General features: G+C 43.5%; 1 protein-coding gene across 1 annotated transcript; it reads left to right on the forward strand.

The window, feature by feature from the left end:
- Window positions 1–5,442: 5,442 nt before the first annotated feature.
- Window positions 5,443–56,771, forward strand: GOT1L1 (glutamic-oxaloacetic transaminase 1 like 1). The gene is made up of 9 exons (XM_033950036.1): window positions 5,443–5,560; window positions 17,027–17,258; window positions 27,676–27,803; window positions 35,675–35,787; window positions 36,787–36,891; window positions 39,416–39,566; window positions 46,656–46,821; window positions 51,486–51,628; window positions 56,632–56,771. The coding sequence occupies exons 1-9, from the start codon at window positions 5,443–5,445 to the stop codon at window positions 56,769–56,771; spliced, it is 1,296 nt and encodes a 431-aa protein (XP_033805927.1).
- The last annotated feature ends 15,318 nt before the right edge of the window (window positions 56,772–72,089 follow it).

Genomic DNA, 72,089 nt, shown 5'->3' on the forward strand with positions numbered 1-72,089 from the left:
AATACATCACCAAATCTGGGGAGACAGTACCAATGACATAGACCAGGGGTAGGCAATTCCAGTCCTTGAGAGCCAGAGCCAGGTCAGGATATCCACAATAAATATACATGAGATAGATTTGCATCTCAAGGAGGCAGTGCATGCAAATCCATCTCATACATATTCATTGTGGATATCCCGAAAACCTGACCTGGCTCCGGCTCTCGAGGACTGGAATTACCTACTCCTGACATAGACAAATCACAAAACAAAAACAGAACCGAAAGGCAAGTGGGGGAGGAAATACAATATATGATAGTAAATGAGATGAGTATGGATATAACAATAGGGAGGGAAAAAAAAAAATCTAGCTGGAATTAAAGTGTGATCTGACTCTAAAAAAAACAAACTAGCAGTCCAAAGCATCTTTAAAAAGAAAGCATTTTAACTTGCTTTTAAACCTATCAATAAGACGTTCTTCCCTTATGTGTATTGAGAAGGAGTTCCACAGTTGCGGAGCGACGACTGAAATTATATATTGCCTCTGATATTAATGGATTTGAGAGAGGGAACAACCAGCAAATGTTGGTCATTGGATTTAAGTGACCGGGCAGAGGCATAAGGAATTAAGACTGTCAATAAAGCCAGGAGTTTTATTAATCGCACTATACCAAAAAGGTTTAAAGTGATTTACATCCCAAAGAAGCTGTAAAATCTACAGAATTCACAATCAATTAAAATATCGTACAATGGATATTACATGGTCATACAAAGTTTTCACATTTTTATGAAATCTTAGGTAATTGATATCAGTACTAATGTGAACAGTAAATTATTCCTAATTATAATAGCAGCGTAAGATTTGCTAAAATTCTAAATATAATACATCTAACATACTCCCTCAGTTCAATCTCTGGTCACCTGGTCAAAGAAATTACATTTGTCTAACAAGACCTGCCTCTAGTAATTGGAAAAAGTATGATCGCCTCAATTTTCCTTTTTGGTGGGCGAATTTATGCTCCAGTTATAGGTATGAAAAAATGAATGCTGAAATGCTGGGCATAGTCATGTATTTAAACTGGTTTGGGGCCCATTGACATCTTTTACTTCCCTATAGTTGTGTTTAATTTCAGTTTTATTCCCTTACACATCCAGGGGGTGTGTGGGTGGGATTGTGTTACTACTTTAAATAAGGGTAAGATATTGAAGGAATATGTTCATTGATGTTGTTGATTAGTGAATGAGTGGGTGGGTTGGGTAAAATGGTTGCATGTGTATCTGTAGGATGAAGGTACTTTTCTTGAATTGTTGTATGTTCATTACCTGTGTATTGCACTATTAATTTTTGAAAATCAAAGTTGTTGTTTTTTTTTTGTTTGTTTTTTTAAAAAGACCTGCTCTAGTGAATTTATGTTGCCTAGAGTCCTGCAATTCACAAGATTCCAAAAATGTCATTATTTTAGAGAAGCACTAGCTGATGCCCCGGCGTTGCACGGGTATTTAATTATAGCAATAACACTGTAAATGGATTCAAATAAAGATACTTTATAGTGGTGAATGAAATTAATTTTTTACAGCTTAATAAAAAGTACAATATTCAAATTATAATGTGAAATATTTGACAAAATGAATACAATACAACTAACGCAAAACGTGATTATAAACAACAATTTTAGTTTCACCTCCTGGAGCAACAACATATAAATTCTTGGGTGAACCCATCCTTGAGCAAGCAACATAGAGTTGTGGGCCGTGAGACCCCCAGAACATATCACCCCAGGTAGTGAGGGATCTGCATACCAAGTTTCGTTCAAATCGGTCAAGCCGTTTTTGAATTACTGTGAGAATGGCAGGTTTTTACATTTTTTCCATTGACATGAATGGGTGAAATCTGATGTTCTGTTTATAGCTCCGCCCATGTGTGCAGGTGGGCCGCGAGACCCCCAGAACATATCACCCCAGGTAGTGAGGGATCTGCATACCAAGTTTTGTTAAAATCGGTCAAGCCGTTTTTGAATTACAGGGAGAATGGCAGCTTTTTACATTTTTTCCATTGACATGAATGGGTGAAATCTGATTTTCTGTTTGTAGCTCCGCCCATGTGTGCAGGTGGGTCGCGAGACCCCCAGAACATATCACCCCAGGTAGTGAGGGATCCGCATACCAAGTTTCGTTCAAATCGGTCAAGCCGTTTTTGAATTACAGGGAGAAAGGCAGCTTTTTACATTTTTTCCATTGACATGAATGGGTGAAATCTGATTTTCTGTTTGTAGCTCCGCCCACGTGTGCAGGTGGGCCGCGAGACCCCCAGAACATATCACCCCAGGTAGTGAGGGATCTGCATACCAAGTTTCGTTCAAATCGGTCAAGCCGTTTTTGAATTACAGTGAGAATGGCAGCTTTTTACATTTTTTCCATTGACATGAATGGTTGAAATCTGATTTTCTGTTTGTAGCTCCACCCACGTGTGCAGGTGGGCCACGAGACCCCCAGAACATATCACCCCAGGTAGTGAGGGATCTGCATACCAAGTTTCGTTCAAATCGGTCACGCCGTTTTTGAATTACAGTGAGAATGGCAGCTTTTTACATTTTTTCCATTGACATGAATGGGTGAAATCAGATTTTATGTTTGTAGCTCCGCCCACGTGTGCAGGTGGGCCGCGAGACCCCCAGAACATATCATCCCAGGTAGTGAGGGATCTGCATACCAAGTTTCGTTCAAATCGGTCAAGCCGTTTTTGCATGATCGCGGCACATACACACACACATACATACCTCCGATTTTATATATATATATATATAGATTGAAAAGGTCAGTCAGCTGAGCCACCAGACCTTCTCTCAGTACCTTCAGATGTACACCAACCGGCCCCATCGCTTTGTTCACCTTTTAGTTCAGCTAGCTCCTCACAAACACAATCCTCTGCAAATCAATCCAGGGTTTGCCACAGCTTCATCCCTACTTGCATTTTTGTTTTCTGTGGTCCCGCTTCAACTGTGAACACAGGACAGAAAAATTTGTTGAGCAATTCAGCCTTATCTTTCTGATTTTATATATTTTTCCCCTGCACCATTTTTACACTTATCACTAATATGCCTAAAAGAGTCTTGTTCCCCTCCCCCCCCATGTTTTATTGAGTTGGGTTATTCCTTCTTCTATTTACATCTTTGCTTTCCTGACTACTCGACCAGCCTCTTTAACTTTTCCAGATATTTTAGCCTGTCTTCCTCTTTCTGAGGTCTTTTCTGCAAGCTTTTATAGTTCTACTAGCTGATGGCCCGGCGTTGCACGGGTATTTAATTATAGCAATAACACTGTAAATGGATTCAAATAAAGATACTTTATAGTGGTGAATGAAAATATTTTTTTTACTTTATAAAAAGTACAATATTCAAATTATAATGTGAAATATTTGACAAAATGAATACAATACAACTAACACAAAACTTGATTATAAACAACATTTTTAGTTTCACCTCCAGGAGCAAGAACATATACATTATTGGGTGAACCCACCCTTCCCACATGTGCAGGTGGGCCGCGAGACCCCCAGAACATATCACCCCAGGTAGTGAGGGATCTGCATACCAAGTTTCGTTCAAATCGGTCAAGCCGTTTTTGAATTACTGTGAGAATGGCAGCTTTTTACATTTTTTCCATTGACATGAATGGGTGAAATCTGATTTTCTGTTTGTAGCTCCGCCCAGGTGTGCAGGTGGGCCGCGAGACCCCCAGAACATATCATCCCGGGTAGTGAGGGATCTGCATACCAAGTTTCGTTCAAATCGGTCAAGCCGTTTTTTCGTTGGCAGCTCTTTACATTTTTTCCATTGACATGAATGGGTGAAATCCGATTATCTGTTTGTAGCTCCGCCCAGGTGTGCAGGTGGGCCGCGAGACCCCCAGAACATATCATCCCGGGTAGTGAGGGATCTGCATACCAAGTTTCGTTCAAATCGGTCAAGCCGTTTTTGCGTGATCGCGGCTCATACATACATACATCCGATTTTATATATATAGATGAAAGCTAACATCTTTCCTTACCTTTTTCAGCTACTACTTTTGAGAACCAAAATGGCTTCCTTTTTTCCTTTTACTTACTTTCCTTGCAAAATTGTTTGTTTCCCTTACAATAGCTCCTTTCAGTTTTATCCACTTCTTCCAGATGTTCCCATCTAGCCAACAATTACTTGACATACCAGTAATCCACCATCTGAACAAGGATAGTTTTTACAAAAGAACATTTCATCAAAATTTATCAATTAACTTTCCAATTTCTCCATTCTACTACACATACATGTTTAGAACTGTTATTTTTGAATGAGCCCTCTCTATACCTATCTTAATATTAAACCCCACACCATTCAGTTATCACTGGATGACAAGATCACCCACTGTAACATCAAACACTTTTCTCGTTTTATAAGTACTAAGCCAAGTATGGAGCCATCCTGTGGAGTTCCAACAATTTTTTTTTTTTTCCTTGTAGAGAATCCAAGATCTCCGTACTTCTAGAAGACCCTGCACTAGGGATACCCCCAATCAACATTCAGACTCCCCTCCTTCTCTTCTATTCCCTGGGTGATATCCCTCACTTCCTTTAGTCATCTCTCCTACCCCCCCCCCCCCCCCAGTGTAACATTTCTCTTCCTCTTTTCTGGCCCAACATTTCTCCTTCCTTTCCACCAGTCTAGCATTTTTTTCTCTTCTTCCTGCGTGCTTCTCCTCTGGTCCTCCATCCCTCCCCTAACCAATCTCTCTCGCTCTCTCTCTCTCTCTCTCTGCTGATACCGCAATAGAATGTTCATTTGACTGCAGGCATTGTATTCAGTGTCCCAGGAAGGCCCCCTACAAACGCCTTCTGGAATTTTACCAGTATTTCATTTAGTTTTCCATTACCATTTTATTAATATTTTTACAATTCTGGCCTGTATTTTGAATGTGATGAAGAAATTCATCAGTTTTTGTGCTTGAATAGTTGTTTTCTGTTTTGTTTTATTTTTGTTACAGGAATAACAGTACCGGCAGACTCAAGGACGGTGCGAGATGAAGCCAGAAGTTGCACTTTGACACAGCTTCTTTACTACTATCCCCTATGGCCCCAGCTGTGTGAATTTATGCCCTCCAGGAAGTGGCTATTCAGGAGGTCTGTCTTACATATACTTTTGTAAGATTTGTTTTCCCAGATATTGGTTAAAAGCATAATCTTGTTTACTGCTGCCATGACAGCAAATAATTCTTCTCTTCCCCCCCCCCCATTCTGTTGCTAGGGCAACCAGTAAAAGTGCAGATGGAGCAGTGGAAGATATAGGATGCCCAGGACTTAACATGGAGTAGTGGAAGGGGATCCAAACGTTGGGTTTTGGTGTTTTTGTTTTTTTCCAGATTTGTTACCTGTATCCCCTGTGGTGGTTCTAATTTTCTAATATGCTCCTCTTAGAGGGATGAGCATTTTCTGCAATGTCAGCCTTGTCTGCCTTCAGTGAAACACGGAGAGCTTCTTGTATGCCCAGAGACCAGCCCTTGGCAGGTTTTAAGCGGGATAAGGACTATAGAAAAATCTTCCTTGGGCACAGAGGTAGGTTAACATGAGCCTCTATCCAAACTGACTACAAAGGGCATAAGTATGCTTCTTTATTGTACGCTCCTGGTGCACATGACCTAGCCGAGCCCCTTCACTTATTTACTGCATGTCGGGGAAAAGGGTAAACATGTTCCATTTCTTTCCTGCTTTTGCTACTTATGTCTTGTGTATGGCAGTATTTGTATTTAATAAAGTAGTCTTTTGGTTGCAGGGGCCGCTCTCTAGCATTGGTTCTCAACTCTGTCCTTGAGTTATAGCCAGTCAGCTTTTCAGGTTACTCACAATGAATATACATAAGATTTTTATACTACATTGGAGGTAGTATGCCTATTTCTCAACCATACTTGGTCAGGATATCCTGAAAACCTGACTGACTGGGTTGAGTTATTGAGGTGGCTTGGGGAAATCCACTACTTATTCCTAGTATAAGCAGCATAAAATCTGTTTTACTACTTGTGATCTAGCTAGGTACTTAGGACCTGGGTTGGCCACTGTTGGAAACAGGATGCTGGGCTTGATGGACCTTCAGACTGTCCCAGTATGGTAATTTTTATGTTATTCATAGGATCAAGCCACTGTGACATCACTGATGAGTTTGGCTCTTAGGCATTGGTGGAATGAGTCTTTATAACATCACAATCTTAGCTTTGGAATGTTGTTATTTGGGTTTCTGCCAGGTACTTGGGACCTGGGTTGGCCACTGTTGGAAACAGGATACTGGGCTTGATGGACCTTTTGTCTGTTCCAGTATAGTAATTTTGCTATGTAGAAATAGGGGCTCGTCTCTAGCTTACACATTTATTTTCTAGAATGTTGCTATTTGGGTTTCTGCCAGGTACTTGGGACATGGGTTGGCCACTGTTGGAAACAGTATACTGGGCTTCATGGACCTCCAGTCTGTTCCAGTACAATAATTCTTTTGCTGTGTAGGAAAAGGGACTTGTCTCCAGCTTACACATTTATTTATAGAATGCTATCAGTTGTGTGCATAGTATAGTACACTAAAATGCCCCCATTTACACATGTCATTGACAAGGCATAAATGATTACAAATAACTTTACTCTTATTATGGCTAAAGTTAAGCAAATTAGTGAAGCTAATAATATCCAATATCACCAATACTCTTCACTCTTAATCACAAATCTCTTCTCTTCACACAATATTTCCTATGTTAGTGCTCAGGTTCTTCTTTTATATAAATATCTCAAAGACCTCAGTGGCTATATTGAAAACAATATTAACTTAAGATTTGAGGTAAACTTAGCCGGCCTCCTCCTTGGTCTTAATCAGTTATTGCACTTTGGCTTTTTAAAATTTTCTATGGTATCAATTTAATTTATATTTTTAACATTGTGTGCTGTTACCAGCAGATAAAGCCAGCTAATTTGGTACTAGTCTTAAAAACTGTACTCTGGGCTCCGACATGAATCCACGTTTTGCATCTCACTATGTCAAGGGGCTTCCCCTACAAAATCAATAAATCATATTCTTAAATAGATATTCAACAAACTTGGTATTACCACTTAGTTCAACCCAATATCTTACCCACCCAATCTATGAGATCGTCGCCGCCAGAATTCCTCTCCTGTAAAATGGTGGTGGCGTCTCCGGTTTAAATTTTAAATAGACTACTCTCATTGGATTGACTTAACCAATCGGTGAACTACATTGTAAATACCGTATTCTGTTAAATCAGCATTTATCCACAAGGGGCTAACTATTCAGTGTATAAATCCATTTCTGTTCATGATGGTTCAAAAACCTCTCATAATGACCACCCTATCTTGATCTGATTTATTATCCTCCATCTCATATCCCTTAATGTATGTTTCTGTTCTAACCAGTGCTCTACTAATAGAGCTTGTATCATATCGGTAAAAATACACGATTTATGTTCTGTAAGACTGGACTCTTTCCCTGTCTTATCCTTCTAGCCACATTCACGTTGTCACATGGACATGCAATAATAGACACTATTTGGGAATTAGTAATGTCTGTGTTGTATCTGGCTAGTATCTTAAAATCTGAGGATCTATCTACTTTTCACCAATTATACTAAGTTCGCACCACTGACAGCATCTATAACTTCCATGCATCCCATTCACCTCCCTTTCCTCCAATTTTATCTTAAATATTCACCTATATTCTTAGGTCTTTTGATAAGCAAATATCCATAGACCTACCAAACATGGATAAGAACATAAAAATTGCCGCTGCTGGGTCAGACCAGTGGTCCATCGTGCCCAGCAATCCGCACACATGGCAGCCCTCTGTTCAACCTGCTGATGTTTTCTAATCAAAGCAGTGAACAGACTTGACATTATAGAAAATGGAAACAGTGTCCATCTCCTTATTCTGATATCTTGGCAGAAGGTGTCTGTGCGCAAAATGAGCGCACACAAGTAGGCTTTCCTAATCACACTTTTAGGATAACCTCTATCCAATAAAAACAGAATAAAACAAAAACTTACTTTAAATAATATTCCTCCCCATGTGCTATGTTAATAATAATAATAACTTTATTTTTCTATACCGCCACAATCTTGCGACTTCTAGGCAGTTTACATTCAAGAGAGCTGGACATTCAGCGAGTTACAATATGCAGATAGTCAGAGGAAATACAGAGTACATCAACTTTAAGAATGCGAAAATATAAAAATGTTACTGCTGCCAAACCTTAATATTAGGAAAAGAAGGGGATGCGATTTGTTATACTACTTTTTTGCGGTTTAAATATTTTACACAGGAGTTCCTTTGTTTTGGGGTAGAGGGTGGGGATGAGGAAAACCATGGCATATAGCACAAAGTGTTTTGGTTTTAGCCAAAATGTGTCAACATTTTTGGTCAAAACTGAAACCAAGCCAAATGTAGATCTCAAATCCGTTTTGCAGCCCAAAACAAACATGATTTCATGAGACAGCCAGCATGGGTTCAGCTGAGGGAGATTTTGCCTCACCAATTTGCTTGACTTCTTTGCAGGTGTGAATAAACATATGGATAAAGGTGTGCCAGTTTGATGTCGTGTATCTTGATGTTCAGAAAGCTTTTGACAAAGTTCCTCATGAGAGGCTCCTGAGAAAATTAAGGAGTCGTAGGATAGGTGGCAACATTCAGTTGTGGATTAGGAATTGGTTATCGGATAGAAAACAAGAGGGTAGGGAAGCTCTTTGTAACTCTGTATGGTAATATCTCTACAAAAGCTCATGTAAACTGCTCTGAATTGACTCCTCGGTCATTGGTAGTAGTAAAGAAGCTCTCAAGCGTTAAGCTTTCTATTAGCAGTCTCATTGAAAGATGGACTGTACAGTAAACTAGACGACATTTATATAAACTAGCTGTAGAATAATATTTTAGAAATCTCAAGGTGAAAGGATGTGTTCATAAACTGGATTGTCAATTTAGGTAAAACAATAACTTAAATGCCTGGAGCGACTGCGTTATGGATAAATTTGCTGAAGGGACCTTCTACTGAATATTAAATGTATAGCGCTACATATGCCTTTCAGCCTTTACTATTTATCGCTGTAGCTTATCTATATATGGCTAAACTTTAGGATACTGTGGAATACACCTCCCCATAGTTTCAGTCAACTCAAAGGTGGAAAGCTATTTAGATGGTGCACTTAAGGCATACGATTGAGTTTTTGGACTTGAAAATTTTGAAAATGAACTCTGGGTTATGAGCTACATTATTTAGAAAGCCAGCACGTTATTTATAGCACATTATATACATTTTGTATAGCGCAGCACTAAATGCCACTGGATAAGTATTAAAGCGACAAATAGTAGTAGCAAAGAATTTTCTTCTGTTAGCTGGAAAGCTGCATTTCTTTACTATATTGTACAAGTAGTTCAGCTCATAAGGGGCATAAAAACGTCAAGGGCTTGACTGACTAACCTTTTCAAACTCTCATAAATCATCTCTGGGCCCACTGCTTTCACATAAGATAATGTTGCCTTTGTGTATTTTTGTATTTTTATTAGGACATTGTCCCATGTTCGTTCCATTATGTATATCGCGTATGTATTTTACCTTTGTAAACCGCCTTGGTCAGATTAGGCGGTATAAGAAAATTTTAATGAAACTTGAAAAACTTTCCCTCAACATACAGCTAGCAAAAACCTACTGCAGTAAAAAAAAAATTCAAAATGCTAGAATATGCCCTTTAAGGAGACATACAAGCCAGAGCTGGGAAAATGATAAAAAGACCTATCGCCCCAGTTCCTAGAGGATGAGAGATTTTCTGCTCTTATTACTAGCCTTCAAGCCATCACCTAATCTGAAACACAACTTATGTTGTTGTTTAGTCCTGAGGCAGGCCAAGAGCAGAAACACTGCCAGTGTCGGGTCTCATACAGAAGAAAGAATTATTCATCCCAATTCTGTTGGCAGACTATGCTGGCACATATCCCAAGACCCTACAGCCATCGATAAACATCCAACATAAGGGGATTGTACATCTATGCTGCCTCTAATCATTAAATACTGTATATGTGCACTTGTTTATACTGTATCAGTCATTACCCAGTGATGAAATATGTCTGTCTCAGAAGGTGATATGGCTCATATAATATCCTCAGTGGTGTAGAGCAGGTAAAAGCAAATTATTTGTTTACTCTTTCAAAAAGTACAAAGACGGTAACCTGCCAGTTAAGTAAGAATATTGTACTTAAGTGGCTATGCATTAGCTGGCGCTACACAACCAGATATTCAGTGCTGAAGCCTTGACAAGGCATTAAATATCTAGGTTTAACTGAATATTACCTCCAAGGTCTCTCCTCTTCCACTTACACTAAGCTACATATAGTCAACGAGGATTCTGGGTCTTGAAAGCTTATATCTCAATAAGGTCTATAATGTGCCATTAGTTTTAGCATATCATCCTGTCTCCAAAAGCCAGAATATCCATAATGAATATGCATCAGTAAGATCTATACCTCCTCCTCAGCTCCAGTTTGCTACCCACGTAACCAAGTTCTGCATGGAGGAATTCGGTGCTGGATCCAATATAGCGCTTCCATGAGCTTGATGAAAGGACACCAGGAAGTTCGCCGATAAATTACCTTGCTACTTTTTTCATTGAGAACTATTACCTTTTAGCATGCCGAAGCAAAGAGGCAGGAGCGTGGCTGGGCCCTCGCAGCGCTCTGGACCAGTAGTTGACGAATTCCTGTAGTGGATGCAGGACATCACGGCGGCGGCAGATTCCCCACTGGAGGCGTGGCAACGAGGCGAGATGCAGGCGGCCTCTTTGGGGCCTGAAACAACGCTCAGCCCCGACGCCAGAGCACCGCCCCTACAACCCCACATTGCTAGCTCTCCCAGGGATGGAGTGTTGCCAGGAGACGGAGGACATTCTACTCCTGAGGCCAGAGAACTCGATCTGGAGAGCAGAAGTTTAGGCTTTCAGTTTTCTCATGAGAGCCTAAACCTAGAAAGTGAGGATTTAACAACTGGTGAAGCAAGAACAGTCCAGACGGAACAACGACAGGGAGAGACTGCATTTGGTGAGCAATTTGGAATAAATTTGCAAGCTTTCTTACCTCAAAAACCCCAGGAAGTTACATTAGAATCCCTTTGGGATTTGATTTCTAATTTGGGAAAGACCTTTAATGCTCAATTCCAACAATTAGAAGGGAAAATCAAGAATTATGACACTGAAATAGGGAACTTGAAAAAAGATTTAGAAGTTTCTAAATCTTTAATGAATAATCTTCAAGAAGATATAGGATTATCAAAGAAACTTCAAGAGACTTTGATTAAAGATAATATAAATTTAAGAAGGAAAATTGAATCTTTTGGAGAACTTTTCTAGGAATAATAACTTAAGATTGATTAACTTTCCAAAAGTTTCTACGGTAACTCCTAAAGATATGTTGAAACGATATCTTCAAGAAATATTGGAAATACCTGAGTCTGCATTACCACCTATTACGCAAGTGTATTATTTACAGACTAAGATTCGAGATGCCCAACAAGTAATAAATCAAGACCCTATAAACATCTCAGCTGTACTAGATTTATCTGATAGAGAAATCTGTTCCATCTACTTTACTTTTAGCGCTTGCACTTACCCCTGACAAGAGTTGGTTAATGAGAATGTTCTATAAACATAGACAAAAATAATTTCTTGGTTATAAGATACAAATGTTTCCAGATTTAGCAAAGGAGACTCAAAAGCGTAGAAGAGAATTTCTTTTGTTAAAACCTGGCCCTAGGGGCAACTTTTTTCCTTAGACATCCTTGTAAATGCGTAATCCTATCCTATATAATAAAACCGCTAGCCGCGCATGCGCACTCCAACTTTCATGATCTGTAATCCCTGTTCCATGTTCAGTAGGTCCGCGGCCAAGCAGGAGTGCGCATGCGCGAGTCCCCAGCTCCTACCTACACACGCAGCACTGGCCGCCATTGCTGGACTCCTTGCTCTTCGGTAACTCAGCAGTGGATAGAAGACACCGCCGATCTCCGTTCCTCCCGGGGGGGGAGGGGGTCTGGGAGGAGAGGGATCGCGGCCACTCAGCGCCCCCACCGAAGAGCCCAGCAACTTTCGCGCCGCAGCAGTAGGGAACAAGTCGACGACTCCCCCCTCCCGCACCAACCGCTGCCGCTCCTGTTTGAAGCAGCCTGATGAGGTTCGCGGCCTGCTGTAGCGAACCTCGCAGGCCGCTCTCCACATGAAGCACATTCCCTCTGACGCGATCGTGTCGGAAAGAGCATGCTACCATATGGAGAGCGGCCTGCGAGGTTCGCTACAGCCGGCCGCGAACCTCATCAGGCCGCTTGGAACAGGAGCGGCAGCGGCGGCAGGAAACATGGATGCATGGAGGCAGGTAAGAACGGGAGGGGAAGCCAAAAAAGAAGGGCCCTGGAGCAGCCAGAAAAGGGAGCTGTTCTGGTGGGAGGGTTGTGCTGAGTGCACGAAGCAGGCAGGCAGCCATTGCACAACAGAGGGAGAGGCAAAGGGGGCTGCTTTGGGGGGATGGTTGTGCTGGGGGCCGACAGCAATCATGGGGGAAACAGAAGAGGGCCACGGAGCAGGCAGGCATGGCACAACAGGGGACCAGAGGGAGAGGCAAAGGGGGCTGCTTTGGGGGAATGGTTGTTCTGGGGTCAGAAAGCAATCATGGGGGGGGGGGCATAAGGGGGCCACAGAGCAGGTAGGCATGGCACAACTGGGAGCCGGGGGGGGGGGGAGGGAAAGGGGGCTGCTTTGGGGGATGTTCGTTCTGGGGGCAGACAGCAATCATGGGGGGGAACAGAAGGGGGCCAAGAAGCAGGCAGGCATTGCACAACAGGGGGAGAGGGAAAGGAGGCTGCTTTGGCAAGCAGGGGGGGCCAGGGAGACAGACAGAAAGAAAGACGCACAGACAGGGGACCAGGGAGAGACACAGACACAAAGAATGACAGACAGACAGCGTCCAGGGAGAGAGAGAGAGACAAACAAAAAACAGACATACAGACATCTACTCTAGCACCCGTTATTGTAACGGGCTTAAACACTAGTTCATTATAAAACTCAAAAGTACTGTATGTCTTTTTGATCCTCACCAACTGACGACCTTCCTGTCCTTGTCCCGACTGGAGAAGGAGAGTGCTAAATAGATTAGAGGTCCTTTACTCTCTGATAGCTTATGATTCTATAATGATTGTTTCTTTTTGATGTACTCGCATTTGATTTACATCCTGGATCCATTTGAGGACTTGAAGATTTATGTTTAGGTTACTTTAATTGCTTGTTTAATTTTCTTTTCATGAATCATCTTTCTGTACAAGTTTATCTTGATTGTATAAATTGAAAACTTATAAATAAATAAAAAGATCTTTACCTCCTACTTCAATTGCTTATACTTCTCCCTCATGCACATTCATTATGGATATCCTGACATGCTGATGGGTTGGCAGCTACTTCAGGAATGTCTATAGAGAATGACGCGGAACAAAGTTTGTCCCCCAGCCCCGCAAGCTCTGTCCCCATCGCCGAAGGGTCTGTCTCTGAACTGTCCCTGTCTTTGCCCCTTCTCCATGGACTCTGTCCTCATTTACACAAACCTCCAGTATGTGATCTGGTTTTGGTACAACCTTCCCACAGATTCAGTTGCCTATGTTTGTTCATCATCTGGGAAGGTAACTGGATTTCTGTGCAGACATGGGTGTAGAATAGAACAGTGTTCTTCAACCTTTTTACACCTATGGACCGGCAGGGGAAAAAAAAAATTATTTTGTGGACTGGCAAACTACTGACAGTCCACAAAATAATTTTTTTTTTCCCCTGCCGGTCCATAGGTGTAAAAAGGTTGAAGAACACTGTTCTATTCTACACCCATGTCTGCACTAGGACTGAAATTTAAAAACCCTGTTTCCACCCTGTCTCTGCGAGCTCAGTCCTCGCAAACCATCTGATCCCATTCGCACAAGCCTCAGTTATGATTTTATATTAATGTATTTTATTAAAGTATAAAAAGAAACAATATTCTGTACAATTGTCATTTTATAAATACAACTAATACAGAGCAAGGATCAACAACAGCCCTGTCTCCCCTCCCCTTCACATATATCCCCTCTACTATCAAGAAAACTGAATAAGCCAAATTATTACAAAATACTACACAGAAATATCATGCTAACAGAATACCGCAGTCACACATAGCAGGAATAGGGTTAGGGGAGTGCAACTAGGGCAACTGCCCACATGGTCAGAGAGAGAGAGAGCGCCTTAAGCCACAGCCTGGACTTTGCAATCCCCAGTTATGTCTAGCTCTAGCAAGCTATATATTTCAAATCTGATATATTCTAATCACAAAATAGAAATACAATTTTTTTTCTACCTTTTTTCTCTGGTTTCTGCTTTCATCTTCTTTTCACTCTCTTCCTTCCAGCGTTTGCCCTTCCATCCACTGTCACCCTCTCCCCCTTCCACATGGTATTAGTCTTCTTTCTATGCCCCTCTCCCCTTTCAACCAGCCTGTGCCCCCCTCTTTTTACATGATTCATTCCAGCTTCACTGCTCTCTTCATTTTTATCTCTCCTATACCGGAACTAGCATCTTTATCCTTCTCTATTTCTCTGCTGATCCCCCTTCCCATCTCTCTACTTTCTCATTCCTATCTCTCCCCTTCCCCTCTAATCTCCCTGCCAGTTGTTTCCTTCCCTCCACCCACCCCCCGGTCCAGCAGTAACTCTCTTCCCTTCCCTTTCCCTCCTCCTCTCCCAGTAGCATCTCTCCTTCTCCCTCCCTCCAGGTCCAGTAGCAGCTGTCCCTTTTTTTCCCTTGTCCAGCAGCTTTCCAGCCTCCTTTCCCTCCCAGCGGCATCTTTTCTTCTCCCTCCCTCCAGGTCCAGTAGCAGCTGTCCATTTTTTTCACCTTGTCCAGCAGCTTCCCAGACTCCTTTCCCTCCTCCCCTCCCAGCAGCATCTCTCCTTCTCCTTCCCTCCAGGTCCAGTAGCAACTGTCCCTTTCTTTTCTCCCTTGCCCAGCAGCTTCCCAGCCTCCAACAGTGGCTTTCTCCCTTCCCAGCAGCTCTCTGTACTTGCCAGCCCAGCGATTCACTAAGGCAGCCTTGGGTCCTTTGGGTCGCACCGCCTCTGAGGAAAGAGGAAGTTGCATCATCAGAGGCAGCCGTGACTAAGCAAAAGCCCCAAGGCTGCCTTCCTGAATCGCTTCGCTGGTAACTACCGATAGCTGCTGGGGGGGGGAGAAAGCCACAGTTGGAGGCTCCCCATGATCTCGCCGGCCCTGCGTCAACCTGCAGCTCATCAATATTGCCAGCCCTGCGTGGACCGGCAGGAGTTTTCTGCGGCCACAGATCAGCGGTTGAAGAACAGTGGAATAGAACATAAACTATGTAGTGGTTGAACAGGAAAATAAGGCCCTGATTCTACATAGTGCGTCCTGATTTTAGGCAGCTGTAGGTCCTACAGCTGTCTAATCAGCCAATCGGGATGCACGTTTTTAAAAAAAAATGCTCCCCAAGCAGGCTTTCTATATTGAAGGCGAGGCCCGCAAGACACCTAAGGTCCCCTAAGGGCCTTAGGCGAACCTAGGCGGCCCTACGCGTCTCCCTAGTAGAGGAAGAGACGCTTACAATGTAGGCCAACAAAATGCTGGTCTACATTGTAAGTAGATGCGGCCGCTATACTTATTGCGGCAAGGGATCTCTCTGATGCTATAAGTATACCGACCGCCCCCCCCCCGACACTACCGATCGCTGGCAGGAGGGTGCCCAATTCCTCCTGCAAGAAGATGCCCCCCCCCCGACACTACTGATCGCTGGCAGGAGGGTGCCCAATCCCTCCTGCCGGAAGACGCACCCCCCCCACGCTAACAGCCCTCAAACCTCCCCCCAACCAAACTAACCTTTCCTTGTTGACCAGACGGGACTTGCCCGTCCAGCCGGCAGGCCCATCCTGTGGAAATGAGGCGAGCCCGCCCCTTCCCGGCCCATCCTTTTGAAGCGTAAGGCCTGATTGGCCCAGGCTCTAGAAGCTTGGACCAATCAGGCCTTAGGCATAGCGGGTCCGCCCATCCTCACTTAATCTAAAGTCTGATTTGCCCAGGCTCTAAGGCGCCTGGGCCAATCAGGCCTTAGACTTAGAATCAGGCCTTAGACTTTCAATATAGAAAGCCTGCCTGGGGAGCATTTTTTTTTTTTAAAAACGTGCATCCCGATTGGCTGATTAGACAGCTGTAGGACACCTACAGCTGCCTAAAATTGGGACGCACTATGTAGAATCAGGGCCTAAGTGTCTGCTGCCATTGAGGAGCATTTCCAACATTTAACAGTGAAGCAAGAATCTGTTGCAGTAACAGTAAGATGCTGGGCACATGATGGAAGAAAATTGCAGATCGTAGAAGTCTAATCAGTAAACAAACTCTTGTTACCATATCAAAGGCAGCCTAGACACAAATGATATAATTTAACAGTAGTTCATTTAAATCATCTTGCAGGTTTTTTTTTTATTATTGAATTCAGTTGTCAATTGTTTAAGATGGGTTAAGATTTGACATATTGATATTAATCTCAAGCTTAATTTACAGCTCCACGCAGTGCGGCCTAGGCATAACTCAAACGGACTGCATGGTGTTAGTCATATCTTCGTACTTAAGATTGTGAATCTACTTATGTCATTTACACACAAGTGACTAGTTTGTTTGTTTGATTATATTTTTCACTACTATTACTATGTCATTGACCGTATATGTACATTATGTTGTGTAATATCATTGGTAATAGGGCACTGATTGTTATAATTTTAAAATACCAATAAAGATGATTGAACTAAAAAAAAAAAGCTTAATTAGAGAATGACATGGGGACAGGTTCTGTCTCCATCCCCACCCCACAGTTAAGCATGGGTACCTGTTCCTGTGTTATCTATTTGAGAAGCACTATAAATAATTGGTTGCAGTACCCTAGAGAGCTGCAATCACATGACCTCCTCATTTCCTCTCTTCCAGACTGCAGGTCAGAAGATGGACTTCCGTGGATAGCACCAGTTGTCAAGGTGACTCAGCTGAGCATCAGCAACGACCCAACTCTGCATCACGAATACCTGCCAACACTGGGACTGCCAGAGTTCACGCGGGTAGCAACAGAGCTGGCACTTGGCAAAGAGTGTGTTGCTGTTTTGGAGAACAGAGTATGCCTTGACAATCCTTACACTATATCAAAATGGCAATTGTGGGTACAGTGAGGGCTGTGACCACGCCCACTTTTCCAGGGAGGTAGCAAAGTAGAGATGTGCTGTCGTCATTGGCAATATCAGTGACATATTTGTGTCATTGCATGTCATTAACAAATGAAAAGAAGCAGAAAACCAAAAAGTGTTTTGGATCTGACATGCAGCGAACTATAGGTTGAGGCCTTTTTTTTTTTTTTTTTTTTCAAAATTTCATGTTGTAAGTTGGTCAGGATATCTTGAATATGATTAAGATGATTTAATGTAGCATAGTTTGCTAATATATTGCCTCCCCAGTTTCAGAGGGATATTGCTAGTATGTGATTGTGCTGTAACGGAAGATGTGATTTTTATGTATTTTGTCTGGAACTATTGTGAATGTTTTACTGTGACCCGCTAAGGGATAGGTGGTCTATAAATTTTAGAAATAAATAAATTTTAAGGAGTGCCATTAACAAACCCAGAAATTCGATGCTTAGTGGTATACCTGGCCGGGTAGGAGCCCGGGATGCTGCACCCTGTCCTGTGGCTGGAGCATCCCCTGTGCGCAGTTGTTGGCTATGCCAGTCCCCCACCCCGCAACCGGAATTTGAAAGAGGGGACTGTGTTTGGCAGAGCCAATTCTCTACACCTGAGGTGGACCACCTCCCTACGCCATTGTCAATGCTGGGTCCTATCTGGGCACTTGGATTTCTGGGTTTCCAGAAGCAACCAACACAGAGCCAGTTGAGTGCAATATTCACTCATAACTGGCTACGGATTACCTATGCTGATTTTCTGCAGTCCTATATATGCAGTTAACCTGGCTAGTTATGTACTGAATATTGGTACTTAACTAGTCACGGGCTGATTCTGCTCTAGAATGCCCCCAAAATAACTGGTTTTCAGTTTGGCTCTAACCGGTTTAGTGTCACTGAAAATTAGCCATTAGGCCCGAACAGGCAATTTAACCATCCGGAAGCCATTTCTTGCTGGATAAATCACTAGTTCACACTATTTTGAAAAGAGTTCACAGTATTGACAAAGAACGTACACACTTTTCCCAAGAGTGTGGCATAGGTAATGGTTCTTGCATGTGTACTATCGGGACGAGAGTGCACACTCTTTGCTAATAGTGTGCATGCTAGGAACAGTGCACACTCTTGATGACATTCATCCCGCATGGGAAAAAAAACCCCACATACAAAATGAATAAAGCAAAATAAAAAATCTTCATATACCGTGTTTCCCCAAAACTAAGACACTGTCTTATAGTAATTTTGGGCCAAAAAAGGCACTAAGTCATATTTTCTGGATAGGTCTTATTTTTTTTCATCTACAATGATCATCTCTCCCTTCTTCTCCTTCACCCCAATTCTTCCTCTTTCCTTTCCCCCACATGTGCAGCATCTTTCCTCCCCTCTCAACTATCCCTCCCATCCCCCTGTGCAGCAGAACCCTTGCAGCTTCTATCCTCCACTCTCCATGCAGCATCTTTCTATCCCTACCATCTCCCGCCACTGCTGCACCCCCCCCCCCGACCCTTTCATATCTCCCTCCCATCCGAACCCTGACCGCGAGACCGAAATACCTGGTAACAAACAGCAGCGTCGGCAGCACAAGCTTCATCGCAGCCTTCTCATGCCCGGGTGTTCCTCTGCTGCATCACTGATGATATCATCATCAACGTGGCACATGGAACTCCTAGACATGAGAAGGTCGCGATGCAGCCATTTGTTACCAGGTATTTCATTCTCATGGTCGGGGTTCAGATGGGAGAGATGGAAGGGTCAGTGGGGAGGGGCTGGGAAGCGCTGCTGCCGGTGACAAGGGCTTATTTTCAGGGAAACATGATACCACTCCTGAAAGATCCTATTTCTGCCCTTAAGGAGGAGATTGATACTATCCTAGATATTGGGAGGGAAAGTGAATTTTTAAGATAGCCCCTTTGTTCCAATTTTTTATCCTCAAATCTGTCTTACTTTTGACATATTGTATTTGTTTTCCTTTCTTTTTTTCACTTTTTATTGGACTGTACACTGCCTTGCTGACCTTGTTTTAGGCAGTAAATCAAATAAATGCAACCTTGAACTTTCCCATAAATGACACAGACAATGACAACAGAAAAATTTGTCATCTTACTGATAATTATAGTATACTTTGCAGGACTGTCATGTATTTGTGAGAACCAAGAATGTTTGTATGATTATAAAAGTAAAATGTAGCATATTTCAGTAGGCTGAGTGATAAGGAGTCTCTAGACCCATTTTTCTGCCTTCTGTCACAGGTAGTTGCACTTTCCTGCTGAGTTTTATGCATGGAATATTAGTTATTGTCAGAAAGGGATATTGATCTATGCAAAGTCCTGGCCTAGGTAATTTCAGAGTACCTTATAGACTCAAATATAAACCGATCCGATTATAAACTGAGATGACCCCTTTTCCCCTCCATAAAGGAGGAAAAAAGTTGACTGAGATCAGAAATTTGGGTGATCCTGGTGAGCCAGTCTACAAAGACTAGACATCCTTGCCATAAGTTTTTAACACATTTTTAAAACTTTAAATGTTTTCATTAGTGCAAAACCAGAAAATAGAACAAAAAAAATTGCAGTGCACACTCCTCAAACTGTACAAAATGCCGTAGGGAAATAAAACAAGTTTTTAACACTATGCCTAAACTAAAAATAATCCAAGATTATCCTAATATCAGATGGTAATGCATTCCATAAAATGCTAGCTTAAGTGTTGTGTGTCTCATTAGAAGGATGATAACATTACTTTTTGATAGGACTGTAGCTCACATCCTGTGGGGGAAGGGAAATTCTAAATGGAGTGATGACCTAATCAGTGGAGGAAAGGAGTGAGGAATGGATAGTAGTAGATTGGTCATCCACGCCTATAGGGCAGGGGTAGGGAACTCCGGTCCTCGAGAACTGATTTCCCCAATGAATATGCATTGAAAATAGATCTCATCCATATTCATTGGGGAAATCCTGAAAACCCGACTGGAGTACAGCTCTCGAGGACCGAAGTTCCCTACCCCTGCCATAGGGGAATGGGAGTTGGTTTGCCCTTCCTCAACCTTTCCTTCTCTACTGTCTTTCTTTTTTAATCTCCTCCCTCCTTCCACCAGGCATTTTATCTTCTTTCAAGGGCCAATACTATCCCAAACTCCTCCAACTCGATAACATTTATGATACACACACTGTGCCAGTCTAATTTGCAATAGCGTGCAAGGCTGCTTACCTACCTTCCCCTCACCATCCACAAGCAGGGTCTGTGCACAGTCGGTGTCCTTCATCACTGCCCCAGCACTGAAAAAATCTGCTGCTGCTGCGGCTGACTCTGACTTTATATGCTAATCTGGTGTGGGGCCATGAGCATCTGCACATGCTCAAGGTCTGCTGGCTCCTGTTTAAGGCCCTGCACCGGTTCATAGACAAAATCGTGCGAGACAACGGCGCGCCGACAACTGAGTGCAAGGTTGACGGCGCGCCGAAGAAAAGCACTATTTTAAAGGGTTCCGACGGGGGTTGTTGGTGGGGAACCCCCCTATTTTACTTAACAGACATCGCGCTGGCGTTGTGGGGGGTTTGGGGGGTTGTAACCCCCCTCATTATACTTGAAACCAAACTTTTTGCCTGTTTTTTAGGGAAAAAGTTCAGTTTTAAGTATAATGTGGGGGGTTACAACCCCCCAAACCCCCCACAACGCCAGCGCAATGTCTGTTAAGTAAAGTGGGGAGTTCCCCCCCACCCCCCATCGGAGCCCTTTAAAATAGTGCTTTTCTTCGGCGCGCTGTCAACCATGCGCTCAGTTGTCTGCGCGCCATTGTCTCGCGTGATTTAGTCCCGTCACCCCCCGCACCAGACCAAACTAGGAAGAAGGGGAAAGCCAACAATTGACCAAGAGTCGATGGTTCAGGAACCGGTATACCCAGAGGACACTGTGCAGGAAGATAGCGGGGAAGACTCACCGGATCATAGGCAAGACAGAAATCCTGATGGATCGAAAGGGACACAATAGGGAAGGAAATGCAAGAAAGTAACAGGCCGCAAACTCAAGTGTATGTACATGAACGCAAGGAGCCTAAGGAATAAGATGGAGGAATTGGAAGCTATGGCACAAAAAAAATAACCTTGACATCATCGGCAACACAGAAACATGGTGGAACGAGTAAAACATCTGGAACACTGTGTTACCGGGATACAAGCTATACCGCAGAGACAGAGTAGGTCAAAAAGGTGGGGTTATTGCCCTATACATCAAAGAGGGAATTGAGTCTACTGGAGAGAACACACTGGAAATGAAAAATAAGGTAAGAGTCTGTAAGGGTCAAAATTCCGGGAACAAATGAAATGGAAACAAAAGATCAGCATCTACTACTGACCACCAGGGCAGTCCGAAGAAATTGATGGAGAAATGACGGACAAGATTAAACGCAACTGTAAGGGAAGTAACGCAGTTTTCAAGGATGACTTCAATTATCCGGGGATAGACTGGAATCTAGGCACCTCTGGCTGCAGTAGGGAGATTAAGTTCCTGGATGCTTTAGGCGATTGCTTCCTGGAACAACTTGTCAAGGAAAATACAAAGGAAATGCAATTCTGGACTTAATTCTAAATGGACTACGAGGTTCGGCGCAAGGTGTAGAAGTAAAAGGGATGCTGGGAAGCAGTGATCACAATATGATCTGCTTCAATCTGGGCACAGGGGCAAAACGTCGATCTAGAACGATGGCCACGGCACTGAACTTCCGAAAAGGGATTTATGAAGGGATGAGACTCATGGTGGGGGAAGAAGATTAAGAAGAGGATAAGCACTGTAAAAACGCTAGAGCAAGCAAGGTCCCTTTTTAAGGACACAGTCACCGAGGTACAAAATATATGTATACCGCGTATCAACAACGGATCCAAGAGGAAAAAGAACAAGGAACCAATGTGGCTCACTGTAGTGGTGAAGGAAGTGATCAGAGACAAGAAGACTTCGTTTAAGGAATGGAAAAGGTAAAAAACAGATGAAAACTGGAAAAAGCACAAACATCAATGCAGGTGCCATAAGGCGGTAAGAGGGGCCAAAAGAGACTATGAGGAAAAAATAGCCAAGGAGGCAAAAAACTTCAAGCCGTTCTTTCGCTATATTAAGGGGAAACGACCCGCGAAGGAAGCGGTGGGGCCGTTGGATGACCATGGAATATAGGGAGTGCTAAAGGAGGACAAAGCCATCGCCAACAAACTGAACACATTTTTTGCGTCTGTATTTACTGAAGAGGATATACACAACATACTGGAAGCCGAAAGGGAAACTGACAGGATTGACGGTAAGTCTAGAAGAGGTATGCAGGCAGATTGATAGGCTTAAAAACGCTAAATCCCCAGGACCGGATGGCATACATCTGAGGGTAATCAAGGAACTGAAAGGGGCTATAGCTGAACTGCTTCAACTAATAGCCAATATGTCGATCAAATCAGGAAGGATTCCAGAAGAATGGAAAGTGGCAAATGTTACGCTGATCTTCAAGAAAGGTTCGAGGGGAGATCCGGGAAACTACAGACCGGTGAGTCTGACCTCGGTACCAGGAAAGATGGTAGAGGTGCTGATAAAGGACCGCATCATTGATCACCTTGACGGACACAATCTGATGAGGACCAGCCAGCATAGGTTCAGCAAAGGAAGATATTGCTTGACAAACTTGCTGCACTTCTTCAAGGGAGTAAACAGGCAGATAGACAAGGGTGACAAACACCTAAAAACCTGGCTATTCTCAAAACTGTAACACTTCCCCCCTCTTAGGCCTCTCACCTTCCCCTTTTACACCTAACTCTTTAATCTCTCCACTGTAGTTCCTCTCTCATCTTTCTTCCTGTAAACCGTGCCGAGCTCCGCATTCGTGGAGATGGTGCGGTATATAAACCCAAGGTTTAGTTTAGTTTTAGTTTAGTTTAGTGACCTGGTCGACATTGTATATCTGGTTTTTCAGAAGGCATTTGACAAGGTTCAGCATGAATTACTACTTTGAAAAATTGCGAGCCATGGAATCGAGGGTGAAATACTCATGTGGATTAAAAACTGGCTAGTGGATAGGAAACAGAGAGTGGGGGTAAATGGACAATACTCGGACTGGAAAAGCATCACGAGTGGAGTGCAGCAGAGTTCTGTGCTTGGACCTGTGCTCTTCAACATATTTATAAACGACCTGGAAATTGGTAGGATGAGTGAGGTGATTAAATTTACAGATGATACGAAGTTATTCAGAGTAGTGAAGACGCAGGAGGATGGCGAAGACCTGCAACATGACATAAACACGCACAAGAAACGGGCCACGACATGGCAAATGAGTTTAACGTGGATAAGTGTAAGGTGATGCATGTCGGTAACAAAAATCTTATACATGAACACAGGATGTCTGTTGCAATACTTGGAGAGACCCCTCAGGAGAGAGACTTGGGAGTACTAGTCGACAAGTCAATGAAGCCGTCTGCACAATGTGCGGCAGCAGCAAAAAGGGTGAACAGAATGCTAGGAATGATTAAGAATGGGATCACAAACAGATCGGAAAAAGTTATCATGCCGTTGTACTGGGCCATGGTATGCCCCCACCTGGAGTACTGCGTCCAGTACTGATCTCCATACATGAAGGTCCAGAGAATAGCTACTAAAAGGCTACTAAGAGGCTGGAGGAGTTGCCATACAGCAAGAGATTAGAGAAACTGGGCCTCTTCTCCCTTGAAAAGAGGAGACTGAGAGGGGACATGATCGAAACATTCAAGATAATGAAGGGAATAGAATTAGTAGATAAAGACAGGTTGTTCACCCTCTCCAAGGTAGACAGAACAAGAGGGCACTCTCTAAAGTTAAAAGGGGATAGATTCCGTACAGACGTAAGGAAGTTCTTCACCCAGAGAGTGGTGGAAAACTGGAACACTCTTCTGGAGGCTGTTATAGGGGAAAACACTCTCTAGGGATTCAAGACAAAGAGAAGTTCCTGGTGAACTAGAACGTACGCAGGTAAACCTAGTCTCAGGGCACTGGTCTTTGACCTAAGGGCCATTGTGTGAGCGGACTGCTGGGCATGATGGATCACTAGTTTGATTCAGCAGCAGAAATTCTTATGTTCTAACATACAGCAGACCAGTGGCTGTGGCACTAACAGGTAAGCTCAATGCCATGGGGGGAGGGGTGAATGGAGGACAGCGGCTGTGGGAGGGCATGTATTGTGGATAGTGGGTGTGGGGAGGGGGTGTGCCTTGTAAATAACAGCTTAGAGGGTAGGCCTTTATGCAGGTTAGTGACACTGGAGAGCAGTAAGGAACACTAGGAGGAAAGCAATGTTGGAGTTCAGCGGGGTACAGGACAGCTATGCTGGTGGTGAGATAGTGGCTTGAATAGAAACCTCCACTTTTGGGCAATTTTTTGGCCCAAAAATCTGTTTATATTTAAGTATATACAGTAGATCTGATATTCCAAAACCATTTAAAATTAAAATCCAATTTGAAAGAAAAACATAGAATTCAAAGAAGTTGTCATCAAAATAAGAATTCTTTTAGAGGCCCACCTAGTCTCCGCATTGTCTCTTTCTCCATCTTTGGTAGTATTCAAATCCAGGCTCAAATCCCAACTCCAACCCACCTTCTAAGCACCAATGTCTGTCATCATTCTTCCTCAAAGCCTCATCTTCTTTCCCCAACGAGCTCCAGCCATGTCTGGAGGGCCTAGAGCAGCGGTCCCCAACCCTGTCCCGGAGGACTACTAGCCAGTTGGGTTTTTTGGGATAGGCCTAATGCAGATCTGCATTCCCATCATCTTCATTACATGCAAATCTCTTTCATGCATATTCATTAGGGCTATCCTGAAAACCTGACTGGCTGGTGCTCCTCCAGGACAGGGTTGGGAACCACTGGCCTAGAACATACTGCCGGGTTTTGGAAAGTCTGTCCAGGAACCCAGACATTTCTCTAAAAAGATGCCTGGTAACCCTAGGTAGGGGGAGTGGTGTCAAATGACAACCCCTCCTCCCAATCTCCTGGAGGCAAGCTACAAATCACAACAAGAGCGGTGGAAAGGTATGATTTTGGCTGTATATTTGTATTTGTTTAGTATCACTGGTAAGCATTTCTTTTACACCAAGCAGAAAGGATTAGAGAAGCAGTTAACCTGATTCATATTTCTTAATATCTAACTTGTTTTTTATTAAGACTTATAATTTGTCATTCCAATTATTTCATGTCCTAAGGGGATTACACAGTAAAATCAAAAACTATCAAATACATAGGACATTATGGGGCTCGTTTAAATAAAAAAAGGATGTCCAAAAATAGCAGCAGTAAAGGAGCAGATGGATGTTTTTTTCTTGCCAAATCCATCCAATTCACTATTTTCAAAACATTTTTTTCTAGACGGATTTCTATGCTGTTCTTAAGGGGGCGTGTTAGAGGCATAGTATGGGCAGGACTAGGGCGGTCTTATGATTTTAGACATTTTTCTATCATAAACATTTTAGAATATATTCAGGGCACAATTTGGATGCTTGGAGCTAGACCTATTTTAACAGTAAATGCCAAAAAGTGCCCAAACTGACCAGATGAACAAAGGTGGGATGTAGACATGACCCCCCCCACACACTCCCCCAGTGGTCTCTGACACCCCTCCCCCAAAGATGTCTGTATGCCAGTTGCAGATGTTATGCCCAGTTCTAGCAGATTGGGGGGGGAGGCTGTGGGGGTGCGAGCGGTCCTCGGGGTGGGGTGCGTGTGCGAGCGGTCCTTCGGGGTGGGGGTGCGAGCGGTCCTGCGGGGGGGGTGAAATCGGACGTCGGGGGGGCATCATGGCTTTCAGGGTGGGGACAGGACTTCAAGGGGGAGAGGAGAGTCGGGGCGGGCAAAAGTGAGAGTCGGGGCGGCCAGAGAGAGAGTCGGGGCGGGCGAAAGGAGGAGTCGGGGCGGCCAGAGGAGAGTCGGGGCGGGCGAAAGGAGAGTCAGGGTGGCCAGAGGAGAGTCGGGCGGCACGGGAGAGTCGGGGCGGTATGCGTGGTATACGGGTGGTGCGCGGGTATATAAAAATTTATTTACATAAATTACAGTTTCCCGCGCGTTATACCCGTGTGCGCGTTTTACACGGGTGCGCGGTATAGAGTGAAAATACGGTACTAGACTGTGGTGGAAGGTGTGAGCCCACTATAAAAACCCAATATAGGTGAAATCTGTAGTCATAAGGGCTATTGGTGTGCTGTACAGTTGGATCCAGTTTGTTTTCGTTGGGTTTTTGGAGGGCTCACCATACAATAATAAGAGGGTTATGGTGAGGTGTAGTACCTGGGACCTTTTATGTGACATTCACTGCAGTGCCTGCTGCTGTAATGTCTGTGTGGCCAATTTACTAAAAATGCTAGCCCCTTCTATAGTATATCCCAATGGCTATGTTTTGTACTTTTTTTTTGGATATGGGTTTTTTTTTTTTTTTTCATAAAATGGATTGAAAAAATACACACATCTGAAAAAGGCCATTTTCAACAAAAACAGGATAGAAGTTTTGAAATTGAGCATGTTTGGTACTGGATTTCTGTGTATCGTCTGTAAAACATCCAAACTCGAATTCAGACATTGTATCAAAAATGGCCCTCACACGTAATATAACAAAAAGGAAACAAAAAACAAACATGAAAATGCCTTTAAACCTCGAAGTGCTCAGAACCAATATATGGTAAGAAAGTGACCAAACCGGGGCAACAACCCCTGTAAGAGCTTTCAAAGAGTCTATCATTGCACCATCCATCAAACGGTAGAAAGGTATTATTAAATTTTGATGAATTATCTTATTTTTACTTTTTTTTCTTCTGTTTTTCTATTAAATGTCCATTTAAAATGTCCAATACTTAAGTGAAAACTATGATCCTCAAAGTAGGCAAAACTTAACTGTGAGTATTTAGGAAGCCAACTTGCTACAGCAGGTACAGGTGGGTCCTAACGCGTTTCGCCGACAGGCTTCTTCAGAGAACCCCCATGCTAGATGTTCAACAACTTCCTGAATCTTCACTTCTAGACCGATTGCATTTAATAGAAAAAAGAAGAAAAAAAGATATTCATCAAAATTTAAATACCTTTCTACCGTTTGAGGATGGTGCAACGATAGACTCTTTGAAAGCCCTTACAGGGGTTGTTGCCCCGGTTTGGTCACTTTCTTACCATATATTGGTTCTGAGCACCTTCGAGGTTTAAAGGCATTTTCATTTTGTTTTTTGTTTCCTTTTGTTAGTTTAAAGTCCTTTGGGAACTTTCTTTGTTTGAATTTTCACCCCAGTTGTTATATTGGGCCTCCACGCAATATAACATTCCAAAAGGACTTGTCATCTTATTGTGTTTTGCTTTACATACAATTTTGTACTGCAATGCCACAAGAGTGTGTGGGCCTGAATGAACATTGTGTGATTTATTATTTGTCTTCTTATTGCAAGTAAGGCAGGTGGCATTCAGACTCCAGGAGGGACAGGAGCTCTCTGGCTTGGAGCTAAATTCCTTAGGAAGTGGTACAAAACCACCGTCCTCAAACCAACAGCTGTTTATGTATCCTTGCCAGCATGGGGTAAGTATAGGCTGTCGTGGAAGGAAATTTTGTGCAGATAGGATAAGGTATGGAATAGGATTTATCAAATATATGAGGCCTGGTGGCTCTGGTATCTGAAACCCAAAGTTCAAGAGCACAGTAGTCTTATTTACAGGTCATTGGTAGTTTGGAGTTGATTGCTTCAACTTAATTTATGATGAAGTTAAAACGCCTTTATAGATCGACTTTCTCCTCTATACATAAGCATCACCATATTGGGACCAACTGAAGGTCCATTGAGTCCATCTTTCCAGCAGTGGCCAATCCACGTCACAGGTACCTGACAAGATTCCAAAAAATTGAAGCAGATTTTATGATGATTATCCCTAGAATAAGCTATGGATTTTCCCAAGACCAACCTAATGGTCTATGGAATTTTCTTTTATGAACTCTGCCAAACCTTTTTTTTTAATCTCTGCTAAGCTAACTGCTGTTACCACATTCTCTGGCAAATTCATAACATAACATAACATTGTGCATACTGACCGTGTAACCAGAAGTTCACGCGGTTTACAAAAAGTTATAAAAGTAAACCTGTTACATGAAATAAGATGATTCATTAAACAGTCAAATATTTAGAAAAAAGATAGGTCTTCAATTGTTTTCTAAAATGGCCAGAGGTTCACTCCACGTTGAGGGACGAAATATCTCCAATTTACTTTAAATTTACTACTTAAGGCCCCTTTTACAAAGCTGAGATAACAAAGCTGCTGCGGTAAATGTACCAAAGCCCATAGGAATTGAATGGGCTTCGGTGTATTTACCATGGCAACATTGTAAAAAGGGCCTAGTTTCCAAACATTCTATTTGCTTTATTAATGAGTACGGCACACTGAGCAGAGGTTTCAATGTATCATCAAAATGACACCAAAATCCTTTTCCTGAGTGATGACTTCTAATGGAGAACCTTGAATCATCTGGGTTCCTCTTCCCTACATGTATCACTTTCAACTTGCTTATGTTAAATGGCATTTGCCATTTGGATGCCCTGTCTCCCAGTCTTGTAAGGTCCTCTTTTTACAGTTGTCTTTTGATTTAACAACTTTGCATAACTTTGTGTCATCAACTAGTAGAACAGCTTGCTTAGCGCAGATGTTACTCAAGCTGCCATAAACTTTCTTGCTGACTTTACTTTTTGAACACACCAAGGATCTTCAGATTACCACCCGATCAAGTAGATCAATAAGATCAGCGTGGCAGCACTCCTCACCGGTTCCCCTTTTCTTAGGTGTGTAATTTACTGCTCCCTTTTAAACTTATGTTATCTTTATATATCTTTTATACAGTGTTTAACTAAATTTCATGATTTCAAACGTCTGCATTCTCTATAATCATCTAACAAAGACTTAGTTTAGTCAAGATCGTTGCTGCACCAGTTCCCCTCCAACACATTTCATACTTCGTCAGGGTCGGGGTTACTGGAAGTGCAGAATTCATAAGATTGACCCTGAACCTGAAAGAAGAAAGCAAGAAGATGGGACTTTATCTGAACATCAAGAAGACCAAAATCATGAATACAGCCAACAAGAAAGTCAACAAAGATCAACAATGAAGAAATAGAAGTGGTTGATATCTTTGTTTTCCTTGGGTCCCTCATTGATCACAGTGGTGGTTCGACAGCAGAGATCAAGCATCAATTAGCACTGGGGTGTGCAGCCATGGTGAGCATGGGCCAAATATGGAAGTGCAAGGACGTCTCAGTCACCAAACATGCATTTTATACAGACACTGTCTCTGTTTTTAGTACTCTTATCACAAATATTCTCTTCTTTCCCTCCCTTTGGGTTCCTTTTACCAAACTGGGGTAAAAAGTGACCTTAGTATGTCCTTATGTGGGATTATTCCTACACACTAAGGGGCATAATGGCTGATTTGTCAATTTCCATTATTAATGGCCATGTGCTAATTTTTCTATTAGCACATGAGTCTCTACCACGACTTATTATATAGGCAGAAAGGGCTAACGCGCTAATCATGCACTAATAGGTCAACATGCGGCAACGTAGCTACACTAACTGATTACCACAGAACACGCCCATGATCTACTCTCAGACCTGCCCCAGCGCTAAAAAAATAAATTATATTTTTAAGCATGGGGGTAGTGCATACACATGCAAAAAATTACTTGCAAGATGTATGAGCACGCCCTGCAGTAAGCCTTTATTTTTTTCTTTTTCAGTAAACATGCATTAGTGCTGATCCAGCTTAGTAAAAAAGACTGCTTATATTAAAAGAACACATCCCAGTTTTCTTCAGCTATTTTAACCTCTCTCCTCCTTACCCATTTTAGCACTGGTCATGGCGGAATCAGCTTTGACGCACATAGGAATTCTATGTGACGAAATTGTTACCACCACGGTTCGTGCTAAAAATGCTAGCACGGCTTTGTAAAAAGGGGAGGTTAGTTCTGTCTAGTCAGGGGTATGCTTAGATGGGTACAACACCATGGAATGGTGTTTTCTAAGGCAGTGGTTCCCAACCCTGTCCTGGAGGAACACCAGGCCAATTGGGTTTTCAGGCTAGCCCTAATGAATATGCATGAAGCAAATTTGCATGCCTATCACTTCCATCATATGCAAATCTCTCTCATGCATATTCATTAGGGCTAGCCTGAAAACCCGATTGGCCTGGTGTTCCTCCAGGACAGGGTTGGGAATCACTGTTCTAAGGGATAGTCTCTGAACTCTGTATTCTCTCTTTGGAAGGCTGAGGTTGCATCTGGGTTGCCATCTCATATGGGTCATAGTCTCCAACATCCCTCGGGGCAGCTGATGCATAACACACCAACACATTTTTGGCACAGAGGCCATGCTTTCATTCAGACCAGTATCATCTTGCCTGTGTTATATTTGTGGCCTCCTCTGTTTATTATTGTCATCTTGTTCTTAAGATTGTGTTCAAAGACAACACAAAAGCATACTTAAAAATAAACAAAAAAGCTAGTTCTGTCAATTTGTTCCTTTTGGTCAAAATATGCTTTGAGTTTTGGAAAACAGAGTTCAGTCTGACCTACATTAATTTTTAAGAAGTGCATACAACATCTCCAAATGCTTTACATTTGATTTGATGCTAGAGGTTGACATGTCATACAGGCATTATTTAAAGCTGATTATTGTAATGAAGACATGACTTGGAACATGAAAAGCATCTGTACCAGTCCATTAGATTTCTACTTTTGTAACTTTCTACCGGAACTTAAGGACTCCTTTTATCAAGCCGGCGCTAGCGGGGTTAACGCGCACGACTTTTCATCACACCTAACGCCCCGCGGCTGGCCTAAAAACTACCCGCCTGCTCAAGAGGAGGCGGTAGTGGTCAGCGCGGCCGGCAGTTTAGCACGCGCGTTAAAACCACTAGCATGGCTTGATAAAAAGAGCCCTAAGATTGTCTCGGAGAGGTTGCTGAAGGAGTTCCTACAAAGGAAAGCTCAGTGTTTTCATCTAGTTGACAAAACAATAAAGTAAATTTCATGGTATAGCCACAACGTCTTGGCTAACGGAAACAAAATCAAACATTCTGCTACATATCCATGGATTTAAATACAATTATTTAACTAATCCCTCCTCTTTTACTAATGCGTAGTGCAGATTTTAGTGCCGGCAGCGGCGGTAACTGCTCCGACGCTCATAGAATTCCTATGAGCATCGGAGTAGTTACCGCCGCTGCCGGCACTAAAATCTGCACTACGCATTATGAAAATGTTTCCCACCCACTCTTTTACTATTAGTTTGCTCTGAATTTGTGATATTTGCGCTAATGTTTAGGGACCTCTTTAGACATAGGGATAAGGTGTGTTTGGGGGTTTTTTTTGCTAGTTGAAACTATTTATTGGTCCAAACTAAAATAATGTTGTTAGGGTTTGCCCAATAAACTGCAATCTCAGATCCCCTGTTTGTTTTTATTTATATTCTATTCAAATTTATCATACTTCACAAGATAAACTCTTGCTCAAGAAATACAGAAAAAAAAAATCTAAAAAGTGAAAAACCTCCAATTAAACTCAGAATTATGTCTTCCTTGGACCACTATAATAGGAGGAAGGCCCATGGAAAAGGGAAGAGAACCACATTTTACATCGCAATAATAATAAAGGAATAGGCCTAACGGTGGGTCCCCAATTATTCACAACAGCTGTTTCTGGATTTTTAACTAAACAGTTCAAGTCACCAATCTCTTCAACTCCAAGAATGTTTGCAATTGCTCTGGTGAATAAAAAACATGTTTCACTCCTCTAAGTATTTGATCATACACTTTCATGGATAAGCCAAGAGAAATGAGGCACCTAAAGTCAAGGCCTCAGATCTCTTTGCCAAGAATAATTTCCTTCGTTCTTGTGTTTGCCGAGTCACATCGGGAAACATCCAAACTTTTTTTTTAACCATAAAAATAACGCTTGTGAATTACGAAAATACAATCTAAATATGTCATTTAACATCTTGCTCACATACAAATGATACTAATAAAGTGGTTCTTTCAGACGTTTCCGATAAACTTATTTCAAGCAAATCCGTAATGTTAAGGTTTTCCTGTCCATTTGAATTAGTTTGCCTCATCTCTGGATTTACTCGTATCTTTCCTAGATGGCAAATAGTAAATTTTATTTACTGGCGGAATGGCTTCAGAGAAAAATTTCAGGACTTCAATCGGGTATTTTTGAATAAATCCAAGGGAGCCATTACTAGATATTTAGGAAAATTCAACAATTGTATACTCAATCTACGATTGTAATTTCTCTAGTTTGTTCTATCTTCCTAGTAGAGAGAAATCTTATCCTTTATAATCTCAGATGTCAAATCTTGAAAGCTTATTCCACATTATCCTTAACCTTAACCTTGTGACCCTGGGCAAGTCACTGAGTTCTCCATAGCCTCAGTGCGTTAGATAGATTGTGAGCCCACCAGGACAGATAAGGAAAATACTTGAGTACCTGATTGTAAAACACTGCTTAAAATAACCTTGATAGGCAGTATATAAAATCCTAATAAACTTGAAAAAACTTGAACTTCCAGTTTTTTTCATCTAAAACTGCAACAGTACTCGCAAGTAGAGAAGGATGTTGGGAATATTTGGCAACTATAGTGGTTAGGTTCTGGAGAGCTTCCCATTTGCTCTCCAACGTTACCACCGATGGTTTTAATAGTTGGGAGCAAGCTGCAACTCCAGTTCCTGGCTCTCCTTGTTCTAGCCACCGAGGGATCGGTGCAAACACTTCCTGTTCACTTGGATAATCAGGTAAAGTTTACTATCTTCTGCTACGTTAAATTGGAGACCCCCATCACCCATCCGCCGCCATCTTGTACTTCCCTCATCTCCCGGATTCATCTCTCTCAGATCCCGTTAACAGTATTAAAGTTTTAATCCACAGGGATAAGGTTAAATATGCTGGGGCGCAGGACAGAAATTTGGGAAGGGTCCCAAAGCCCCCCCCCCCCCAGTAGGCTGTGTTTCTTTTACATCCATACACTTGGTCCCACTATAGCAGTGGTCTCAAACTCAAACCCTTTGCGGGGCCACATTTTGGATTTGTAGGTACTCGGAGGGCCGCAGAAAAAATAGTTAATGTCTTATTAAAGAAATGACAATTTTGCATGAGGTTAAACTCTTTATAGTTTATAAAACTTTCCTTTAACAGTTAAAAGGAGAGATATATAAACTATAAAGAGTTTTACCTCATGCAAAATTGTCATTTCTTTAATAAGACATTAACTATTTTTTCTGCGGCCCTCACATTTAAAGTTTAATATCTTTTCTTTCTCAAAACTGGCACATTTCAATCACTATATTGAAAATAAAATCATTTTCCCTACCTTTGTTGTCTGGTGACTTTATTTTTCTGTGCTTTCAACTATGTTTCCAGGGCCTTCTTGTCCTTTGACTGTTTTTCTCTCCGTCTTCACTTTCTGCCTTGCATCCATCTTTGGCATTAACTTAATCTTCAATTTTTCTGCTTTCTTTTCAAAATCTATGTTTCCATGTCTTACCTTCCCTTCCTATCTCTCTCTTCTTCCGTCCTATTTCCATGGTCTGGCATCTCTTTCCTTCCTTCCTTTCTCTCCCTCCCTCCCTCCTTCCTTTCCCCTGGTCTGGCATCTGTCTCCTTCCCTCCCCCCATGCCCTGGCATCTCTCCCTCCCCCATGCCCTGGCATCTCTCCCTCCCCCATCTGCTTACCTTCCCTCCCTCCCATGAACTTGGCTTCTTCTCTTGTTCCTCTCCTCTCCCTTCTCCTTCCTTCCCTCACTTTTTCCAATTGGGTGCAGCAGCAACAGAAGCAGCATTTCCCTTCCCCCTTTCCTGTGCAGGAGAGGCATTTCTCTTCCCCTTTCCCTCCCTCTCCCTTTCCCTCCCTCTCCCTTTCCCTGTACAGCAGCAGCAACATTTCCCTAGGGGTTCCCCTTTCCTATGTAGCAGAAGCATTTCTCTTTCCCCTCCCCTTCCATTCTCTTCCTTGTGGAGCAGCAGCGTGTCTGGCTGGCTCGTTCCGTTCAAAGCCGCGGGTGGCGGCTCCTTGCGAGATCCGCGCCTGCGTCTGAAGCCTCTCTGATGTTGTGATGTCAGAGAGGCTTCCGATGCAGGAGTGGATAGCGTGAGGAGCCGCCAACCCGCGGCTTTGAACGGAACGAGCCGGCCACACACGCTGCTGCTCCAAAAGGAAGAGAAAGGGGAAGAGAAATGCTGTTGATCGTGTCCAGACCGCGGGCCGCAAATAAAACCTGGAGAGCCACATGCGGCCCGCGGGCCACGTGTTTGTGACCGCGTGTTTGTGTTTGTGACCACTATAGTATAGTGAGGGCTCAGAACAATTGTCCCGTGTACACCCCATGACACCAGTCCTGATTATCCAGTAGATATATGTACAGTATCTGCCTCTGGCTCCATTGTTTGCCTGCTTAGGGCATATTATGGCACTCCAGTGTCCTTTGCTTAAAGAGAGTGAACCTCTGTAAGCCAAGGCTAATTTGGTCAGGCCTAGTGTTTTGTAAGGATGGGCAATTGCTGATAATGACAGGAAATGTCAATGGCATTTCCTCTGTTATTGCCTGTCTTTGGCAAAAGTAATTTATTCGATATACCTCCTTTCTGTTGTATAGCCAAAGCTGTTAATTAGAGAATGACACAGGGGCAGATTTTTCTCCGTCCCCGCAGGAACTCAATTTCCCAACCCCGTCCCCACAAGTTTTGTCGCTGTCCCTGTCCCATTCCTGTAAGCTCTGGCCTTAACCACACAAGCCTTGAACACTTATGATTTAAAAGTGTTTGAGGCTTGTGCAGATAAGGACAGAGCTTGCAGGAATGGGGCAGGGATAGGAAAAGAACTCGCTGGGACTGGAAAATGAGTTCCCGTGGGGATGGGGAAAATTGTGTCCCCGTGTCATTCTCTACTGTTAATACACTTCTATTCAAGTATTGTCTCTGTCCCTTGTGGTCTCACATCTAAGTTGGGTGAAAGGTCATGGCTGCCATATTAGATGTGGCCAAGGTCATGAACAAGAGCAAATAGGCATTGCTCCTGCCCCAATGGATCCTTCTGGTAGTCCTGAAAGTCCTACAGGGTGAGGGGTTTGTCTCTTTCTGGTGGGAGGGGGCATGGGAAGGATGCTCAGGAGATTTTCATTTTGTGTCATCTCTCATGAGGGAGGGGAACCCCCCCCCAAATGAATATTCACCACTGTGTTTACATATTGGATTCTGAATAAAGAGCATTTAAAAAAAAAAAAAGAACATTCCCTTAAGTGACACAGGAGTGACACAAAATGAAAATTTTCTGGGTTCTCATCCATTGTGTTTTGAATATCTCAGAAAGGCTGGATTGGAGAGTTAGCGACTGCTGTTGCGTCTTCTCTTTGGCAGACACTCACCGGTGCATTTTCCAGGATGCTGGATTCACCACTATCTGCTCCTACAGTTACTGGGACAGCAGGCTGCTGGGCGTAGACATGAAACAGCTACTGTCTGATCTGAAGGTAACTGTTTTTTGTGAACTTTGCTTTGACTTGCAGTGTTTTGAGAATATTTTCAAAATAACAGAGAGAAAGGTTTCAGGGATCAAAGATCATTTGTTTTAGAGACAGTCAGCAAGCATCACGTTCAACTCAACTATGGGTAAAGGAAGCTTACACTGATGCTGTCCATGCATACCTGATAATTAATTTAACTTTTATTTCATTCTGAATTGTGGCAGAGTGGAGTGGTGATGGGAAAGAAATGAGAAGGAGATTGTATTGCTCTGTACCTGCGAAGACTCTGAGGGCTTGATATTCAAAGCAATTTAACCAGCCAGAAATGGGCTCCTGGCTGGTTAAATTGCCTGTTCACGGTTAACCACTAATTTTCGGCAGCACTTATCTTGTTAGTATGGCTGAAAATAACTGGTTAGTTCTGAACTGAAAACTGGCTATTTGGGGGATATTCTGGGGCCTTGGTCAGTTAAGTAACAATATTCAGCACTTAGGGCCTGATTCTGCAAATGGTGCCGTAAGTTAGGGCGTCAACCGTCACCTAATTTAATTGGCTTAAATGGTGTACTAACTCACTGCACTGATTAAAAACCAATTAAAATTTCATTAGAAAAATGTAGGCGCCTGAATCGTGTCTACAGAGGTACCTAAGGTCACAGTAGGCCTGGTTTGGGCTGGAAATGACCTTAGACATCATCAGGCGTGATTTTCCTTCAAAGGTAGGTACTGGTAATGTAGACCTGTAAAACCCTGGCCTACGTTACTGGTGCCTACTTTTTAACGGGAGCCGTGATTCTGTAAATGGCACTGTAGTGTGACTGACACACAATTGACATCATTTTTGTAGGCGGCCACCAATTATGGCGCTGTTTGCAGAATCTGGCCCTGAGTGCTGCCAGCTGAATACCGGGCCCATAAGTTCTAGAGTTGCCAGGTTCTCCCACCAAAGAACCTGACCCTTTTCTCCTTTTCTCCTTTGACCCTTTTCTCCTCATTTGATTTCAGGATGCCCCACAAAGATCCATTGTTGTGTTGCATGCTTCACCCCATAACCCAACAGGAATGGACCTCACTCCTGAGGAGTGGAAACAGCTTGCTGGTGTGATGCAGGTAAGGAGTCTGGTTCTCTAAGGCATTTCTCCCATTCTATACATATGGGAGTGGTCTAAGGACCTGATTAGTCCAGATACCTATGGTGTCTCCCATAGGAAGGGCCTTAGGCACCTAAGCCAATCAGGGCCTTAGCCCTCCTTCTCAGTGCATTCTGGGATGCACCAGGAGTGGCCAGACTCTGATTGACCAGACACCTAAGACCACTCTCAATCATAGTCTTAGACCACTCCCAGCGCATCCCAGGATATACCTGGAAGGAAGCCTAAGAGCCTTGGGTATCTGGACCATTTTGGTCCTTCGGCCCCTCCCTGGAGCATCCAGGAAGGGGAAGGCCTACCATTTTGGAAGAGGCGAGCCTGCCGGCAGGAGGGAGTGAGTATCCCTCTCGCTAGCCATCTTCTAAAGGTACAGGGGAGTTCATGGGGTGGCAAGGTGGAATGTTGGGGTGTGGAGGAGTGTTGGGGGTGTTGGGAGGGTATTGAGGGTATCAGGAAGTATCAGGAGGTTGGGGGATTGACAGGGCCCAGCAACAGTACGGAGTGGGCATCCCAACTGCTGCGCCGATGGGGGAGTGTCAGAGTGGTAAGCAGGAGGGAGTGATCATCACTCCTGCTGCACAGATTTGTGTGTGTGTGTGTGGGGGTTCCTCTGCTGTTGCCGGCTCAGCTGATCATGGCAGAGGTATTTCCCATGGCTTTGGGGAGTCCTGCCATCTCAGTTGATTGTGGAGTCCCTTGTCGCGATCAGCTGAGCCAGCAGCAGTGTCTACTTTTATGATGAAATGTAGGCCAGCATTTTGCAGGCCTACATTTCAGGCATCTGTCGCAGCTCTAGAGAGATGCGTAGGGATGCATAAATTCACCCAAGGCCACTTCCAGGTGAAACAATGTCCACGTCCAGCTTTGGGTGAACTTATGTGTCCCTATGCATCTCCCTAGACCCGTGACATAACTGCCGCCTACAATCAAGATGCCCATTTGCAGAATCAGACCCATGTTTTCCTGTTCATCCACTACACAGTTTAGTTTCTCTTCCACACCCGTGTCTGAAAGACAATCCAATTACCTTCCCAAATAATGTAAAAACATAGGCAACTGAATCTTTGGGAAGTTTGTAAATCCATTTCTATTTGGTTTTGGTACAAACAGTTGTACAGAATATTGTCCATTTTTCTACTTTAATAAAAAGTTTTAAATATAAAATCCTAAGTATTTGAGGCTTATGCAAATGAGGACAGGATCCGCAGAGATGGGGCAAGGACTGAAGCAGAGATTGTAGGGATGGGGCGAAGATAGAGGTGCAGGGATGGAGCAGGGACAGAGCTTGCATGAACAAACTTTGTCATCATGTCATTCTCTTATCCTCCCACTATGCTTAGCATCCCCCAGATGTGCATTCTTGCCCTGTTCAATATCACCCTTTTGTGTCCCCATAACCCTTTCCATATCTTCATCCCTCTGTGTCTCCTCCCCCTCTCCCCAACACAACTGTCTGGTATCATCCTCTGTGTCCCTATCTCTTCCCCCCCCCCCCACACACACACCTAACATCCCCCTTCTGTTTCCCTATTCCTCCCTGTGTCCATCATCTCTCCCTCCTTCTTCCCTTTCCCAGGAATTCAGCAAATGTCCTTCTCTCTCCTGTGCCCCCATCCCTACCTACCTGTGGATCCAATCTCTCTCCCTCCTTCCCCTGTAGATCCTGACATTATTTCCCATCCGTTCCTTCCCTTCTTCCCCCCCCCCCCCCAGTTTCAGTATCTCTCCCTCTTTCCCCATAGATCCCAAACCATTTAGCTCTCTATCTCCCCTCACAGTATGGCATTGCTCCCTCATACTTCCTTTTCCCCTGGTTCTACATCTCTCATCATGTCCCGCTTCTCTCCCCCCCTATTTCGGTGATCTTTCATGTGCTTACCCCCCACCCAGGACATTTAAACTTGCCTTCAAACCTTGCTAGCAGCAGCCTGTGGGTGGTCCTCGTGGCTTTTCCTCCTTCAGTTTCACTCTTCTGGAAACAGAGGTGAAGCGAAGCCAGGAGATACCCAGTTAGTACCATTATTTAATCTAACTAGGTAACTATCTGGATAAAGTTAGGACAGCAGAAATTTTAGTGAAATAGTTATCTAGATGTGAATACAAGTATCACCATTGTCATAAGTGCCAACATCCACTTATACCTGGACAGTCAATGTTAGCATCTGAGTATGACCCAATGCAAAATATCCAGCTATAAAAAGTTCACAGAGGCCAATGTTTCTAAAATTGCTGACCACCCATAGAGTTTTCGAGCCCTTCTTCCTTACTGAGTTTATACCATGTTGAATTAATGGTTCTCAGTGAACTGGTGGTGCCCTCTTTAAGAGCAGAGTCAGAGTAGCAGAAGGGCTCGGTTTTCCTCTAGGCATGCATTTGGGAATATTGCTCTTGCTGAAAGCAGTTGACTGGAAGTCAGTGGCATGTAGCATATGTTTACACATCTCATATCTGATGCTTTTTATGTTCTCTTCTGTGTATTTCAGAAAGGGGAGCTCTTTCCTTTTTTCCACCTTTCTGGCCAGGGATTTGCCTCTGGGGACCTGGACAGAGATGCCCTGCCCCTGCGCCTCTTCATTACCCAGGGCTTTGAACTCTTCTGTGCCCAGTCATTTTCTAAAGTCTTTGGGCTATATGGTACGTTGGCTACACCCCATGTGAACGTTGGCATGCTACAGGGAAAAGAGGGGAGCACAGAGCACCCACAAACACCTTGCACCATCTGCATACTACTTGTAAGTTCTTAGAACTGACAGTCGTCATTCTGGTGAACCTCTGGGAGCAGCCATAGTCACAGGTGTCATACATGACCTGGGATGTAACTGGTCTGAGTTCTGTATGATGTCATTTATGACACTGCAACCAATATAAACCAATCAGTGTCTGAGCCATGTGTCTGGGGGTTGAAAGATGTAACTTAGAACACGGTTTTGAACATGGATTGTCTTGAGGCTGAATGAGGACTGCTTCAAGAACTCAATAACTTATAGTGTTTCACGTATACAAAGAAAATATTAGTCTCTCAGGTGAACTTTGGAATGGATTAAGTCTACTCTTATAGGAGAACTGTTTCTGCTTCAGACTCTAGTCACCTTATGAAATGTTAAAGAAGATCAATAAATCCTGCAGATATACTGTGCTACAAGCTAGCAAGCTAGTGGGGCCAGGCCCCAGTTCACATGAAAGTAGTTGCCGATAACATAAAATGAACATTTAAAAAAAAAAATAATAATAAACATTCAGAATGATATTAAAATCATATGTACCTAAAATAGTGTATAAAGGGTGTGTGGCAGCACAAGTGAGTTGGACTCTGGACCGTACAACACAAACAGACAGACACAAGCACAAAAGGTAAAGGAAAATTATTTATTAAATCAGAAGGAAAATCTTGCACCCTGTTACTTCACAGGGCCAGGCTCAAAAGTCCTGAGAAGGGCCTATGGCTAACAGGACCCAAGAATTGGACTGTAGTTTGTAACAGCCATGCCCCAAATAGAATCTTTGCAACAGTCTTCCTTCAGCCAGGTAACAAGGTCTAGTCCTAGCCAGACCTAAGAGTCGGGTTCCCAAGTACAGTGGTGCCTCACACAACGAACTTAATTGGTTCCAGGAGCAAGTTTGTTATGTGAAACGTTCGTTATGTGAAACGCGTTTTCCCATAGGAATACATGTAAAAAAAAATAATTCGTTCTGCAGCATAAAATATGCTAAGATGACATAAAAAAGATAAATTTTTGTTATTATTTTTATTTAGATACATCTAAAAACATACATCTCCCTGTCCTTTTACTTCCACTATCTTCCTATCCCATCTCTATTCCCTTTTGTCCCTCTCCCCATGATCAATCATCTCACCACCTCTCTCTGCCCTCACCCTCAGGGTTCAAGATTGCTTCCACTCTTTTTCCTGTTGTTCTCTCTGCCTGTCACCCTATGATTTAGCATCCCTTCTGCCCTTGTCCAATATTTCCCCTTCTCTCCCTCCCTCTCATCCCCTGCTCCAACATGTGCTTTCAGCGGCCTTCTCCCCCCTTAAGCGTCTTTTCTTCTCCACTCCACCTTTCCTCCCTCCCTGCCTCCACCTTTGTGGCGCTTTTGCACCCGACCGACAACAGAACAGGCCCGGTCGGACAAATCTCCCTGTCCTGTAGCCGCGAATCTAAATTACCTTCTTACAGCAGCTGGATTATTGAAGCTGCTGTAAGAGGTAATTTAGATTCGCGGCTACAGGGCAGGGAGGTTTGTCGGCCGGGCCTGTTGTCGGTCGATCGGGGGACCTGACCAGCTGTGCACATTCTTCGGGCGGACCGCCCCCTCCCCCCTCTTTCGTACGCCATTGCCTCCTCCCTACCTGCCCTGCCGCAGCCGCACACAGCCGAACGGAAGTCTTCCTGATGTCAGCGCTGACGTCGGAGGAAGGGAGGGCTTTGCTTAAGCCCTCCCTCCGACGTCAGCGCTGACATCGGGAAGATTTCCGTTCGGCTGTGTGCTGCGACAGGGCAGGTAAGGAGAAGGAGACTACCCTCGCGGCTCGACCAACCCCGCTGCGATCCAACCCCGCAGGAACCCCGGACTTCGTTGTGTGAAACGAAGTCCGTTGTACGAATCAAGACATAAAGTTCGTTGTGCGCAGCGTTCGCTGTGCGAGGCGTTCGCTGTGCGAGGCACCACTGTATCAACAAGAAAAGATTTGGCTTACCTTTGCCATGCAGAATGTCTAGTGGTTGTAGTTAAGGAATAGGCTGGGGCTACTTTTTCTCCTTCTCCCTCTGGGCCTACCTAACCTAGATCTAGCCCTGTCTCAGACTTCCGGGTAGCTGCTTTCATGACTCCTCCTTCTCGTGTCACTTTCCCCTAAGAAGGAGCTACCTATGTTAAGGTGGTTCTGACATTGTGAGGGAGTATCCAGCAGGGGGAGTGGTAGAGTCCTGTAGACTCATTCACAGGGTGCAAGCAAATACAGGCAGTCCCCGGGTTAAGAACAAGTTACGTTTTTAAAGCTGTTTTTAAGTTGGATTTGTATGTAACTCAGAACTTGTAGATTTTAAGATTCTTGCTGCTTACCTCTGACAAAAGGGCAAACTGTCCCTACCAGTGTTCCCTCTTAGGTACAGCATGCACAACTTCACACTGTTCTTAATGTGGCCATGCGTCATTCCTGAATCTGCCGCAGGAGAAGTGTAGGAGTCTATGCCCCTGGAAATACTGCTCAGTGAATGAAGCCGCAACCACGTTCTTAAGTACGAGTTGTACTTAACTCAGGGACTGCCTGTAGAATTAAAAGCAATGACAGTAAAGGCCCGATTCTATATATTACACCTAAAACATCGGTACTGGCTAGTGTGGCACTAAGTGCGATTCTGTAAAAGTTATAGGGCCTGTGCGTAGCATAACCTTTAGGCGCACCCATTTAGCCCAGTTAAAATCAGGTCTAAATGTCCGCACCTAAGTTGTTTGCACATTGGTACATATTCTATAAACTTGCACTTAACTTGAAACAACACCCATGATCCACTCCTTAACCACGCCCCCTTTTCATCATCACATACTTACAGAATTATACCTACCAAGCTATGCAAATAACTTCCAATTAATATCAATTATGAGATGTTAGTTGCCAATTATTAACAACGATTAGGCCTTATTATTCAATTAAGTTATACGCATACATTAGCTACACACACCAAGTTTCTAAGTTCATCTGTTACTTATATACTGCCTATCAATGGAGATTGTCTAAGCAGTTTATACATTCAGATATTCAAGCATTTTTCCCTATCTGTTCCAGTGGGCTTAGAATCTACCTAACATACCTGGGACCAAGGAACAGTGCTGGGCTCAAACCCACAACCTCAGGGGGGTCAAGGCTGCAGCTCTAACCACTAGGACACTCCTCCCATTTATAGAATTTGGGGGAAGTGCAGATATCTCAAACTGAGAGCAACAGAGGGGCACACAATGGCACATACCTAGAGGGGAATAAGCAAAATTTGCACATGTATAAGAAAATTCAACCACTGTACCCAAGTGGTAAAAATGGCCTTAATGCATTGAAAAGGCATGCATAAAGCTACATTTTACTGCTATTTGGCAAAAGGGCCTCTTTAAAAATGCACCTCACACAGAATTGGGGCAACTCATGCCTCATTTGGGGGGGCAGTGCCTCCCACATCCTCCCTGAATCAAATATTAAGCCCCACTTATCCCTCAGCCAGGATCAGAGCCCAGGACCCTGCAGAAGATGCCGGTCCCAATGACTCATCCTACACACCAGCACAGAATGGGACAATTCATGCCTCATTTGGGGGACAGTGCCCCCCAAGCCCCCCTGAATCAAATCTTAAGCCCTACTGTCCCCCAGGCAGGATCGTAGTCTGGGACCCACAGAAGGTTGCAATGAAACGTCCCATGATGAAGTGACCACGATGAATCTGGGGAGAACGTGCCCAAAGTGGCCAATCAAATTTCATGTTTCTTTTTCCCAGAGAAAAGATGAAACTGTATTGGTCACTAATGGCAACTTCTGTGGAGATCTTAATTTTTCTATAAATCGGCTCCATCTAAGTGTCATTGCTCATTTTTACTGTTTGTAAAATGACACACCACCTGTCAAAGTGCCAGTTTATATGAGACTGAAATATAAACATATCATGTGAAGTATGCCTTGGTCTGTGTGCCAATTGCAATGACCTGTATCTGTAATGTATGTTGCCTAGTTAGTTACTGTTTACCATTAAAAAGTCTATTTCATAATCTCTGCTGCTTGGAACTCAGGGGTTCTCGATTGAAATTTTTTGGATCTAGGGGTTTTTTGGCTTAAAGTTGGGAAACGCTCTGTGGTATACCTATGGCAGGAAGCCTGTCTTGACCTACACTGCAGCTCTTCTCTGTTCCCTGCTATTAGCTCATTGGTCAGATATTCTTTAGCCAGCCAATAAGCTGCAGGGGAAGTTGGGACCAGTGGCTTAGGTTACCAGATTTTCTGATGTAGAAACCCAGACACATGGCCCCGCCCTGTTGCACTCCCAGCACTGCCTTGTTCTGCCTCTGGCCCTGCCAGGTTCCGCCTCCAACCCCACCCCGTTATGTCCCTGGCTCTGCCCGCAAAAAGCCTCATCTTTATTTATTTTATTTGGTTAGTTTTATATTCCATCCTCCCCAACGACCTCATAATGGGTAACAAGGTTGACATACATAAAGCATAGACAAATTATGAATTCACATTTGTACAGTAATGTTAGATATACAGAGTCAATTTTAGCATATAGTTTGGTCTTTAAGTTAACATACCATTAGTTCCATCTTCATTTAATAACCAGAGTGGATCTAGTTCATGTACGTTAGAGTAGAGTGACTGGATTTTTGGGACGAGGTAAGTTTTATTGGCCGCAATGACATCCTACTCTGAAATTGGAGAGTGCGACCAGGAGGTATTCACAGATGTGTTTCCTTCTGAGAGCAAAGTGGTCTGTTGGGACGTATGGAGGAAATTTGGTTAATATGTAGCTAGGTGCCATATTGTATAGGGACTTGTATGTTATTACTAGGCCCTTGAAAATACAGCATTTGTCAGTGGGCTGATGATAGTACTTCTGAGACAGAGTCACAGGTGTAAATGTTTTTCAGGAGTCTAATTTCCGTGTTTTGTACACGTTGTAGGAGCTGGAGTTTTTTTGCTGTTAATCCATTGAATAGTGCATTACAGTAGTGAAGGACAAAAGCATAGAGCAATAGGGTGAAGTAAGTTTCAGAGAAGCAGTTTTTAATTTTCCAGAGCTCTTGGAGATAGGAGGAGGAGACTAATAAAAACATAAGAATTGCCATACTGGGACAGACAGAAGGTCCATAAAGCCCAGGATCCTGTTTCCAACAGTGGCCAACCCAGGTCCCAAGTAGTAAAACAAATTTTATGCTGCTTATCCTAGGAATATGCAATAGATTTCCCAAGCCATCTCAATAATGGCCTATGGACTTCTCTTTTAGGAAATTAGCCAAACCTTTTTTTTTTTTCTAAGTCCTTTCCAATATTCAGAGCATTGTCCAAAAGATACAACAAAAGTCCATCTAACCAAGAATATTTACAATTATGTTTACACAGGATCAATCCAATGTCCACAGGAACAGGATGTGGGAATCATGTTTACTGTGGTCCCTAAACTAATTTAATCATAAAAGAAACAAGTTTTACTTCTGCTGTACTGTAGCGCCAGCTACACAATATAAAGTAGAAACTGTACAAAAAGGTCCGAGTCAGCCAAGCTGTGTAGTAGTTAGTTCTCAGTACATCAGGTGGTCTTTCGTTTTTTAACAGATGGCCTCTCAAACACATCACGTACACCTGCTGCTTTCTGTTTGAAGAACATGGTGTTCTGAGCGCTTACCTAGTCCCCAGGCAGTCAAAGGAGGTTGTGTCCCTGATCCACCACGTGTGTATATTTTGTCCTGCCAGAGCGTCCAAAGTTTTTGACCTGCATGACTTTGGGAAGGATGGTCTTATTAAAGCCAAACCTTTTTTAAACCCCACTAAGCTAACTGATTTCACTACATTCTCTGGCAACAAATTCCAGAGTTTAATTGCATGTGTGAATAAATATTTTCTCCGGTTTGTTTTAAATCTACTACTTAGTAGTTTCATCGCATGTCCCCTAATAAGAACATAAGAATTGCCATATTGGGACAGACTGAAGGTCCATCAAGCCTAAAAAAGGACATGTCTGGGTTTTTCTTGGATGTCTGGTAACCCTAGGCTTAGGAGACATCAACCTTCCATCCTGCTTTCCCCTGTGGCCTATTGGCTAAGAAATGTCTGACCACTGGTGTCTCATAAGCTACTGGTCCTGCTTTCTTTGCAGCTAGCTAATAAATGTCTGACCAATAGATTCAGGAGCAGTAGCTACTGAAATAGTGCCTTTCTTCCTGCTTTTCCCTGCAACTCTACATTGGGAAGATTTCAGCTCTGATGTCTGGATAGTGCTGGAAAGACTATTGGAGGTGCTCTAGCACCCACAGAGCTGGCACCTTTGACAAGACTCCTGCTTCCCTGCCTGATTAAGCAGTATATCAAATTTTTAATAAACTTGGATAACTCAGCTCTGTAAGTCTGAGCCAAGTAGTGCCATAAGTTTGGATTGGTCTCATAGTTTCAAGTCCAACATGAACTTCTGGCACCATGCAGCTCAGATTTGCAGTAAGCCCAATCACACTGGGAAAGCAGGAAGCCCATTCTTTTGTTCTTCAACTGAAGCCAAGCGAGGGGAAAGAGACTGGGCAAAGCCTTGGGGTGGGGGAGGGAATGTTACAAAACATAAAATGTGGCCCCTGACTAGAAAAAGGTAGGACAAGCCTGGTTTAAACAGTTACTGCCCTGATGCAGCCTTTGTAGGCAAAATGTGGCCATGTCAAGCATAATGTTTCTTTGGTGTAATTTAAGCCTTATAAATTCTCTGAACTTCCTTTGATGATCTGCTGTTGTTTCTGCTACCCACAGACAATATGCATTAGATAGATTTGCATGTACTGCTTCCTATCTCATTGTAGATTTCTGAAAAATCAACTGACGGGTGGGGGGGAGGGGTACTGAAGACTAGATTGAGAATAGACTGAGAACTGCCATAATGGTAAAAAAAAGAAAAGGTAAATCAAGTCAACTGGCTCTTTGGTTTGCTGAGACTGTCTGAACGAGCAGTAGAAATGCCCTTTCATAGGGATCTTTTCTACTTGCAGACAATAGCGTTGGCAATCTTATTGTGATAGCAAAGAACAGCAATACCCTCATCATCATTCGATCTCAGGTGGACCTGATCGCAAAAGCGGCATGGCTTAATCCGCCTACTCTGGGAGCTCGAATTGTGACCACGATACTCAACAACCCAGCCCTCTTCGCTTTATGGTAAGGAAGTCTGAGACACAGAAAAACACCCAAAACAGTTGCTATAAATTTCAGAATCAAACTAAATGAAAACCTAAAACCCTTATCATAGAAACAGAGATAAAATGAAGGCAGATAAAGACTATATGGCCTATCCAGTCTATCCATCTGTGTCAGCTACTATCCCTTCCAGATCCTATGTACTTGTCCCAAGCTTTCTTGAATTTGGGAGGCCTTTCCATGAATTCACCACTCTTTCCATGAAGAAGTATTTCCTTAAGTATGATTTCCATATGCCCGGGTTTCGACATATCCTCCTTTTGGCACTCCCATTGTGTGTCCGGGCAGCTTTTTCAATTGCTGTCTTTTGTCTGGTTTACATCATTTCTGAGGGCAACAGATAGACCACCCTGAAAACCAGGAAGAAAAAAAGAGTCCAAGTCAAACCCCCTTTTCTTACACGGCTTCCCTACCATTTTACCAACAGCTCTTTCACACCCTTGATCTCCAACCAGCAACACACTTTAAGTGGGAGAAAATGGCAAGTAAACTTTGCAGATGGTTTACGTCTCCCTCTGCCATTTTGCATACCACTGCGTTCCATTGCTATGGAAACTAGCAGGGGCTAAGTTGCAGAGCAGGAGATCTGTGCAGAAACAGAAGTGAGAGGAAAAGCCCCTATCTGTACAAATTGTTCTGTGGTTTCAGTTCTTTGGTCCATCGTGCCCAGCAGTCCGCTCACGCGGCGGCCCTTGGTCAAAGACCAGCGCCCTAACTGAGACTAGCCCTACCTGCATACGTTCTGGTTTAGCAGGAACTTGTCTAACTTTGTCTTGAATCATTGGAGGGTGTTTCCCCCCTACGACAGACTCTGGAAGAGCGTTCCAGTTTTCTACCACTCTCTGAGTGAAGAACTTCCTTACGTTTGTACGGAATCTATCCCCTTTCAACTTTAAAGAGTGCCCTCTCGTTCTCCCTACCTTGGAGAGGGTGAGCAACCTATCCTTATCTACTAAATCTATTCCCTTCAGTACCTCTCAATCTCTTTTGTTCACATGGTTTGTTTCAGGCTGGTTTTATTATCTTTCCCACCCTTTGCTATATAATTCTTAGCTGCATGACCGCGACTATGGAATAGTCCTTCAGTTTGAGCAGTTCAACGAGGTGAGCAAAGCAACTTTCCAAAAAGAAAGGAATCTGTGCTGGAGAACATGGGGTAAAGAGGAAAGGAAGTAGATTTAGAAATGCCAAGAAAGTGTGTGCGCAGGGGGGGGGGGGTTCACCAGAAGGGTGGTGATTGCCTGGAATCCTCTTTCCTTCTCCCCTAATGACTATTTTGGTCTTTATTTGGATATTAACTGCTTCGAACAGATTTGTTAGCTGTGAAGGCTGGGGGTCAGGTAGTATCATATTTTAAAATAAAATCACTGGGTACTAAAGTAAAATCAATTTGTTAATTAATAACAATTATGAATAAAATGTAAAGCAGGGGTGGGGGTGGGGGTGGGGGCAGGATCATATCCTCATTTTTTCACTTCAGAAATATGGTCACCCTATCCTTAGTGCTTAATCATTGCTGCCCAGGTCTGCTTTATAAATAGAAAAGGGACTTCATCAGTATGTATGTAAAGGGATTAAGCAGTGGTTCTCATGTGAGCAACAGCCCAGGGTCTTTAGGATCACAGTTTTGATCTTACTAGGAACTGGTTCACTAGTCTTGTCCGAGCTCACTTGTAAACTTGCATTTCAAAGCTTTCTAGTACTTGAACTCCTTCTCTCTCTTGTATTATCCTTTAATATTTTCTTTGTCTGGGCCCAACCACTTTGGACTCATGCCCACCCAACATCAGTGCTCCGTTGGCATGGCTGGTGGGGATCCGCAAACCCCACCAGCCAGAGACCTTCTCTAGGCAAAAACACTTATGCCCTATGCAGCTAGTGGCAGTGTTCCTGAGCCGTTGCCGGCCCCATCCCTCGTGCATGTCCAGTTTGTGCACATGCGCGGAGGACGGCCATGTTGGCAACTCAGCAATACTGCCTGTATCAAAAATGTATTACTTTCCTGGAGAGAAAAAAAGTCTAGCTCTAATCAGCAGGTTTTAACTGCTGATAGTTTGGACTTAACAAATTTCCTAGAGAGATCAGATAAGGAAGCTCTGGTTCCAGCCACATTGCTGGTACAATTTGCTATAGACTCTGACCAAAAACTTGTTGTTTAAGTTGTTTTTGTAAGCATAAATATGTTTTGTTTATGACATATAAAATCAGAATGTACCCAGATGTACCAAGAAAAAGAAAAGAAGACTGTTTCTACTTTTGAGACCTCAGGTCATAAAGATGGAGGTACATTATGTTCTTAGATACCCTTGTAACTAGTTTTCTTTCTGGAAAAGGAACTGTAGCCATAAGTACCTCACAAGGACTGTCTTCCTAATCTGCTCATAACATGGTCTATCTTTAGGCAGCATCTAATTTCTCCTGATTTTTCCCCCCCTTTAATTGTGCTCTGCTTTTTCATAGTTCTCTCCCTCAGTTATCGTGGATTAACAACAATGTAGGATGGATAAACATTTTCTTTTTAGACTAGTTTTTTAGCCTGTTATATTAACAGGTGCTAGAATAGATGTGTAGATTTAGGCATTTCTTTCTTTCTTTCTGTATGTCTGTCTTTCTTTCTCTCTCCCTGCTCCCTTTCTTTCTTTGTGTCTGTCTTTCTGTCTCTCTCCTTGGCCTCCTGGCTGTCTTTCTTTCTTTCATTCTGTTTCTCTCCCTGCCCCCTGTCTTTCTGTGTGTCTGTCTTTCTTTCTTTCTCTCTCCCTTCCCCCTGCCTGTCTGTCTTTCTTTCAGCTCCAGTCCCCTTCTCTCACCTTAAATCATTCCTTTTGCCTCCTGCTAGTTGTTTCCACCCTTCCCAGCCTGAACAACCGCCAACCACAGTCCAGATGCTGAGCATCGGTATGCCTGCTTCCCTGTTATTATTTTTGTGCCCTCCTTTGAGTCACACACATACGGATACCTTTCAACTGTTTAAAATTAGTGTTAGACGGAGTGAGGGCGGGAATTGGAGTCACCGCCGTGGTGGTCACCACTGGGTCCATGCCTCTGTGCCTCTGCATGTGCAGTAGAAGGAGCCAGCGTTGATGAGGGAGGGCAATGGGGAAACCGCCGCTGGCTCCTTCTACTGTGCATGCGTGGCACAGAAGCATGGACGCACAGAGTTTGAAGTACACATGCGCGCTAAGGGTTTTATTATAGCGAATATGATATGATGACTATATATACATATTTTTTTCTCCTTTCATGTAAAATTTTTAAAATACACAAATATTTTTTATAAAAAGTTACTGGATTGGTATATCTGAGAGAGGTCTTCATAAATATCTGGGCCTTAGGCATTTGCCTAGCTTGCCTATGTCTTAATTCCTCCCTGTGGTCCCCTAGATCAGTGATTCCCAACCCTGTCCTGGCTAGCCCTAATGAATATGCATGAGAGAGATTTGCATATGATGGAAGTGATAGGCATGCAAATTTGCTTCATGCATATTCATTAGGGCTAGCCTGAAAACCCAATTGGCCTGGTGTTCCTCCAGGACAGGGTTGGGAACCACTGCCCTAGATGAACATATGTACCTATATGAGCAGTGAAATAAATCTTACATTTTTTGAAGTCTTACTTATCCTCCATTAAACAAGAAAAATCTCGGTCATTGGGTAGAGATAATAGATTACTCCATAGGCAGCGGAATGCTTTTTTGTTTTGGGGGCCCAAAACCTCTGCCCTAGACCCTGCCTAAGCTCGGCCCAAGCTCCACCTCAGACCCCACCCAAACTTCTCCCTAGACACCACCCCCATAATAATAGTACTAATTGTACTGCCATTTCCTCCATTCATTCTTCATATACACACAATATAATCTTATTAACAATGGTAACCATATAATTAAACTACACAAAGCACACTGTATGCAGAAAAAATTTTAGGTCCCCTTTTATCAAACTGCGTAAGGTTTTTATTGCTGGCCACTGAGGTAAAAGCTCCAACGTACAGCAATAGTAAGCAATTAATCTGCTCATCAACCTGCAATGCACCATGGTTTTCTCACCATTAGAAGTACAGTAATGCTGCTAACCAAAAAAAATCTGCTTCTATCTCACTCTTTATGCTTTTAACTTACTCTCTTGATGCTTGGTGGCTGTTTCTGGAAGCAAAGCCAAAAAAGGGAACTAACTTGAAAGGAAACAAAGTTTTTATTCTAAGGTCAGAGGTCCGCGAATACATGAACACATGGCAGTCATAATGCATGCAACTGCGGATAAACAAAATCATGAATTGGGAATGCGCAGATGAGAACGGACTGTATATTCTCTCAAGTATGATACATATGTCTTGTATTTTAGATTCAAACAGTTTTTATTGATGCAAACATCATCGAATACAATAAATACAACATCAAAGCATATCAATAATGCATCAACTTTTATAATATAATATACATAATAAAAGACAAATTCCAATTTCAATAAACCCCTTCCTTATCTATATGTGTTTTCTTGCATTTTAAAGGGAGCTGCTATGTAGCCTCAACTCCCCTCCCCCTCCCCCAAGAAAAGTTTGTATTTTGATGGATGAATATGATGCTGCGGTCATCCAGGTTGCGACAATTACACTACTTTCTTTTTCTAAGGAAGCAGAGTTTACTGACGATGGCCGAGCGCTTTATGTTCAATAGACAGAAGTTGAAAGAGAAACTGAGGATACTGGGTACGCCTGGGACCTGGGACCATATTACTAATCAGAAGGGAATGTACAGTTTCTCTGGGCTGAATGGTAAGTAGCCAAATGCAAGTCCTTGATAGTAGTTTGACAGACCAGTCTCAGGTTATGAAAGGGCATCTCTGATGGATTGGAACTGCCATTTGCTGGAGGTTTCTAATGGCTAAAGCAGGCTGGGAGTAGGAAGGGATGAGTGGATAGAGCAAGTGCTCCAGTAAGTGGTTGGGAGTAGGGGAAGGGTATATGTAGGGTCTATTCTTCCTCACACTAGGTATCCATATTCCCTGTATGCTAAAATTCCCTCTTCATAATTGTATCCTGATACTCGCTGGTGTCCGACTATTTTCAATGTAAAATAGTTAATTTCTTATAATTCAACCTATGTATAATTTTCCTTTCAACCACCTTGCATTCATCTACTGTAATTCGCTGATTGTACAGCTCTTCTTCTTTGTGAACCGCCTAGAAGTCGCAAGATTATGGCCTTATAGAAAAATAAAGTTATTATTATTATTATTATTCCAATTGGGAGAGGGGGAGGGAGACAGACCAGATGTTATCAAGAGAATGGGAGAATACATAGCATGGGAAGATTAGGTTCACACCTCAATAATCTTGTTTCTAGTAGAAAGGCAAATGAGTTTTGAACCAGTGGATTTTATCCTCCATTGGTCACGAGACCCTGCAGAAGGCATCAATCACACTCTTTTCTCCAACTCCTTCCTCAGTGGGCTATGGTAAATAATGTGGAAACAAGAACCAAGGTGGAGTAACAACAAGCCACTTAGCTAAGTGCAATCTGTACTAATAACTATGGAGCTTTACAGTCCCTCATTTATTTCTTAGTAACTTAATTTCAAGTCAAACTTTGAATCTGTTTGACAGTGATAAAGCAACCATCTGACAATACATGAATGTCAGGCTATTTGAAAACTGACAGGGCGGGCCTTCAAGACTCATATGCCTTTCTACTAGAAAGAAGATTATTGAGGTAAAAAGTTAATCTTCCCTTTTAGTGCAAAAGGCATGAGTCTTGAACCAGTGGCACATACCAGAACAGTCCCATGAGCATAGGACAGGTAGATGAGCCTGCTGTTATCACTGAGGACCCAAATGTGGCATCCAATTGTGCCACCACATCCACCCTATAGAACTTTGTGAAGGTATGAAACGTGGACCACGTGGCTGCCCTACAAATCTCTTTGGGCGCCACAGTCCTGGCCTCCACCCATGAAGAGAGCACACTTTTAATCGAATGTGCCCACAAGGAAATTGATGATGGCTTCCCACACCCAATGAACACTGATGAGATCACCATGTGAACCCATCAGGAAATGGTAGCTTTAGAAGACATTCTGCGGTGACTTGGATTCGTTAGTACAAACAGATGATTAGACAGACAAAATGCGTCACCTCAAGATAGTGCAGAAGAGTTCTCTTGACATCCAGTCTCCTCAGAGTTTTGTCCTTACTCTTCAAGCCCTCAGAACTAAATGCAGGCAGATGATCTTCCCGATTGAGATGAAAACCTGAAACCTCCTTTGGAAGGAAGGGACTGTGCGCAGCAACACACTAGCCTTCGTGAATCTGAGAAAAGGCTCTCTGCAGTGCAAGGCCTGCAGCTCTGAAACTCTTCTTGCTGAGGTTATAGTGATCAGGAACACCATCTTGATTGTAAGCTCAATGAGCGATGCCTCCAAAAGCTCATACGGAGTTTTGCTGAGAGCCTAAAACACAATCTTGAGGTTCCAAATTGGAAACAACTGACTCACCAGAGGATGCAACCATAGCACTCCCTTCAGAAATCTGGTCACATTTAGATGAGATGCCAAGGAAAATTTCTCCACTCGAGTTCTAAAACATGATAGACCTGTGAGTTGTACTTTGAGAGAATCGATGGCTAGCCCCTTTCAAAACCCTCCTGGAAAAAGGCTAGGATCATGGGTAATGGGGCCCTAGAGCTATACATTCTGTATTTCACACCAGTCCTGAAAACTCTTCCAAGCTTTTCCTTAGGCTGTGACCGTCAACGGTTTCTTTAATCTAAGAAGAGTAGATATGACCATCTATGAATAGTCCTTGCATGCTAAGACTGCACATTCAAGAGTCATGTCTTATGCCCAAAGCATTCCAGATCTTTCAGGGCAATAGGATGCAGTGAATGAAGAGTTGGATGAAGCAGCAGCTTGAGACACTTGTCTCTTTGTAGCTGCACCAGATTCGCGTACCACAGGCAATGAGACCAATCTGGAGGCATCAAAATTACCAACCCCAGATGAGTTGCTCTTTGGTGAATGATTCGGTGTATCATGGTCATGGTGGAAATATGTACAACAAACCCTTCTCTGGCCATGGCTGGACCAGGGCATCCATGCCGGCGCTTCCGTGCTCAAATCTTCATCTGAAGAACTAAGAGACTTTCTTGTTGGTTGCTATTGCCATAAGGTCAAATGTTGGACACCCCTAATGTCTTACTATCGTTTTGAAAGCTTTCAGGTAGAGACCATTCCCCTGGGTCCAGGGTCCGCTAGCTCAGAAAGTCGGCTTGGACATTATCCACTCCTGTGATATGTGCTGCCGAGAGAGCCTGCAAGTGGACTTCTGCCCAGCAAAACAACAGTTGGACCTCTAACTTCAACAGATCACTCTCGGTGCCCCCCCTGTCTGATGACATAGGCCCTGATTACTCACTATTGTGTTAGGCACACGAGAGATATCCAGTGATGCTGTGCAGGTAGGGGCTTCCTGCTGCTGCCTTTGTGTTTAGCGCTGGAGGTTTTTCCTCCCCTCGCTATTACCTCACACTGAGGATATTCCGTTTCTCCTCTTCATTTTGGGGCCTGATGTACATCAGTTTAGGGTGTTTTACCTGGTTCACACACTTGTGTCCAGGATACCACCCTTAGAACCTATTGATTTCACTGCATATTTGCTGTTTCTTTTGCAAGTTCCCTCGGCAGTGCTTTTTGGAGTTTTTGCTGTGAGCTTAGCGGTACCTGCATGGTTGCGCTTCACCATAGATGCTGGGTTGCTAAACGAGGGCTCTGGGAAGGACTTCTGACCAACCAATCAAGTTGTCTGTGACTCCATCACCTTAGAGGAGTCAGAGGAGGTTAAGCCTATGGTTCCTGACCCCTCTCATGTGCCCCACAGCACGTGGAACACAGACCCTCCTCAGTCTGCCATCCACTGCAAATCTGGCATGAATCAGGATTATCATGGCTTCAGAAGTCCATCCATATCAATTTTAAGCAAAATTGAGGGGTATTGAAGCAGATAGAGGCTTTTAATTCAAAATCAGGAAATCCAAGATGGCTTCTGCAAGATTGATTTTGTGCCCCCCCCCCCCAAAAAAAAAAAAAAAAAAAAAAAAAAAGCCCTGGAGAGCTAAATCAGAGTTCACAAAACTTCAAAAAAGTTTTTTTGGGGAAGTGGAGGTCCTGAATCCTGTCCCCAGAAACCTGCAAAAATGCAATTTTCAGACCCCTTCTCCCTCCATAGGCTTCAATAGCCTATACTCACTGGGCCTGCCCTGGTGCTGGGAGCTGCTCAGTTTTAGGGAAAATAAGAACATAAGAATAGCCATACTGGGCCAGACCAAAGGTTCATCAGGCCCAGTAGTCCGTTCTTACAGTGGCCAATCCAGGTCACTAGTACCTGGATAAAACCCAAAGTGTAGCAACATTTCATGCAATAAAGAGTAGATTCTTCCTCAAAAAAGCATGTTGGAGGCTCGGATGACTATTTCTTTGGGCTGCCAGTTGGACCAAAGTCTAGATTGAACCTCTGACCCTCCTTTCCCCCAGGATCCCTCTCAACAATGAGGGGAAGAGAAACAATGGCATCTCCCGCTAGAGCCGTGAGGGCTAATTGGGGACCACACAGCCTGTGCTCAAGCTCCAGATGAATCTGGAATGAGCAGAGCTCCCAAGGAAGCATCCCTGAACCTAAAAACCAACTAGTACAGACTGGCTAGACAAGTGCCCTGTACAAAGGGGAATCCCACTAGTGAAAGACCTCTGCACTGAAAGTCTATGTCTTCTCACAGCCAGAGTTGTCCCAGGACTGCTGGGAACCTCTGCAGCATCAAAAGCCTTGAAATCCAGATCAAAAACCTGAAAATAAAAATGTTGATCTCAGAACAGATCAGAAAGATACCTTCAGTCTCACTTGCAGAAAGAAAAGACTGAATTCTAAATGAGGTCTCACCAGAGTCTTATACAGGGGCATCAATACCTCCTTTTTCCTACTGGACATATCTCTCCCTATGCACCCTAGCATCCTTCTAGATTTCACCCTCGCTTTTTTGACCAGTTTGGCCACCTTAAGATCATCACATATTATCACTCCCAAGTCCTGCTTCTCTTTCGTGCACAAAAGTTCTCCCCCCATGACATGGGAACATTAGATTAGAATATTGCTACTATTTGGGTTTCTTCCAGGTACTTGTGACCTGGATTGACCACTGTTGGAAGCAAGATACTAGGCTAGATAACTAGACCACTACTCTTATGTTTTTATGTTCTTATGGTCACACACTGAAGGTCCACCAAATATCTCAGTGGAAATGTTTCAACCAAATTACTATGAGGTGCTCAGAATCTTAACAGTAAAGAGAACACAACCGGGGACGTGCCCCTAAATGTGCCTCTCTTAGGGCTCCTTTTATGAAGGTGCGCTAGTGTTTTCAGCGCACGCATCAGATTAGTGCGTGCTAGCCGAAAAACTACCACCTGCTCAAGAGGAGGCGGTAGCGGCTAGCGCACGCAGCATTTTAGCATGCGCTATTCCATGCATTAAGGCCCTAATGCGCATTTGTAAAAGGAGCCCTTAGTCTTTCACTGCACTTTATTTTACTGATACAAATTTTTGTTATTTGATCAACTGGTAAGAAACAACACTTATTTTAAATTTGTTCTTAAAAGAATATACGGGATCATTTCCACTGAGCTATTTGGTGGTCCTTTCTTGTTAAAAATTCTTTTGGATGCAATTTAGATTCACCTGCAGTGTAACACAAAGTTCCCAATTAGTTATATTTGGGCACACTACCTCAGCTTTACAGGTAAAGTTCCTGCGAATCCATCGGCACATCCATCTCGGTGCAAATGGCCAGATCAACATGTCCAGCTTGAACTCCAAGAACCTTGACCATGTGGCTCATTCTATTCATGCAGCAGTCATCTCTGCCACCTAGAGTAATTACAGCCAGTGAAAAGATGAGTTGCCCTTTGTGGGGGGATAAAAGTGGTTTCTTTTGAACTGTTGTCTGTGTCTAAACAAAGCTAAAATAAATTATCGGACTTTGAAATAAATGAATGGTGAAACAATATAGTATTTTTACATTAGAAGAGTTATTGTGTTTGTGTCTCCTTTTCCAAAGGCCAAAGTTTGAGGGATATAGTGTGAGGATATTCTAGGATTTCTTTTTTTACTCTGTCACAGGCTCTCTTTTGTGCCATGTGGGCCCTGAGGTTGAGGCTTTCACAAAATCAAAGTTCTCATTTTCGCCATTTGCTTTGGTAACATATCTGTTTCACTTCTGCCCCTGTACAGGTCATTGGTAAGACCCCACTTGGAGTATTATGTTCAGGTTTGGAAGCCATATCAGGCGAAGGATATAAGACTTGAAGTAGTCCAGAGGAAGGCAACAAAAATGGCAGGGGGTTTGTGCCAAAAGACATTTGAGAAGAGACTGGAAAACCTGAACATGTATACTCTAGAAGAGAGGAGGGACATGATACTGACGTTAAAATACTTGAAACATAGAAACATAGAAAAATGACGGCAGAAAAGGGCCACAACCCATCAAGTCTGCCCACCTAACAGACCCACCCACCTAGGCTTACCTTCCCAGAGATCCCACTCCCAACGACCCTACTTCTCAACTCTACCCTCTTAGGGATCCCACATGGGCATCCCATTTACTCTTAAAATCTGGCACGCTGTTGGCCTCGATTACCTGTACCGGAAGCTCGTTCCAATGATCAACCACTCTTTCGGTGAAGAAATACTTCCTGGTGTCGCCATGAAATTTACCGCCCCTGATTTTGAGCAGATGCCCTCTTGTGGTCGTGGGTCCTTTAAGACAGAAAATATCCTCTTCCACTTCGATACGTCCAGTGATATATTTAATCGTCTCAATCATGTCTCCCCTCTCCCTATGCTCTTCGAGGGAGTAGAGCCACAATTTGTTCAGCCTCTCTTTGTACGAGAGATCCTTGAGCCCTGAGACCATCCTGGTGGCCATCCGCTGAACCGACTTGACTCTCAGCACATCTTTACAGTAATGTGGCCTCCAGATGAGGCCACACCATGGCTCTGTATAATGGTATTATGACTTCAGGCTTCCGGCTGACGAAACTTCTACAGATACAACTCAACATCTGTCTTGCCTTAGATTATGCCTTCTCTACTTGATGGGCAGTTTTCATGTCTGCACTAATGATCACTCCTAAATCTGGTTCCGTTGAAGACCTAGCCAAGGTCTCACCATTCAAGGTGTATGTTCTGCATGGATTTCTGATGCCGAGGTGCATGACCTTACATTTCTTAGCATTAAAGCCCAGCTGCCAGGTTGAGGACCAATGTTCCAACAAAAGCAGGTCCTGCGTCATACTATCGGGCAAATTGCAGTTGCTTACTATATTACATAGTTTGGCGTCAATGGTGAATAATGTTATTTTACCTTGAAGCCCCTGAGTCAGGTCCCTTATGAATATGTTGAAAAGGAGCAGGCCCAAGACCGAGCCCTGCGGTACTCCACTAGTCACCTCCAATGTTTTAGAGATGGTACTGTTAACCACCACCTTCTGAAGTCTACTACTCAGCCAATCAGTGACCCATGCGGTTAGTATTTCTCCTAACCCCATCGATTTCATCTTGCTCAACAGCCTGAGATGTGGGACGCTATCAAAAACTTTACTGAAGTCTAGGTACACGACGTCCAGGGATTCTTCCAAGTCCAGCTTTCTTGTTACTCAGTCAAAGAAGCTGATGAGTTGGATTGGCAGGACCTACCCTTGGTGAAACCATGTTGGCTGGGGTCCCGTAGATTCTCTTCGTCCAGGATCGTGTCTAATTTACGTTTGATTAGTGTTTCCATTAGTTTACACACTATTGATGTGAGACTCGCCGGTCTGTAATTCGCAGCCTCTGCCCTGCAGCCCTTTTTGTGCAGTGGAACGACGTTAGCTGTTTTCCAATCCAAGGGGATCTTCCCCTTACTTAGGGAGAGATTAAAGACCACGGATAATGGTTCTGTCAGAACATCACACAACTCACTGAGCATTCTGGGGTGCAGATTGTCCGGTCCCATGGTTTTGTTCACCTTGAGTCTTGTCAGTTCACCGTAAACGTCGCCAGGTGTGAACTCGAAATTCCGAAACGGGTCTTCCGCGCTTTGCTTAGCCTGCAACTGTGGACCGTGACCCAGTGCCTCACAGCTGAAGACTGAGCAGAAGTATTCATTCAGCAGTTTGGCTTTATCGGAGTCTGATTCTACATAATTCCTGTCTGGTTTTCTAAGGCGTACTATCCCATCTGTGTTCCTTTTTTTGTCACTAATATACCTGAAGAAGGATTTGTCCCCCTTCTTAATATTCTTCGCTAGAGTTTCTTCTACTCGAAGTTTGGCCTCCCTAACTGCTGTTTTGACCGCTGTAGACCTGGCCGTATATTCTAGTTTGGTTTCCCTATTCTCCGTTTGCTTGTAGGAAATAAATGCTTTTTTCTTCTCTTTAACGAGGTGCGAGATTTCCGTGGTGAATCATTGGAGTTTTTTGTTCTTTGCTGTTTATTTACTGATTTGACGTAGCGGCTTGTTGCTTCGTGTAGGGTAGATTTCAGGGTTGACCACATAGCCTCCGTAATATAGAACCAAACTTTTTCCAGAGAAGGGCATAAATTGAGGTTGTGGGGTGGCAGACTTAGGAGTATTGTTAGGAAATTCTTTTTCACGGAGAGGGTGGGTTGATGCTACGTGAAATGCCCTCCTTAGGGAGGTAGCGGAAAGGAAAACAGTGATGGAATTCAGAAAAGTGTGGGATGACACAGAAGATCTCTAATTAAACAATGAATGGCATACACTTCCCCCTCCCCATTCACGGTTTCGACACTCGCAGTTTCACATATTCGTGCTTTTTTTTTGGGGGGGGGGAACCCCCCCAATAGTTTAGCACGTTCCTGCCTCTCTCCAGCCTTCCTCCCGGCATCCAGGCCTTACCTGGTGGTCTAGCGGGCTTTCATGGCAGGAGCGATCTTCCTACACTCCTGCCCCGTGTAGATCGCCAGTAGGAAATGGCTGCCATGAGCTCCCGTCGTAGTTGCGAGAGACTACGGGAACTCACGGCAGTCATTTCCCATTGGCGATCTGCACGGGGCAGGAGCGTAGGAAGATCGCTCCTGCCCCGAAAGCCTGCTAGATCACCAGGTAAGGCCGGGATGCCGGGGGAAGGTGGGAGGGAGGTGGGGGTGGGTCAGAGCTGGACGAGAAGTTATTCACGGTTTTTCTCAATTCGCGGTCTGGCTCTGTCCCTATCCCCCGTGAATACTGAAGGAGAAGTGTAAATTGAAGAATTACGGCCAATACTGGGTAGACTTGCACGGTCTGTGTCCCATATATGGCAATTTGGTTTAGGATGGGCTGGGGAGGGCTTTGATGGCAAGTCCAGTAATTTGGAACATAAGGACAGTGCTGTATCCTGCAAAAAACCAAGATGGTTTGGATATTCTGTAGTGAGCTTTGCCCGTATCTCCAGTTGGAACCTAAAGACAGTACCAGGCGGACTTTATGGTCTATGGCCCAGAAATATCAAAGAAAAAAGACAATTTAATCATGAATTTATGAATGTAACTATTGGGAAGACTGTTCAGGTCTTTATCTACTGTCATATCCTATGCTACTGTTACTGTGACTGTACCAGCATTGTCCATTAAGTGGCGTCAGTGAATCAATTTCCAACTGCAGCCTAGGAGGATAAACCCAAAGCCTAGTCTCTCATCACAAACTCTAAGGGGGAAAATGGATTAAACTTCTTGAACACAACATGATGAGTCACATGAGTGTGCCATACATCACAAAGCCCAACCAGTTCTATTTTTGTACAAGGAACTAAGAATTGCAATTATTTCCCGTTCAAAATCAGTCACGGGGAAGTTACAGCAGTGCAAGAGCTGCTCCCAACATATTAGTACAGGAACTAGCACAAGTTTAACTAGTCCTGTGTCACTCTTCCTTTCAAAACTACCTACAGACAGAGGGGCTGAAGCTCATAAGTACCAGGAGCACTTCCCTCCCCCACGCTTACCTCCTCTTCCTTCCTTCCTGCCCTCTGCTCGGCCATCGCTATTATTTTAAAGGCAGCCATGGCGCAGTGTTCACTAGATGAGACTTCTGCCATCGGCCTGCCCTGGAACTCTTGATTCAGCAGTAACTTCCTGTTCCCGCCTAGGCGGGGGCTGCTGAATCAAGAGTTCCGGGGCAGGCCGACGGCAGAAGTCTCATCTAATGAACGCTTCACCGACCCGCTGACATCACGGAAGTGTGATGTGCTGGTTGGTGGTGGAGCTGCAGAGCTGGTGTGGGGATGGGGAAGTCCGGAGCTGCAGGGCCAGCGTTAAGATGGGGGTGTAATCAGGGCAGCTAAGCGTGCCGGTCCTAAGTCACTGACATTTTTGTTACAGGGAAATGCCGGTTGCAGCAGTGCCTCTGAAACGCAGTCTGTAGACTCCCTCCCCGCGTTCCTTGTGCCGTGTTCCGCCCCACTGACAAAATTTCCTTTTTCAGCCTGGTCGGACCGCGGCATATGGAACGCGGTGAGGAAGGCCGCAGGCTGTGTTTCAGAGTTGCTGCCACAGCCGGCATTCCCCTGTAACAAAAATGCAAATAAAGAGTGACACTTATCTGTCTTTAACTATGCAGAACAGCATTCTGCCCATCGGCCAGGGGGAATAAATCCGACATGTTTCGCCAAAACGGCTTTATCAAGGATTTCCCCTGCAAAGATAACAGAAATCAGAAGATAGAAACCATCTAAATCATTCTCAAAACTATTTACTCACCAAACTTCTCTCACCTCACTATGCCAAGTAAACCAAATGTCCCTCTCTATTTACTCTTTGAAAATGATACATTAGGAGTTTTGGAAGATGAATTTGCACTTTAAACTTATTTAAAATATTTATTTTAAAATGATTTATATATAAAAAAAAAGTTTCTGCATGACTTATGAGGAGGTTGGTGTGTAAAGCTTGAGGCAATGAGAGGATAGCTGAGCCTTGAGTGACACCTCTGAGGTCTTGCTTAAAATATGCTGAACTAATTCACTGTTTGAACACTTATATTAAACGTTTTATGCTATTTTCTGAGACTGATATATTCACTGAAGAAATACGACCACATCACCGCTGCATACCTTGACTCACACTGGCAACCAATACAAGCAAGAATACTATTCAAATTCTACTGTCTACTATTTAAAGCCATAAATGGAGACAGCCCAGCCTACTTGAACAATCACCTAATCCAAACTACCACAACCAGGCAAAGGAGAACCCAGACACCATTCACGCACCCTCCAATCAGAGGGGTCAAACGCAAAAAAGTGTACGATGGCCTACTGGCCATACAGGCAGCGAAACTAGACCACCAACTCTCCAACCTACTGATCACGACACCAGACTAGAAAACTTTCAGAAAATAAATAAAAACCCTGCTATTCAAGAAATCCATTAAGACAAACTAACACCGCAGGAAGCATTTCAATCCCCTGAAGCAACCCGCTCTACTCTGTAACACTTCTGGAAATGATCAGATAATCTCTTATGTAATCAGCCTTGAACTGCAAGGTAATGGTGGAATAAAAGTCACTAATGTAATGTAAGCTGTAAGTTAGGACATTCTGAGAAATTGGATATTTGGGTTATATAATATCTCAGGATAAAATACTATTGCCGTTAAGGTTGATTTAAAAGGTTCTAAGGCACATTAAAATATATTTATTGAACCAGCTCCCCTTTTATAAGGTACTGCCCCGAAGCCCTTAGGGATTTAAAGAGCTTCGGGACTTTTGCCGCACAGCAGCTGCTAACGTGGTTTTGTAAAAGAGGGGGTAAATGCATGAATAAAGGCAAATTAAAGGGAGGGATCCAAAATGGTGCCATGGTGAAAAGACGCACTGATAGGCCGCATTGTAAAGATGCACGAGCAAGGCTCGGTGTTGTGAGGAGTTAGCCTGCTGTACCTTGCTTCCCTTTCATCTTTTTGATGGGGATGAAGAGAAGAAAAGCGCGGGAACCTCCCCCAGAGGCACCATCCACTCTGGGACTGAGACAATCTACTCTTGACTGCTTCTGAGCTCCAGTAGGACTGGTGACCTCTTCTCTTTCAGTCGCACCCAGAACTTTTGTTTCAGGCAGTTTGATCGGGGGGTCTCTAAGCCCCGTAGAACAAATGGCTCCCCCATGCCCAGGTGAAAGTTCACCAGAAGCCCTGCAGGGGAACCCGAACAGGAAGGGGGGTGCACTTCTGAGAGTTTGGAGTTTTCTTCAAAAAAAGCAGAACTGATGCAAGCTGCTTCCAAAACCTTGGGTCAGGAAACAGTGAGTAATCTAATGAAAACTAAGACCCGAATAACTCTGGTTTCAAAGAAGCAAGAGATAGTAAGACCAGCCATTGTGACACTTGAATCACTGTGGGATGCCATTCATGGCTTACAATCTATTAAAAGAAGTTAGACAAAATATTTTAGATTTGAAAAATATTTCTAATGCAGTCTTGGTACAAGCGCAGGTTGCCACCCAAAATGGACAAAAAATGGACTCTTTAAGGACTAGGGTCCAGGTAATGGAGACCTGTGAATCCTCGGTGGTGAAACATAGAAATTATAGTGCAAAACATCTAGAGTACCTTGAAAATCAATTGAGGTGATTTAATTTAAGATTCATGAACTTTCTTTAAGTCTCCATTAATTTCTCTAAGTCTCCATTAATTGACTCCGTGAACTTTCTCAAGGTCTCCATTAATTGACTTTCTCTAAGTCTCATAAGAGCATAAGAATTGCTGCAGCTAGGTCAGACCAGGTCAGACCAGTGGTCCATCGTACCCAGCAGTCCACTCACTCGGCAGCCCTTAGGTCAAAGACCAGTGCTCTATTTGAGTACAGCCTTACCTGTTCAGTAGGAACTTATCTAACCCTTTCTTGAATCCCTGGAGGGTGCTGTCCCCTATAAAAGCCTCTGGAAGAGCGTTTCAGATTTCTACCACTCTCTGGGTGAAGAAGAACTTTCTTACGTTTGTACGGAATCTATCCCCTTTTAACTTTATTGAGTCTCCATTAATTCCAGCTGCAGATATGTTTAAGAAATTTCTGGTGGACGTTGTGAGGATGCCAGAGGCACTTCCTCCTATTACATGAGCTCAGTATCTCCAGATTCGAAGAATTTCTGTTGGCCTGGAGGCTACAGCTGAGAAAGAAGAACCTCTGGGACTCTCTGCCTTTTTGGAGTCCTCTCTGGAAGTGGTAACTCTTAGAACTACTTTACTGGTTTCCTTTGCTTTTGAACTAGACTGCAACAATGCTCTGAAGCTTTCCTTTAGATATTTGGACTCTCAGTTCATAGGGAATAGTTCCCTGATTTGGCAAGAAACACACAGATAAGGTGAAAAGCTTTCCTGGCCCTTCAGGCTAGGGTACAGGCTATATCTGCTAATTTTGGGGTTTTTTTTTACTGATTTAGCATGCGCTGATTTTAGAGCATGCTAATCGATTTAGCACATGCTAAATGCCAAGGCATCCATAGAATATAATGGACACTTTAGCACTTAGCGCGTGCTAAATCAGTTAGCGCACCTTAGTAAAAAGACCCCTTTGTGTTAAGATTCCCTTGTAACTGTTATATCGTTCTTGAAGGTAAACAATTTTAATTCTTTGACCCTAAACAGCCTGAGGAATTTCTATGTGCCAAAGAAGAAATTAATGTCATACTGTAAATCTCATATGTTCGCTGTAGACTGGCAGGCAGACTAATTTTTCCTAAATTTTGGATCATAATTGCTTAAAAGTTGTGGGCGAAGAATGTTAAATATTTCCCATCTATTGTATTTCAGGAATTTCTTGCTTTGTCGCCAATCGTTGGTGATGTAAATTTGGAAAACTAATAAAGCATAAATAACACAAAGCGCAAATTAAAAACCACCTGAAAATCAATGAAGATTTTAAAAGCAAACTATCCCTCCCCCCCCCCTCTTTTTTACAAAACCGTAGCGCGGTTTTTAGCGCCGGCTGCGGCGGTAACAGCTGCAATGTTCATATAAGTGTCAAAGCTGTTACCGCCGCAGCCGGCGCTAAAAACCGCGCTACGGTTTTGTAAAAAGGGGGGTTAACAGTTGTTGGTTTTTTTTGTCTGTGCCCATTTTATTTATTTATTTAATTTTCGATATCGTTCTCCCAGGAAAGCTCAGAACGGTTTACATGAATTTATTCAGGTACTCAAGCATTTATTTCCCTGTCTGTCCTGGCGGGCTCACAATCTATCTAATGTACCTGGGGCAATGGGGGGATTAAGTGACTTGCCCAGGGTCACAACGAGCAGCATGGGTTTTCGAACCCACAACCCCAGCACAACCACAACACCTGACATACTAAGAGCCACACATTGACTCCCTAAGCCTCTCATTGATGTAGTGCATTATCCACTATAATAATTTTGCAAAAGTAGTTTCTCACTTCTCAGGAGGTTGCAAGCCAGGACCTGTACCCTTTCTCTGTAATGCACTGCTTCTACCGCTCCCTTGTCATTCCTCAGTCAGGATCTCCTCTGTCCTGGCTAAGTTTTGTTGTGAACGCTGGGTCGCCAATTGTCTCTCATGTTGCTGGGTGCAGGTGCTGAAAATCACATGTAGTGAGAACGAACAGTACTAAGGGCTCCTTTTATCACGCCACGCTAGTGGGGTTAACTGTGCGCGACTTTTCATCACGCGTTAACCCCCGCGCTGGCTAAAAACTACCGCCTGCTCAAGAGGAGGCAGTAGCGGCTAGCGCGGCCAGCGGTTTAGCGCGCGGTATTACGCACGTTAAACCGCTAGCGCGCCTTGATAAAAGGAGCCCTAAACCTCCTCCCGACAGTTTTCGGTAAAGCCGACACGAACTGCAGTTGGAACGTGGATGGGGCGAGAAAGCGACAGAGTGGAATGCTTCTCTCTACTCTGGACTGACCTTGTAAAATTGAAAACAGAGATATCCATTAAATCAGTAACTGAGATGAGGTTTTCAGTTCACTCAGTAATTACCTTCACAAAGGTACGGACATTTTCATATTTTCTCATAAATAAAGCAGAGTTTTGCAATAAATAAAATATTAGAACCAATGACCTATTGCAGAGAAAGTGCTAAGGTTTGAATTATCTTCTGGTCTGCATGTTCTTCTTGGGCTATAACTTCTTTAAATATGTCAGTTGTTTCCTGGGGCATGTTCAATACCATTATGTGAGGGGGGGGATTTTTTTCCGTGCCTGAGTGGGTTCATAGTCAGTGGCGCGCAAGACACCGGCGCGCTGACAATTCAGCGCAAGAAAAAAGTGCACAGCCGAAAGCCGCTGAAAACTTATTTTTTTAATAGCGCCGAAGGGGGGAATGGGATGCATAGTGTTCGTGGTGCCATTGTGGGGGGGGGGGGTGCAACCCCCCACATTGTAGAGAAAATAGAACTTTTCCAATTTTTTTCAAGAAAAGTTCCATTTTCTCTACAATGTCGGGGGTTGCACCCCCCACACACCCCCAAAGTCAGTGCAAACACTATACATTAAAGTGGGGGTGGTTCCCCCACACACACCCCCGTCGGAGCTCTTTAAAAATAAGTTTTTTGGCGGCTTATGGCAGTGCGCTTCTTTCTTGCGCTGAATTGTCAGTGCTGGATTGTCGGCGTGCTGGTGTCTGGCGCGCAATTATCCCGTCACCGCCTGAGTGAGGCCTCTATGAGGTTCTGATGGATAGCCGAGGCTAGTTTATACTTTATACATGTCCAGATAATTTGAGGGCCCCTTTTTTCAAGCTGCACTAAGAGGCTTTTAGCTCAAGCCAGCGCGGTAAATGTTCCAACGCTTATACAATTCCTATGTGCGCAGTTTGATAAAAAGGAGGGCGAGTTACTTTGCTACCAGCAGCCAACTCAGTCAAGCTGAAAAACCAGTTCAAGCCACTGACAGTGAATATAGTGAAAGGGCACGGAGATTCTTTCCCAGTATAGAGGTCATTTATAGTACAATAGGGAATACGCATTTAAACTAGTTTTCAAAGGAAAGCTACTTGGGAAGTTCCCTTTTGAAAGTTTGCTTCTCTGAGTTTCACAGGAACCTGCTTTAACTATGGCCAGGTTCTTCACATTGCCACATTTTCCTACAGATAAATCTGGTCATTTTGTGAAATGTCAGTTCTGAGTGGAGGGTAATTTTCAGGTGAATCGATCGGACCACCGTGAAGTATTTTGGTAGCCAAGGCAAGTATCATAAATAGCTTCCTCAAATAAAGGGGCCAGACTGAACCTACTCAGCCGGTGGCAAAGGCAACGTTTTCTCTCTCTAATCTATAAATCACTTCTCGACCCCTACAGTCTAACTCAGTGTTCTTCAACCACCGGTCCATGGACCAGTGCCGGTTCACAGAAATTTCCTGCCGGTCCACAAGGCCAGCACATGCATCAGGCCCAAAACAGTGTTCTTCAACCGCCGGTCCACGGTGCGATCGATGCGGCGTTATCTTCAAGCCAGCTCCCTCTTCACAAAGCCAGAGGGAAGGCTTCCAGATGAGGCACGGGACGTGCAAGGTGCAATTAGTACTATTATGGGGGTGGGGTCTGGGGTCGAGATTGGGTAGAGATGGGCGGGGTCTGGCCCACGACTTAGCCCAGTGTTCTTCAACCGCCGGTCCACGGAATAATTATTTTATTTCTGCTGGTGCATAGGTGTAAAAAGGTTGAAAAACACTGGTCTAACTTGTATTAAAAAAACTTGCACCGTTAAGGATAACTATGTCAAATTGTAATCTAGCTGTATATTATGTATGTTTAACTTTTACCCCATTCTGAGCTCTTTGGGGAAAATGGGATAGAAAATGAATGAAATTGAATGAAATACATGAATGAATGAATAAATGAAAGAAATTTTCTTCATGCACATTTATGCACTTATATAAGTCGCTGGTAAAAATGCATTTGGAGCACACAACTTTAAAAAGAGATAACTGAACAGATACTTTAATGGTTGATGGTGTTCATCATAAGGCAGTGGTCTCAAACTAAACCCTTTGCAGGGCCACATTTTAGATTTGTAGGTACTTGGAGGGCCTCAGGAAAAAATATTTAATGTCTTATTAAAGAAATGAGGTAAAACTTTGGCTAAGTCTTAATAATAATATTGTCATTTATAGCTAAAGAGACATATAATACTTTTGTGATTATGATAAACATACCAAGGGCCTCAAAATAGTACCTGGCGGGTCGCATGTGGTCCCCGGGGCCGCGAGTTTGAGACCACTGTCATAAAGCATATAGAAACAGACTTAAAGATCTCAAGATGCGTACCCTGGAGAAGAATTGTGATGGGAGAAAGGTAATAATGATATTTAAATACATCTAGGACAAAATTGTATAAATGGTGCTTAAAAATTTGCACTGACAAAAAAAAAAATGTATTCAGTACAATTGTATAAACAGAGCTCAAAGTTCAGTGACTAGCACTCTCACCTAACTTTAGACAAAAGGATTTACACCAGCTAAATCCTGGTATAAATTCTCATGCCTAACTTTTCCCCCTTATTCTGGAACAGTGTGCATAAATGGAAATGAATGTCCCTGATCTGTTCATGACCCTCCCAGGGCTACTCCCCCTTTTTGGAGCTGCATGGATCCCAGTGCCTATAATTGCACGTGTAAATTTTAAATGATGCCCCCTCATCCAGCTCTTCTCAATAGCAGGGTCTACATCTTGCAAAAACCCTCAACCGGATGCTACTAAATTTCCCATCCACAAAAGACCTCCACTATAAATGATTTTCCAACTCCACGTTTACCTTTCTAGGAGTAAAAATATGGAACGGCCTTACAGAAAAGACCAGAACTGAACCTTGCCACATCATCTTCCGAAGAAAACTGAAAACCCATCTTTTCGATACTTAATCTCCATTACCCTCTCCTCTCTCCCCTTCCCCTTCCCTCCCACCTCCACTCTCCCCTCTTTTATTCTCCCCTTCCTCTCCCTCCTACCTCTCCCTCCTTTGCTTCTCCCATCTTGTCTCTCTTTACAGTCGCCTTGAGACTTGTGTCGGTTAGAAACATGGGCGGAGAAATGGCAGATGAAGTTCAATGTGGAGAAATGCAAGGTAATGCATTTAGGCAATAAGAATAAGGAATACGAGTATACAATGTCAGGTGCAACTCTGGGGAAGAGTGAACAAGAAAAGGACCTGGGTGTACTGATAGATAGGACCCTGAAGCCGTCGGCACAATGCGCGGCAGCGGCAAAGAAGGCAAATAGAATGTTGGGCATGATAAAGAAAGGAATCTCGAGTAGATCGGAGAAAGTTATAATGCCGCTTTATAGGGCAATGGTCAGACCACACTTGGAATACTGCGTCCAACATTGGTCTCCCTACCTAAAGAAGGATATAAAACTGCTGGAGAGGGTGCAGAGACGAGCAACAAAACTGGTGAAGGGTATGGAGAAACTGGAATACGAGGACAGACTTATAACACTAGGATTATTCTCCCTTGAGAAAAGGAGACTGCGTGGGGATATGATCGAGACCTTCAAAATACTGAAAGGAATCGACAAAATAGAGCAGAGAAGATTATTTACATTGTCCAATTTGACACGGACTAGAGGACATGTAATGAAGCTAAAGGGGGACAGGTTCAGGACTAATGTCAGGAAGTTCTGCTTCACTCAGAGAGTGGTTGACACCTGGAATGCCCTCCCAGATGAGATTATTGCGGAATCGACCGTCCTAGGCTTCAAGAGCAAACTAGATGCATATCTCCTTAAGAGAGGCATGTAAGGATATGGTGGACTATAAATTACGACAGGTGTACACCTGGCAGGGCCTCCGCGTGTGCGGATCGCCGGACTTGATGGACCGAAGGTCTGATCCGGAGATGGCATTTCTTATGTTCTTATGTTCTTATGTTGAGCCTGTATAGGTATGAACAACGCACAAATAGAAGATTAGATTAGTATCCAATCATTGGTGCTAATTGGCTTTCTATTCAAGTAAATTGCATGCACAAACTGGGCACGTGCCCAAATTTGTGCATGCAGTTCTTAGCGCCATAAGAACATAAGAATTGCCGCTGCTGGGTCAGACCAGTGGTCCATCGCGCCCAGCAGTCCGCTCACACGGCAGCCCCCAGGTCAAAGACCAGTGCTCTAAAATGAGTCCAGCCTCACCTGTGTATGTCCCAGTTTAGCAGGGACTTGTCTAGCTTAGTCTTGAAACCCTGGAGGGTGTTTTCCCCTACAACAGACTCCGGAAGCTTAAGTTGATTTGTATGTAATTTGTAAACCGCGAGGTCAATATGTGGTATATAAATTTTTAAATAAAAAAATATATAGAATATGGGAGCCAATATATAAAAAACACAGGAGTGAGGTCTTTTTTAATGGCTAAAAGGTTTAAAATGAGGAGTCATAAGATGAGTGTTAAAAGGGGCAGACTTAGAAGTAATTGAGGCGGGGGGGGGGAGGAAGTATGCCCTGGACACCATCTTGGTGGGGGCGCCAGCACCTGTTCTCCTCTCTGCCATCCACTGCGCTCCTTCCCCCCCCCCCCCCAATACTGCATGCAAGCTCCCCTTCCATTCCCCTGTACCTCTTTAATGTTCCCAGCTTAAGCAGCAACCCCAACCTGCTGCTCACATCAGCATTGGTTCTTCCTCTGATGTCACTTCCTGGACCCACACCTAGAAAGTGGCATTGGAGGAAGAGCCGACGCTGGTGCGAGCAGCAGCTTGTGGTTGCTGCTCGCACCAGGAACATTACAGAGGTTTGGGGGAAGGGAAAAGGTGTGTGCAGGGGAAGCACCACTGCCTTGGGCACCTCTCACCTTGGCTATGCCACTGACTAGAGCAGTGGTTCTTAACCTTGTTGGAAGTACTGAACCCCACCAGTTTCATAAGCGTGTTCACCGAACCCTTCTTTATTGGAAAAATAAAATATGATTTTTACAAATTCAAAACATAGGTATACAGTGAGGGAAAAAATAATATCAATTTTGAAAACAAAAAAGTTCTCCTATATTTCAAATAATAATAACATAATAATGAAATTTACTGCAAATCAGTGTGACTTCTGCTGTTGCCTCTCAGAGACCAGTTCAGAAATGCGTGGCTTTACCTTGGCAAGTGCCACTCTCATGTCATTTTCGCAACAAAGTCTGTTCCTTTTCTTCGTTTTTATGTCCAGCATTCTCGAAAAGGATTGCTCACAAAGATATGTTGTAACAAACGGTATGAAAATTTCCAGAGCTTTCTTAGCAATAACAGGGTACGTTACCAATTGTTGACACCAAAACGTTGAGAGCGTTGTTGTTCTGAAGAGTTGCTGTTGAACCTGGCTCTGCTGAATTTCAATGATTTCATCGAGGTATTCATCATTGACATCTGTTGTCTCAATACTAAACGTGAACGGCTGTCTCACCCATGCTGGATATGACTCTCTTGTAGGGAAGTATCCGTCGAGAGACTTTGCAAGCTCATGTAAGTGCGTGGCAATAGTTTGCTTCAGTTCCGCGGGTACAGAAATGTCTCCGATTCCAGATACATCTTCGATCTTACTTACACAGATGTCTAGCAGGGGAAAGTTTGCGAAGTTATCGTTTTCTGTTCGTCGTTTCCATAATGGTAGCTTTTTTTGAAAAGCTTTCAGGTTTTCTTCCGCTTCGATGATGTTGACTCCACCACCCTGCATCTGCTTTTTGAGATGATTGAGAGCTGCAAAGATATCAGCCATGTACGCTAAAATGAGAATGAACTCAGAATTTTTGAAGCAATCTGCATGACAATGTTGCTGCTCTTGCAAAAACAGAGCTAATTCCACACGCATGGCAAAAACACGATTCAGCACCTGTCCCCGGGATAACCACCGAACGTTAGAATGGTACAGAAGTACCTCAAATTCAGATCCCATTTCTTTACACAGCTCCTTGAAGATGCAGTGCTTCAGAGCATTATTTCGCACATAGTTCACGCATTCCACAACAATTTTTAAAACTTCTGCCAGTTTTGGAGGCAAGGTTTTTGTTGCCAACGCATGCCTGTGCAGAATGCAATGCGTAACAATGATGTGTGGTGCATCGGCATTCACTAGCGCACTAAAACCGGACTTTCTTCCGAGCATGGCTGGAGCTCCATCTGAACAAACTGCAGAAACCATATCCCACGAAAGATTGTTGTCTTTGAAGAAGTCATCCACAAGTTTCTTCACATCAGTTGCCTTAGTTGTTGTTGTAAGAGGCTTACAAAATAA

This window comes from Geotrypetes seraphini, chromosome 6, assembly GCF_902459505.1.
Source record: "Geotrypetes seraphini chromosome 6, aGeoSer1.1, whole genome shotgun sequence".
Taxonomy (NCBI): domain Eukaryota; kingdom Metazoa; phylum Chordata; class Amphibia; order Gymnophiona; family Dermophiidae; genus Geotrypetes; species Geotrypetes seraphini.

Coding starts and splice junctions, on each gene's coding strand:
- GOT1L1 (XM_033950036.1), top strand. CDS start 5,443: ATGTCAGCCTTGTCTGCCTTCAGTGAAACACGGAGAGCTTCTTGTATG. Junction 5,561..17,026: donor AATCTTCCTTGGGCACAGAG/GTAGGTTAACAT, acceptor CCTCTCTTCCAG/ACTGCAGGTCAGAAGATGGA. Junction 35,788..36,786: donor AGCTACTGTCTGATCTGAAG/GTAACTGTTTTT, acceptor ATTTGATTTCAG/GATGCCCCACAAAGATCCAT.